The 72,089-nt window shown below is 42.7% G+C and overlaps 4 protein-coding genes across 4 annotated transcripts in view; 1 reads left to right on the forward strand and 3 right to left on the reverse strand.

Moving 5' to 3' along the window:
- Window positions 1-8,370: 8,370 nt before the first annotated feature.
- Window positions 8,371-14,334, reverse strand: LOC139545336 (S-adenosylmethionine synthase). The gene is made up of 8 exons (XM_071352990.1): window positions 13,707-14,334; window positions 12,768-12,845; window positions 12,316-12,551; window positions 12,064-12,207; window positions 11,617-11,835; window positions 11,165-11,347; window positions 10,915-11,048; window positions 8,371-10,293 (listed from the first exon to the last, which is right to left on the reverse strand). Exons 1-8 carry the CDS (start codon window positions 13,798-13,800, stop codon window positions 10,191-10,193), a joined length of 1,191 nt encoding a protein of 396 aa, XP_071209091.1. The 5' UTR covers window positions 13,801-14,334; the 3' UTR covers window positions 8,371-10,190.
- A 21,999-nt stretch (window positions 14,335-36,333) lies between these two features.
- Window positions 36,334-60,770, reverse strand: LOC139545337 (inositol polyphosphate 5-phosphatase K-like). Its single transcript, XM_071352991.1, has 13 exons — window positions 60,151-60,770; window positions 50,235-50,796; window positions 49,384-49,491; window positions 48,977-49,085; window positions 45,735-45,851; window positions 43,677-43,852; window positions 42,291-42,402; window positions 42,043-42,152; window positions 41,721-41,928; window positions 41,342-41,479; window positions 41,111-41,194; window positions 40,895-40,999; window positions 36,334-40,670 (listed from the first exon to the last, which is right to left on the reverse strand). The coding sequence occupies exons 2-13, from the start codon at window positions 50,780-50,782 to the stop codon at window positions 40,374-40,376; spliced, it is 2,112 nt and encodes a 703-aa protein (XP_071209092.1). The 5' UTR covers window positions 50,783-50,796; window positions 60,151-60,770; the 3' UTR covers window positions 36,334-40,373.
- Window positions 60,771-64,714: 3,944 nt separating this feature from the next.
- selenom (selenoprotein M) lies at window positions 64,715-70,346 on the forward strand. Its single transcript, XM_071353056.1, has 5 exons — window positions 64,715-65,050; window positions 67,892-67,927; window positions 68,079-68,113; window positions 69,317-69,395; window positions 69,666-70,346. The coding sequence occupies exons 1-5, from the start codon at window positions 64,919-64,921 to the stop codon at window positions 69,882-69,884; spliced, it is 501 nt and encodes a 166-aa protein (XP_071209157.1). The 5' UTR covers window positions 64,715-64,918; the 3' UTR covers window positions 69,885-70,346.
- A 104-nt stretch (window positions 70,347-70,450) lies between these two features.
- Window positions 70,451-72,089, reverse strand: part of LOC139545358 (uncharacterized) — an 82,588-nt gene continuing 80,949 nt past the window's right edge. Inside the window, 1 exon segment of the mRNA XM_071353055.1 lies at window positions 70,451-72,089. This exon segment is cut by the window's right edge and continues 1,132 nt beyond it. The gene's annotated coding sequence lies outside the window, so the exon portion shown is untranslated.

A 72,089-nucleotide genomic window follows, 5' to 3' on the forward strand; every position in this document is an offset into this window, starting at 1 on the left:
GCTTGCCATGTCCAAACACACACACGAGACAACCACATTAAACACCCCTTTCGTATATTCAGTAACGTTGCCTGGGTAAAATCACTGGGGAAGTCAGAAAAGCCATATTACAACCTATGTGTTGTGATAATTGCATTGTTTGCTCTATAACCTGTTAGTTCATATGCCTGGCGACTGTGAGATATATAGGCCTAAAGGCCGAGACAATGAGAAGACAGTGGCAAAATAAATTATAACTCTGTCCGGTGAAGTCCACAAAGCATATTGCATGTGACAAAACACTACAGCATGGTCCATCAAGTTAATGTTTTCCGACCACTAAACAACTATTGATTTACAACCACAGAGAGTTACCGCAAGTCGCAAAGAAAACAGGAGGAGCTGCCACCACTATTCCAGCACCATTTCAACATCAAATCACCTATGCTAAGTCTAATAGTGACAACTAAAAGATACCAAAAACAATTTAGTCCAATCAACGTAAGCTAAATATGATGTGGCTGTCCATGGTTCTGATTTCTGTGTGCACGTTTGTGCAAGTAGAAAAAACATGTTGACTCATCCTACTTCTGGGGAAATGCCAATGCAATCCTCTTCTCTTTCATGTAAACGAAACGGTCTGTCACTCCGTCATAGAGTACACACTTTTATTTTTTGTTGTCTTATGCTACCTGGCTAAAATGCTTGCTAGCTAGCCTAACTTCCTTTCATGGGCAATGTTAGCTAGTTAACATTAGCCTTCTACATCTAGCTACATATTGAACTTCCATCCTCTTAGGTCAGGGGCACAATGTATGAATTAATGGTTGGATCAGAATCACCGTTATAATCATTGGCCAGTACGGAGAATTAAGTATAACCACAAGTCCAAATCCCTATCTCCATCCATGGCTAATTTAGGAAAGGGACAATTTTAGCTAGCTAGCTAGCAACCGGAGGACAACAACGCAACGAGATGCAACGATTCAAGTTGTTTCTGTCAATGACATGCTCTCGATGCGATTTGATAGGAGTGACGCCAAATCCAAACCAGGACCATTCACAGTTGAGCTCACTCACTTTAGCTCAATGCTGTTTAGCTATTATTTTATACTTTTCAAGGGAGGCCAAATGCTCGTTGGCTTCCCTTGCATTCAAATCAAAATAAATAAATGTGTCACGTGCGCCGAATACAACAGGCTTACTTACAGGCTCTAACCAATAGTACAAAAAAGGTATTAGGTGAAGAATAGGTAAAGAAATAAAACAACAGTAAAAAGACAGGCTATAAAAGTAGTGAGGCTACATACAGACACTGGTTAGTCAGGCTGATTGAGGTAGTATGTACATGTAGATATGGTTAAAGTGACTATGCATATATGATGAACAGAGAGTAGCAGTAGCGTAAAGGAGGGGTTGTCGGGTGGTGGGTGGGACATGATGCAGATAGCCCGGTTAGCCAATGTGCGGGAGCACTGGTTGGTCGGCACAAGACCATGACACAAAACAAACTAAGTTTGATAAATTAATGTACAAGCTGTACATACCACTCTAGCAGGGCTCTCCAAACCTGTTCCTGGAGAGATTACGCCCTGTAGGTTTTCACTACAACCTTCATCTAGCACAACTGTTTCTAATAATTAGGTGGTTGATAAACTGAACCATGTTATTTACAACTCGGGTTAGAGCGAAAACTTACAGGAGGGTAGCTCTCCAGGAATAGGGTTGGAGACCCCTGGTCTATAGGCTACTCAATTGTTCAACAATGCTGTTTTGTTGCCTTGCCAAGATGGCGATAAGCCAGAACAGACAAACAGAATGGTGCCCAGGCTAACATAGCACAACGTTGATCCCCAATCCCCTTCGAGATGGCGCAGACTCTGGGTTGAGCAGACTATGAAATCTATTAATTAGATCAAAAAGGCAGCCAATCAAATGTGTCACAATGTACCAGAGCGGCCGATGACCACCGATGACCATATTAGAAGGGAGCCACCGCAAAAGATTACTCATTTAGAACAGCTAGTTACAGCTTTTATTTGGATTCTGAGTTACAAACTGAACAGGATTTGACTGCTGATGTAAATGGTCTGCCTGAGAAAGTGTTTATATTACCGATCATGCTCTGAATACTACAGAACGAAGCAGTTGTACTTTTTGGGAAGCAGATTACTCTAAGAATTACAGATAGAACAATCCGTATGGAGAAAGGTGGGGGTTTATTTCTAAATCAGGAAGTGAAATAATACTGGGCTAAGACAGTATATTTTACATTTACACTCTCTCTGCCTAGTTGTCGCCATTTTTACCTGCTGTTGCTGTGTTAGCTGACTAGCTGCTGTTATCTCACCTGTTGTTTTAGCTAGCTCTCCCAATCAAGACCTGCAATCACTTTATGCCTTACTGTATGTCTCTCTCAAATATCAATATGCCTTGTATACTGTTGTTCAGGCTAGTTATCATTGTTTTGGTTTGCAATGGACCCCGTAGTTCCACTCTCCGTACCTCTGATACCTCCTTTGTACCACCTCCCACACATGCGGTGACCTCACCCATTGAGACCAGCATGTCCAGAGATACAACCTCTCTTATCACCCAGTGCCTGGGCTTGCCTCCGCTGTACCCGTGCCCCACCATACCCCTGTCTGCACATTATGCCCAGAATCTATTCTACCACGCCCATAAATCTGCTCCTTTTATTCCTTGTCCCCAACGCTCTAGGCGACCAGTTTTGATAGCCTTTAGCCGCACCCTCATCCTACTACTCCTCTGTTCCTCGGGTGATGTGGAGGTAAACCCACGCCCTGCATGTCCCCAGGCACCCTCATTTGTTGACTTCTGTGATCGAAAAAGCCTTGGCCTCATGCATGTCAACATCAGAAGCCTCCTCCCTAAGTTTGTCTTACTCACCGCTTTAGCACACTCTGCCAACCCTGATGTCCTTGCCGTGTCTGAATCCTGGCTTAGGAAGGCCACCAAAAATTCTGAGATTTCCATACCCAACTATAACACTTTCCGTCAAGATAGAACTGCCAAAGGGGGAGGAGTTGCAATCTACTGCAGAGATAGCCTGCAAAGTTCTGTCATACTTTCCAGGTCTATGCCCAAACAGTTCGAACTTCTAATTTAAAAAATTAATCTCTCCAGAAATAAGTCTCTCACTGTTGCCGCCTGCTACCGACCCCCCTCAGCTCCCAGCTGTGCCCTGGACACCATCTGTGAATTGATCGCTCCCCATCTAGCTTCAGAGTTTGTTCTGTTAGGTGACCTAAACTGGGATATGCTTAACACCCCGGCAGTCCTACAATCTAAGCTAGATGCCCTCAATCTCACACAAATCATCAAGGAACCCACCAGGTACAACCCTAAATCTGTAAACATGGGCATCCTAATGGACATTATCCTGACCAACTTGCCCTCCAAATACACCTCTGCTGTCTTCAATCAAGATCTCAGCGATCACTGCCTCATTGCCTGTATCCGCTACGGGTCCGCGGTCAAACGACCACCCCTCATCACTGTCAAACGCTCCCTGCGAGCAGGCCTTTCTAATCGACCTGGCCCGGGTACCCTGGAAGGATATTGACCTCATCCCGTCAGTTGAGGATGCCTGGTCATTCTTTAAAAGTTACTTCCTCACCATATTAGACAAGCATGCTCCGTTCAAAAAATGCAGAACTAAGAACAGATATAGCCCTTGGTTCACTCCAGACCTGACTGCCCTCGACCAGCACAAAAACATCCTGTGGCGAACTGCAATAGCATCGAAGAGCCCCCGCGATATGCAACTGTTCAGGGAAGTCAGGAACCAATACACGCAGTCAGTCAGGAAAGCAAAGGCCAGCTTTTTCAAGCAGAAATTTGCATCCTGTAGCTCTAACTCAAAAAAGTTCTGGGATAATGTAAAGTCCATGGAGAACAAGAGCACCTCCTCCCAGCTGCCCACTGCACTGAGGCTAGGTAACACGGTCACCACCGATAAATCCGTGATAATCGAAAACTTCAACAAGCATTTCTCAACGGCTGGCCATGCCTTCCTCCTGGCGACTCCAACCTTGGCCAACAGCCCCGCCTCCCCCGCTGCTACTCGCCCAAGCCTCCCCAGCTTCTCCTTTACCCAAATCCAGATAGCAGATGTTCAGCTGGGCTTGACAATCTGGACCCCCTATTTCTGAAACTGTCCGCCGCCATTGTCGCACCCCCTATTACCAGCCTGTTCAACCTCTCCTTCGTATCATCTGAGATCCCCAAGGATTGGAAAGCTGCCGCGGTCATCCCCCTCTTCAAAGGGGGAGACACCCTGGACCCAAACTGTTACAGACCTATATCCATCCTGCCCTGCCTATCTAAGGTCTTCGAAAGCCGAATCCCACCGTACCTTCTCCGCTGTGCAATCCGGTTTCCGAGCCGGTCACGGGTGCACCTCAGCCACGCTCAAGGTACTAAACGATATCATAACCGCCATCGATAAAAACAGTACTGTGAAGCCGTCTTCATCGACCTGGCCAAGGCTTTCGACCTGGCCAAGGCTTTCGACCTGGCCAAGGCTTTCGACTCAGTCAATCACCGTATTCTTATCGGCAGACTCAGTAGCCTCGGTTTTTCTAATGACTGCCTTGCCTGGTTCACCAACTACTTTGCAGACAGAGCTTAGTGTGTCAAATCGGAGGGCATGCTGTCCGGTCCTCTGGCAGTCTCTATGGGGGTACCTCAGGGTTCAATTCTCGGGCCGACTCTTTTCTCTGTATATATCAATGATGTTGCTCTTGCTGCGGGCGATTCCCTGATCCACCTCTACGCAGACGACACCATTCTGTATACTTCTGGCCCTTCCTTGGACATTGTGCTATCTAACCTCCAAACGAGCTTCAATGCCATACAACACTCCTTCCGTGGCCTCCAACTGCTCTTAAACGCTAGTAAAACCAAATGCATGCTTTTCAACCGTTCGCTGCCTGCACCCGCACGCCCGACTAGCATCACCACCCTGGACGGTTCCGACCTAGAATGTGGACATCTATATGTACCTAGGTGTCTGGCTAGACTGCAAACTCTCCTTCCAGACTCATATCAAACATCTCCAATCCAAAATCAAATCTAGAGTCGGCTTTCTATTTCGCAACAAAGCCTCCTTCACTCACACCGCCAAACTTACCCTAGTAAAACTGACTATCCTACCGATCCTCGACTTCGGCGATGTCATCTACAAAATAGCTTCCAATACTCTACTCAGCAAACTGGATGCAGTTTATCACAGTGCCATCCGTTTTGTTACTAAAGCACCTTATACGACCCACCACTGCGACCTGTATGCCCTAGTCGGCTAGCCCTCGCTACATGTTCGTCGTCAGACCCACTGGCTCCAGGTCATCTACAAAGCTATGCTAGGTAAAGTGCCGCCTTATCTCAGTTCACTGGTCACGATGGCTACACCCACCCGTAGCACGCGCTCCAGCAGGTGTATCTCACTGATCATCCCTAAAGCCAAAACCTCATTTGGATGCCTTTCCTTCCAGTTCTCTGCTGCCTGCGACTGGAACGAATTGCAAAAATCTCTGAAGTTGGAGACTTATCTCCCTCAACAACTTTAAACATCTGCTATCCGAGCAGCTAATCGATCGCTGCAGCTGTACATAGTCCATCGGTATATTTACCTACCTCACCCCCCATATTGCTTTTATTTATTTACTTTTCTGCTCTTTTGCACACCAGTATCTCTACTTGCACATGATCATCTGATGATTTATCACTCCAGTGTTAATCTGCTAAATTGTAATTATTCGATTTATTGCCTACCTCCTCATGCCTTTTGCACACATTGTATATAGATTCTCTTTTTTTTCTACCATGTTATTGACTTGTTTATTGTTTACTCCATGTGTAACTCTGTTGTCTGTTCACACTGCTATGCTTTATCTTGGCCAGGTCGCAGTTGCAAATGAGAACTTGTTCTCAACTAGCCTACCTGGTTAAATAAAGGTGAAAAAAAAAATAAATAAATAAATAAATAATGAAAGACCACCTCGTAAGACACGGTATCTTTGTATCCTCAAAGGACAGTGCTGTCTTCAGACCTCAATAAACTCTCAACCTTTACTGAGTGCCTCTAACAAGTTTAATGTAATGCAGGGATTTACAATTTGTACCTTTTGTAGCAACTGATAATGTAATAAAATGCCAATAATGTAATAGCTGCTAATTTGATAATGCATTTAATGTAATAAATGCTGATAAAGTAAATTGCCAATAATGTAACAAAAATTTACGTTTTTGCGCATAATGTAATAAATCTATGAATAGTGTAAGAGCTTTAACCAATAATTTTATATTCACTTTATTTTCATGCATATCAAGTATCATGCTTCACTAGTAGCGGACTATACACCAAACCCCATTCCTAAATCATAGCTCTAAACCTGACTTCAGCAATATCAAGACTTTCAAATTACACAACCCCCCAATAAACACCCACAACCCCAGTCAGTCAGTGAGGCTGTCAGTTATTGAGTCTGTCTGTGTAAATGAGTGTGTGTGTGTGTGTTTTGTGCATCAAATCTTTTAGCAAACTACTAAAATCTTAATGCAATGTTTTTTTATAGATAACCCTGAAAACAAAAAGTCTTTGACTTCCCCAAAACAGTCACCTAAAGTGGTTAGGACATTGTGTCATGGTTCCCTGGAGGTTGTCTAGTTCCTGGTTTGTCCCAGGGATGTTAAGACATTCTAGTTCCCGAGAACATTTTAGGATGTTCATGGGACATTGTTTCATGGTCCCCTGGAGGTTTCATAATGCTTAGGTTGTTATGTACTGATATACAGTAAGTATGATGCACATGATATCCCCGCAACTGAGAACACTTTATTGGAGTTGTCCCCGTTGAAATTCAAGATGGGCTATGCATATTCATGAGGTCGATGAATGTGAAATAACTTTGCTATAGAACACCCCTCATTTTTATATCAGAGTTGTGCCTGTTGTTCACACACACTATCTGCCCTCTCATTGGCTGGAATGGTTCCACCTGAGGGGGGGGTTGACATGTCTCCACTGTCAGAACGGAAGTGCATACGTTTTTCACAACTGCCAGCAATTTGACACCTACGCATTGAAAAATAAACTCAGTAAAATAAGTGTCAAAATATTAAGGATATTTCACACTGAAACCCTCAAACACCAACGGTATCCACTAAATAGGATTATATTCAGGAAAACATTTTACAGCTTTGTCATTGTATTTCTTGGATCATATTAATTTCTTAAACTGAGTATACCAAACATTAGGAGCACCTTCCTAATATTGAGTTGCACCCCCTTTTGCCCTCACAACAGCCTCAATTCGTCAGGGCATGCATGGACTCAAGGTATCAAAAGCTTTACACAGGGATGCAGCCCATGTTGACTTCAATTCTTCCCACTTGTGTCAAGTTGGCTGGATGTTCTTTGGGTGGTGACCCATTCTTGATACACATGAAACTGTTGAGCGTGAAAAACCCAGCAGCGTTGCAGTTCTTGACACACAAACCGATGGGCATTACACTAATTAAAAATGTTTTAGGACAATTCAATTTACGTTATGCACATTTTTACATTCAGTTGCTACACACCTGTAGGTAAAACAAGTCATTGTCTTGGTAACCTTACTGTACACCCTGCACGACGTAATTATTTCCGTCAGTGGTCCAAGGAGGTGTATGCACATTCTGTGAGGTGATTGGTTAACAGTAAAGATCGCAAGAGAAGCTCTTATCCTGACAATTGTTTGCCCTTCAACTTGATCCTGGATTAATCAATTTGTAAGTATGAAAGATACTCAAGGAGAAAAGCATTGGGTGGGTCATATTTTAAGTTAAGTACATAAATCACCAACAGTGTCCACTACCCACAGGCAAGTGTTGAGAAAGTTAAGCTGGTACACTATACAGGATGTGTAATATCTCATCATATTTGTCTTGACTAAATAGTCATCCTAACAAGTCACTATTGGGGGAAATGCTCTTGCACAGCCACCATAAAACTGTCAAGGACTTGGGTGGGATCACCTTAAGGCAAGATACTACCATTACATAAAAAAGCAGTAGTGTCCAGATGGCATTTCAGGTAAACAGCTCTGTGCTGCATTATCAGTTATAGAACAGCCAATGTTCCCCATGGCTTAAATACCCAGAAATTACAATGTGTTACTTTATATTACTCCAACACTATTATTTATGTTCACCACCCACGATTGACCCAACTAATGACACCATTAGTTACTTATGACTTTTAGTGGTAGCACTGGTCAAACAATTGTGCACAAAGACCTAGCTAGACAGACAATTAAAGCAAATTACCTTTTCAAATACAGTAAAAAAATATTTTAAAAGACAAGGAATGAGACACCAGAAACATGCTTCATGAAGGAAAGTAGCCATTTATTTCAGATCTTTGACATGAGGAATCAGTAGCCAACCTCTGAAGACAGAATTGAGAGAAGCTACATGTTCCTCAGGATGTCAGATGCATGCTGATAGAGAACAGGAGGGAAGAATGGGTTCAATACAGGGATTGGGGAGGAAATAGAAAAGGCACTCTTACTCACAGTAGCCAGCAGACTAGTCTTCGAGTGGTAACAGGAAACAAAACCAAAGCTCCAAGGGAAACCCCATCCATACAAGAGACAGCTTGTAAACAAGGCTGGTTTCTCTGTACAACACCAGCCAAACTTTGCCATCTCTTCATGTAAGGATAAGGTGGGGGAGTTAGGCAAATAGTAGACTTGTATGGTTAATACAATCACACCCAAAATAATCTGTGGTCAAAATAGCAACATTCATCACATCAGCCAGTGACAGTTCCCTGTGGAAGCAGACCAAAGCTTTTCTGTATGACACTTTGGAACCACGAGAGAAACACTGAAAAATGTGAACTTAGTTATGGCATTCAGTCAAGTCAAAATGTGATTAAAACCTTTAAGCTGCCTTCTGAAGCCATGGCAAGTTTCAGAGAACAAATAAATATTAAAAGGTTTATTTTATATTGTTTGCCAGTAGTAAGAACTATGCATTGTGGCAAAGACAGCTCTCCTTCAGGATAAAAATTGTGGTTTCTTTGTAGCTACAACTGCCACCAATACACAAGGAAGGAGGGCCTTGACCTTAAAACATTTTATATAAAATGAAAATAAAAAACAGAAGGAAATTAAAACTACCTTTTGAAAGAATTGTTTAAAATTTAAACTTCAACATTAGGACAATCCAATGAGAATATTTTAAATGATCAAGTATAAAATCAAAACACACCTACAGACAGTCGCAGTGACATAGCAGCTTCTGACTTTTCTGTATTACGTCAGAAAACAGCACAGACATCTGCAGGGGTATCTGAGACTTTACTCCGCTTATTCAAGAACTTGACAATAAAAATGTGTTTGTTACTCAGCATGCAATGCATAGCATTTTTGAAAAACAGCAACCACTGACCCTTAAAACCGTGCCCTTTTTATATCCTCCAAAAGGATAATTGAAGTTAAAGCTTGAAACGGTGAGGGAGAAGGATTAGGGGGTCACAAAACCAGACAAAAAAAAAAGTCTACACTAAAAGGAAAGATTGGGGGCATTACTGTTTGGACCACAGGAAGAGTAGCTAATGGGGATCCCCAGTCAATACTGTTTCCCTAAACGGTTTGCTTCGAGCGGTGTCCCTTACATCCATAGCACCAGTAAATTAACATAAAAGTGTAGCCTTGGTAAGTCATTAGACTTAACAGTAACAAACTATTCCCAAACTAATCAAGTATAAGTACAGCTAAGCCCAGATACTAAGAAACTGTAAATACTGCAGTTTGGTTAAGGCTGGGCAGGGGCTAGGAGTTGTAGTGTGAGGGACATCAGTAGAAGACCAGGGTACTTCAGGACCTCCTCAAAGGGGACAATGAAGCACATTTCAGTGATTCAGGTAGCTAGCTAACACCCTTTTATTCACTTAACATTACTTTCCTGAAATATTTGAGAACGTTAGAGCTTATACTACTAACAGCAAAAAGACAGTACAGATAACAGAGCGGAGTTAGAAAGGGGGGGTTGGGGTGCATTTTGAGGGAAGGTGGAGGGGTAGATCAGGTTTTAATATGCCATTAAGAGGGAAGGGGGGTTTAAAGGGCCTTTCACCCCAAGACCATGCAGGCTTCTCTGTAGTATACACCAACAGGCCTGGGGGAAAAAGCTTGACAGGTTTAGTATTTTAGCTTTTTGGGCACCTCCCATGGGAAGGATTCCCGGCCAAAGTGGCCATAGGCAGCAGTCCTCTGATACATTGGCTTCTTCAGCTCCAGCTCCCTGGAATACACAATCAATTCATTTTAGAGGCCTGTCACAGGAAATTACCTCAGAGCAACAGTTATAACACTCAAACCAGCCAATAGGGAGTGTCGAGCCACAGCAAGAAAACCATGATCAGAAGGGTTCATTAGGCCAGCTTGTAAAGAAGGGTGAGTGAAGCGTTGACACTTACCCTGACAATCAACTCATCCTTGAGCAGTGTAGGGACTGCAGCTTGGAGATGGAAAGCACACTGATCTCATTTATAAATGGCATTGAACTTTAACAAGCTCTGAGAACCCTATGACCTTCCAATTGGATGAGCAGGAAACCTTTAGTCATGCTGGGTAATTAAACATGCCATCTAGCAGAAGAGACCCCAATGCGCCAAGCTTTAACATTACACACTGTACTGGCATTGAAAGCAAGACCGGTTGGGTGCGAAAGGGGTAGAATATCAGATTCGGCAAACTGATCACAAGCCCTGATTGACAGAGCCAAACAGAAAGCAGTATGACAGTAATCATACAGTAAAGGCTTAGAACCATCTCTGAACACTGGCTGTGATGTTTAGGCAGAACAGAAAGACAGGAAGCGTGAGTAACATGAGGGAGATTCAGATAGAGGCATATACTTTACCTGACAATGACACCAGGACGAAGGTCAAAGTTCTTCTTGACGATGTCCAGCAGCTCCCTCTCACTCTTCTGGGATGTGCCATAGTGGAAAATGGAGATTGAGAGGGGGTGTGCCACTCCGATGGCATAAGCAACCTGATGTAGCATAGATGATGAAGAAACATACAGCAGACTTTAGGTTTGATTTTGTGGCACCCCTTCGCGCCTATGATTTCTGTGCATGAGGTGTATCAATATCACCCTGCCCTCACCTGGACCAGGACCCTCTTGCACAGCTCTGCCTTAACCAGAGACTTGGCCACCCAGCGGGCAGCGTAGGCAGCAGAGCGGTCCACCTTAGTGTAGTCCTTCCCTGAGAAGGCTCCTCCACCATGGGCTCCCCAGCCTCCATAAGTGTCAACAATGATCTTACGGCCCGTCAGGCCAGCATCACCCTGCAAGGGAAAGGATGAATAGTTCATGATCACTCTTACCAAGACATACAGTACCAGTCAAAAGTTATTCTACAAATTGCAAAAATAAAGAAAAACCCTTGAATGAGTAGGTGTCAAAAGTTATTACTGGTACTATATTTCTAACAGTAGTAAAAAATAAAATATATCAGTTAAACAAGCTCATCCATCAAAGTTACTTTATCCCCCCCCCCCAAGCTCAGAGTTCCAGGTCCTAGATGCCCAGTCCTACCTCCACCCCTTAGTCTCACCTGTGGGCCTCCGATGACAAAGCGTCCACTGGGCTGCATGTGATAGATGGTGTCATCATCCAGGTAAATGCAGGGCACCACAGCCTTGACGACCTTCTCCTTCAGAGCATCACGCATCTCATCCAGGCAGATGTCCTCATCATGCTGCACAGAGACCACGATGGTGTGGACACGCACTGGCAGCATTGTGCCACGGTCCTGGCGGTACTGAACTGTCACCTACACAGAGAGAACGTCAGTAGGGTGGTACAACAGCAGGCATGGATTAAAACTAGTTCAATGCTGGAGATACTGCTGGCCACAAACTAGGTTGGAAAGAGTGCAATATTACTTTTCTTATTCACTTATCTGATGCGTGATAAATAAGCTAGGACAAACTAGCTTTACAAGCACTTCCTCAAATTAACCTAATGTAAATCACCTATCAATTACACACTGGCAGCTTACCTGGGTCTTGGAGTCAGGCCGGAGCCAGGGCAGGGTGCCATTGCGACGCAGTTCAGCCATTTTAGCATTGAGCTTGTGAGCGAGCATAATAGTGAGGGGCATGCACTCCTCAGTCTCATCAGTAGCATATCCAAACATCAGGCCCTGAGGATAGAACACAGAACTGTTACATCAGAAAGGAAAGCTGCACATATAGCAGTCAGATAAATGTACAGCTAACACTGCAGCAGTCCTCTGCATCCCAACACTTACCTGGTCCCCTGCCCCTATGTCCTCCTCATTGCGGTCGATGTGAACACCCTGGGCGATGTCTGGAGATTGCTGCTCTAGGGCCACCAGCACGTTGCAGGTCTTATAGTCAAAACCTTTGGAGGAGTCATCGTATCCGATGTGGCGGATGGTGTCGCGAACAACCTTCTGATAGTCCACTGTAGCACGCGATGTCACCTCACCTGCCAGCAGGATCATCCCAGTCTTAGCAACAGTCTCTGAGAAAGGTGGAAGGGGAAGAGTACATAACCACATCCTTTCAGAGGACACATCAATACTCATCTGGAAAAAAACTCAGGGGAATGTTGCCATAATATAGACCTACTACACATTAACAAGATGCATCAAGAGTTTAATGAGCTGCTTCATTTATGTGGTCACAGCTGACTCCAGGGCAGCTAGAAGTTGCATCATACAGAGGTTATTTTTCTTACCACAAGCAACTTTGGCATCAGGATCCTGTTTGAGATGGGCGTCAAGCACTGCATCACTGATCTGGTCGCAAATCTTATCTATATATAAAAAGGGAAGACTAGAGTTGGCACTAGTTCACAAGCCTACAGACATTTGTACAACGTTGGTTGATTGAACAGAACATGTAAATCGTCTGGCATGACACTGATGGGAATTATTGTAGTGCTCTTCTGTTTGGCGCGATTTTATGACAGGCTACGCAGTGGTCTACTGACTGCAGTTATACACATGCGGTACCATATCTCAGGATTATGGCGATGGTGGGAGAGGCTGAAACGGGGAACACCTTGTACTCGCAGCCGTTCAATGGGGATAAACCCGCCACCATTTCCGTGGGTTCACGTGTAAATAAAAACGTATTTTGTTTGGACGTCTAAAGCTAAACTATGACCCGTCGAGACATGGGTGTAACAATTAATACAATCTCTGTATATGTCCTTACGTAGCAACAAACGCTAGTATAGATCGCGTTCCCCGAGAGCATGTGCGCAAACTAGTCCGAATCTTCGAAATATATTATGGCTCGGTCCGGGCAAAAGCGTTCTTGAATTAGGCATACTTATGACGACTCGAGAACATATGTTTTTTTTAAGCGACTCAATCCCTAGGACGGATATTATTGTCCAATAGAGGCCATGTTAACGTTCAGCAAAGTAGCTAACGTTAGCTGGCTAATAAACCAAGAAGCATGCAGTTGGGCCTCACATGCGGCTTTTATGTAATATGGTTTGATCTGCAGGTAGTTAGCTAAGTATGTTAACTAGCAAGCTAAACTAAGCACCACCGACTTGCATGTGTGCTAGCTAGCCAACGTTTGTTACCCATATCTAAATAAATAGGTACACAGCAAAGGCATACGTTTTTATTATAGGGTGTATTTGTAGCTAGTTAGTTCTTACCAGGGTGTCCTTCTCCTACCGACTCCGAGGTGAATAAGAAGCAGTCCTCGTCAATAAGGGAGTTATGAAAACCGTTCATCTGTCCGTTCATCATTGTTAGCGTTCTTCGTTTGGCAGATAAAATAAATGCCGTATATTGTGGCTTTTATTAATTAATTTATCGTGTCCTCCTGCGAATTCTCCTCAGTCAGTTCATGTCATGCATTCACGATCTTTCGTTCGTGGCGCTCGAGTATTTATTCACAAATTCAGAAACGTCACTGGCTTGGGCGAATTTTGACTCGTTCAATTGCCCAGCCTACAGTGTAGGGAGCGTTTGACGAAACAGTATTACACGTGGGGGTGGAACCAACCATTGTCACCTATGTCTAGATTGTATATTGCTTTTGTCGAATTGACGTCAACAGTTGTTTTGGTGCATTCTAGCTAACCCTAACCTTAACCTATTCCTCCAAACCTTCTACATTAATTATCCTAAGCTGTTGCGTAAGTTATTCTAAACCTGCTACGGAAAGTCAATTTTGACAAAAGCTGCATCCCTTCGAGACAAAACCACCATTGACCAGGTGGCTCTACTGACAGCAAAGGTTTTGGGTATCGTGGTTCCTCATCCTACTTCTCGTGTAATCGATTGCATCAGCCGTCGTTTATTCATATATGCACGTTTTGGTGAATTGCTTCACCAATTTAGGGAAACTACATTAATTAGGCCACAATATTGCTAGCGAGTTTTCCTGTAGCTACATAAATTGCCTGTATTGGTGGAATAAATGGTGAATGTGCAGTTTCACATCGATAAATTAATGGCAAAATATGTCAACAGTCTTCAGTACAGCCTATAGCTGTCTATAGTTTACAAGCTGAATAACCAGTCACCAAGAGAAATGTTCAGGGGCAGGGGGTATAAAAATAAAAAAAACTGTAAAGGAAAATAGTTGTTTTGTAGGCTATAATGTTGTATATAATTTACAAAATTCTGTAAGAGTATGTATGATTTTGATGTTTTGGGCTCCCGAGTGGCGCAGCGGTCTAAGGCACTGCATCTCAGTGCTAGAGGGGTCACTACAGACTCCCTGGTTCGAATCCAGGTTATATCACAACCGGCCGTGATTGTGAGTCCCATAGGGCGGTGCACAATTGGCCCAACATCGTCCGGGTTTGACCGGTGTATGCCGTCATTGTAAATAATAATTTGTTCTTAACTGACTAGCCTAGTTAAATATAAAATGTGCACAGTACATTTGCATTAAGCAATGATGGGGATTTTTATCATTTCACATTTAGTTTTTCTTTGAACACTGTAAACTGCAGATTTATGACTTTCTATTTGGCATCTAATCTTTCGAATTTAGAAACAGTTTGGTCAAACAGGTGATCAAGGTCCAGCTATGAAATGTGCATCCTCTCAGTACTTTTTGAAACCAAACTGTTTTATGGGCACGGCAAATCAGTCAATGTACAAACATTGTTAATGTTATCTGCACTCAAAAAGGTATCCAATGTTCAAAGCCAGAGCTTTTGATTAAGTTACAAAACAGAGAGGCATACAATATAGATCTGATCAATCTAGCCTGAAGGGGAATGGTGAAAAGGGGGCTTTTTGTGAAACCCGGAATTCAGTTATGCAAGTGATAACACGCTCAGCCTACGCAGTATCGTCCATTTTACTTTGTCATAAACTTATTTTCAGGTTTATCAGGTTGCTCCTGGACATGTATGTCCCTAATCATTGCAATGGTTGGTAGAACTGTAAATCACATTTTGGATGGCTGTTTTATGTCTTTATAAGCAGAGGTTGAACCGGTGTGCACCTCAAATGTGCTACTGCTTGCTACTGTGTGTTCTGTAACCTCTTATAGAATATTGGCTCTAAAATATAATGAGTACCGGCACCCCAAAATAAGCATCGACACCTATTTCAGTCCACTTAATCTTGAATTCATATTCCATTAAAGATTTTTTTTAAATGTTAAGTTGCACTTTATTTTCTGGTAGATATTGTATGTCATGTGTTATTATCAGAAAGTGGGGGCACTTGGTGCACTCTAAATGGACCTCCACTCATGTTTATGTCAGATCAGTGACATAACAAGAGAGAGAAGAAAAATACATAACTTTAGACATTCTACTCAACTCAACCCAGCACAGCTTTCATTCACTGGTGGATTCATTGTCACTAGTATTGATTGTTGGGCCACGTGAAATCTGTCTGCATGTACAGTATAGCTTTCCAGCTGTACTTTCTACTCCTTCCAATACCTAGGAACATGATGGCATGGATGTGTTGAAAAGGGCTCCATTACCAAGTAAAAAGCATTTGTACCACAGATGGTCTGGCCACAGCAAGGCACTGTAGATCTGCAGCATCAAATGCACAACAGTTCAGCAATACATACTAAAGTAAAGGCCAATCTGGCACGGGATAGCTGGATGCATGAGCTAACCATGTTATGGTCAACTAGGTCAAGAATGAGTGTGTGCATGTATGGTGTGTGTTTGGCATTACTGCTTGACCTACATAATGACACCCACAAAGTTATTTATCTAATACAAGGGTTCAATATGGCCCTGGGCTTGCCTCTAGTCTTGCATCAAGAGGGGCCTTCATTCAGCCTGCAACATGTTCCATTCTGTTCTTTCTCAAAATATGGGATTAACAGTGGGATTATTTCCTCATTGTTACTGATAATGAAGGGTTACAGCACCCTTTACAGGGCCAGGGTTGTGCAGCAAGGGTGTTGAGGTTCAATGTAAGGACGCTAAGAGAGAGGATTACAAGAAATACAAATTAGACTGCTTAGCACAATATTGAGATATAAATTGTGTACAACACATTAGGAACACCTGTCCTTCCATGACAGACTGACCAGGTGAAAGCTATGATCCCTTATTGATGTCACCTGTTAAAGCTACTTCAATCAGTGTATATGAAGTGGAGGAGACAGGTTAATAGACGGCTTTTTAAGCCTAGAAACAATTGAAACAGGTGTAGGTGTGCCATTCAGAGGACGAATGGGCACAGGGCCGGCTCCAGGCATAAGCAGTCGATTAAAAAAAAAAACTTGCTTTAAAACTGCAACATTTATTGCATTTTGGGGGGGGGGGGACTCAGTCGGGGTTCCAATTTACGGTTGAGCGTTGGAATAGTAGAATACATAAGGTGCATTTTCTAAATTTGGTTGTGCATCTGCAATTTCTGTTATGTCAGTCACCGACAGTCACTCAATTAGCCACGTCAGCTAACAATTTTTAGATTGGTAAATTAGTCTAGCCAAGCCAGCTATCTAAAGTTGTAGCAATCATGGCCGAATACCAACCAGGCACATGCAAGGGGCCCTGACCTCCAGCGGGCCCCCATTGATTTTGTTAGTCACTCACTCAGATATCATTAACGTGTCAAAATGTGTAGAATTGCAGGAAAGTAGCTTTAAAACTCTCCACCCCGTGACAAAATTGTATGAATTGCAGAAAATTAAAACTGCATGTGTCTATCTGTCCCATGGCAAAATGAGTATATTTGCACAAAATCTGAAATAAAATTGCAAATTATTATTTCCGCCCCATGGCAAAAGGTGTAGAACTGCAAAACAATAACATTAAAATATATATTTCTCTCCACCTTCAAGGGGAGGGGGCACTAAAATGTAGAGTCCATGCCCCAACGAATTGAGGCTGTTCTGAGGGCAAAGGGGGGTGCAACTCAATATTAGGAAGGTGTTCCTAATGTTTTGTACACTCAGTGTATTTTAGTGACTAGAAGTCAACAGCAAAAGTGGTACCCCTCCCTCATTCAATGCCATGCAATACAGAGATAAACATCTACCATGCCAGAAATGAGTTAATCATCCCAATTTAGGAGCAAAAAGTATAGTGCGAGTGAAGTACAGTGCGAGTGAAAACCAAACAGAATCTGTGCCAGCAAAAGTGATCTGCAAAAAAATTGTTTAGTTACAAGCATGGCATATTAAATCTGAAAGGAATCTGCAAACTCATCTTTAGTTTGATACTTTTCTCATTCACTCGTTGTCATATAATAGGAGCAGAGGGACAATGAGTCAACTGCGATCCTATTATTATCAAGCCATGTGTAAATCCAAACATCCTGCTTCATATCAGCTGCCCCAGTCAGAATGACAATGCATTTTTTGAGAGCGATTGTGTCTGGTCTGTGGCTGAGACACAATAGCACTGCCACGTTCCCCTCTGCCTCAACACCAGCCCGGTGTTGCATCAGGGAGAACAGAGAGCTGGCATTCCCCCTACACACAGCTGAGAAAAATAACAAAAACGTTATCCTCTAATTATATTATGACTAGTCTACCCCTGAGTCCAGGTTGCACAGAGGAGTCAAGCATAACACTATTAGGTATGGGAGTTGTGCTCATAGCCTCGTTATGTAATATCGTGTTCTATTATCATCATTCCTTTACTGTATGCATGTAGGCTACGTGGAGTGGATAGGTAACAATCACATCTGGTGTCACCAATCCCATTCATTTATGGCTCGCTTCATACAGAGGAGATTCTTATCAATGAAGCCCATAACAGTTACTCAACCAGTGTCCGTCCCATTTAGATATTTTCTTATTGTATCCGATAAGAAAATAATCTTGGAATAATGTCTTAATCCGTTTTTAAAATATATATATTCCAATACAAACCAAACCATGTAGTGCCATGTCGCGCAATGGAAAGTCCTGGTTTGGTGTCACTCAACCAAATCGCCCAACACTTCGCCAGTATTGCATCAGGGAGTTGGCAGTCCTACTCGAGTATCGCGATGTGCGCATGCGTTACAGTATGACGACGTGTCGTGAGCAGTGTTGGCAATGTAGCGACTTTGTCAATTAAATTAAATTCAAGGGGCTTTATTGGCATGAGAAACATGTTAACATTGCCAAAGCAGTTGAGGTAGATAATATACAAAAGTGAAATAAACAATGAAAATGAACAGTAAACATTAGGAAAAAAACAGACGTTCCAAAAGAATAAAGACATTACAAATGTCATATTATGTATATATACAGTGTTGTAACGATGTACAAATAAATTGTCTCTCTATATTTAGTAAATGTCCAAACCAATGATGTATTTAAACCCTGGATTACTAATTCTATGTATTGGCCATTGAGAGGCTTTGAAGCCACTGGTCAGCCATATTGACACTCCCCATTAGGCGCAGTCCTCCATAGGAATAAATTGAGTTACATGTATTTAATTATTTTTCTTGTTGTAGTGGGGGACAGTAACATTAGTAATCTCTAAAAATGATACTCTAAGGAAAACATTTGTACATTTAAAAAAAATGTTTCGCTCACGTAATATAATTAAAAAGTATACATTAAGGTATCTGTAATAGATTAAATGTGGCAAAAATGAAAGTAGACATTGATAAATGCATTTGTATAGGTCGTTATCAATAAAGCGTCACAATAAGGTGATGAGCATTCTATTTGCCTCCGCTAAAACCATTGACAACTGCGTGCTGTCCTCAAGGGATTGTCAAATTAATGCAAAAATTATTTGATTGTAATATGATCACCTCTTGAAGAGCTCATCAGAACAACTAATTTCCGATTATTCCATGCAAAACAATTGTGCACATTTAGCTCTATATCATAGTTATTCAGAAAGTAACTGCATGCTTTTTATGATCAGTAAACATTTTAGATAGGCTACGTGAGGGTAGCCTAGGCCTATCCATTCGGCATGTAGCTTAGCAAACAATTTGTGTCATTTAGCTTGCTTCATCAGAGAAGGCTTTTGAAAAGAGCTTTACATTGGCAAGTACCTTATTTTGAGTCTAAACTCAGCCTGGTAAAGTTGTCTGTCTTACTAAGTTACTGTCATCACTAGGCATAGCTGGCAAGCAAATCAAATAATATTTAGAGATAGCTAGATAGTTTATCCACTGAACGCTAGCTAGCCAAATTGACGTGAACTACACTGCTCAAAAAAATAAAGGGAACACTAAAATAACACATCCTAGATCTGAATGAATTAAATATTCTTATTAAATACTTTTTTCTTTACATAGTTGAATGTGCTGACAACAAAATCACACAAAAATTATCAATGGAAATCAAATTTATCAACCCATGGAGGTCTGGATTTGGAGTCACACTCAAAATTAAAGTGGAAAACCACACTACAGGCTGATCCAACTTTGATGTAATGTCCTTAAAACAAGTCAAAATGAGGCTCAGTAGTGTGTGTGGCCTCCACGTGCCTGTATGACCTCCCTACAACGCCTGGGCATGCTCCTGATGAGGTGGCGGATGGTCTCCTGAGGCATCTCCTCCCAGACCTGGACTAAAGCATCCGCCAACTCCTGGACAGTCTGTGGTGCAACGTGGCGTTGGTGGATGGAGCGAGACATGATGTCCCAGATGTGCTCAATTGGATTCAGGTCTGGGGAACGGGCGGGCCAGTCCATAGCATCAATGCCTTCCTCTTGCAGGAACTGCTGACACATGAGGTCTAGCATTGTCTTGCATTAGGAGGAACCCAGGGCCAACCACACCAGCATATGGTCTCACAAGGGGTCTGAGAATCTCATCTCGGTACCTAATGGCAGTCAGGCTACCTCTGGCGAGCCCATGTAGGGCTGTGCGGCCCCCCAAAGAAATGCCACCCCACACCATGACTGACCCACCGCCAAACCGGTCATGCTGGAGGATGTTGCAGGCAGCAGAACGTTCTCCACTGCGTCTCCAGACTGTCACATGTGCTCAGTGTGAACCTGCTTTCATCTGTGAAGAGCACAGGGCGCCAGTGGCAAATTTGCCAATCTTGGTGTTCTCTGGCAAATGCCAAACTTCCTGCACGGTGTTGGGCTGTAAGCACAACCCCCACCTGTGGACGTCGGAACCCTCATACCACCCTCATGGAGTCTGTTTCTGACCGTTTGAGCAGACACATGCACATTTGTGGCCTGCTGGAGGTCATTTTGCAGGGCTCTGGCAGTGCTCCTCTTTGCACAAAGGCGGAGGTAGCGGTCCTGCTGCTGGGTTGTTGCCCTCCTACGGCCTCCTCCACGTCTCCTGATGTACTGGCCTGTCTCCTGGTAGCGCCTCCATGCTCTGGACACTACACTGACAGACACAGCAAACCTTCTTGCCACAGCTCGCATTGATGTGCCATCCTGGATGAGCTGCACTACCTGAGCCACTTGTGTGGGTTGTAGACTCCGTCTCATGCTACCACTAGAGTGAAAGCACCGCCAGCATTCAAAAGTGACCAAAACATCAGCCAGGAAGCATAGGAACTGAGAAGTGGTCTGTGGTCGCCACCTGCAGAACCACTCCTTTATTGGGGGTGTCTTGCTAATTGCCTATAATTTCCACCTGTTGTCTATTCCATTTGCACAACAGCATGTGAAATTTATTGTCAATCAGTGTTGCTTCCTAAGTGGACAGTTTGATTTCACAGAAGTGTGATTGACTTGGAGTTACATTGTGTTGTTTAAGTGTTCCCTTTATTTTTTTGAGCAGTGTATATTAGCTAGCTATCTAGCCCATTTGATGTGGTCCATCAATGTCTGTTTAAATTGCTTTCCAACAGCAATCGTGATTAAACCGTTTTAAAATCAATGTTGAAAGGGGTATAATATTAGCTCACTAAGGTATGTTGGTTGGAGAGAAGAAAAAAGTACATAACTTACCAATGTTTATTTATAAAGTTTCTAGCTGACAAATATTGTTTATGGCTAGCTAGCACGATACACACGTGGGCAAATGCACCCTTCTGCCGCTTGACAGAACAGAGCCCAAAATTGATGGAAAATTAACCTAAACCACACATACTTGTCAGGTAAAACAGTTTTATTTTTTATCACTGAAATATCCAATTAAATGGTGGCCAATTTTGAGAGATAAAGGTGTATTCCAGCTGTGTTTTACACTAATTCCTTGGAGCTGGCTGCGGGCTTGTCTCCCAACTGGGAATGGAATGTTTTAATTAATATGATGTTATTGATAAATGAACCGTTAGCTTAAAAATATTTTTTAAACTGGTGGGGGTGTGACAAGGTGGCTTCAACATAGTGCCCCCAATTGGTCATCTAGTATATATATATATATATATATATATATATATACATACACACACACACACACATCATTGGTTCAGACCACTCAAGCAAATTTTATTGTTAAGTGTCTAGTGGCAAATTCAGCTGCTTTCAGGCTGCCTTTGTGGAGTTCTATGATTTTGATAAGATTTAGAGACTTTTCCCACTCAATTCTGCCGCAAACGAGTGGGAGAAACTGTCTGTGCCACAAAGTCACAGCTACACCGCACAGACAGATTTTTATTTATTTATTTTTTACATTTCACAGACAGATTTTTGTGCAGCAAGGCAAATTGGGATGTGACGTCGTCGCAGAAACGGTAAAACATCATCGAGCGACATCTAGAGACAAATCAAGGAGCCAATAGCTGAAAAATAGTTGGCAACACTGTCCATGAGAAACACCCGATTAGGCTACAGCTGTCATGGCTGGTAAATTGACATTTCTTTCTTCTCTGGCTACTTAGTATGGCTGCCACTCACGAAAACTATTTATCACCTACAGTGGGGAGAACAAGTATTTGATACACTGCCGATTTTGCAGGTTTTCCTACTTACAAAGCATGTAGAGGTCTGTAATTTTTATCACAGGTACACTTCAACTGTGAGAGACGGAATCTAAAACAAAAATCCAGAAAATCACATTGTATGATTTTTAAGTAATTAATTTGCATTTTATTGCATGACATAAGTATTTGATACATCAGAAAAGCAGAACTTAATATTTGGTACAGAAACCTTTGTTTGCAATTACAGAGATCATACGTTTCCTGTAGTTCTTGACCAGGTTTGCACACACTGCAGCAGGGATTTTGGCCCACTCCTCCATACAGACCTTCTCCAGATCCTTCAGGTTTCGGGGCTGTCGCTGGGCAATACGGACTTTCATCTCCCTCCAAAGATTTTCTATTGGGTTCAGGTCTGGAGACTGGCTAGGCCACTCCAGGACCTTGAGATGCTTCTTACGGAGCCACTCCTTAGTTGCCCTGGCTGTGTGTTTCGGGTCGTTGTCATGCTGGAAGACCCAGCCACGACCTATCTTCAATGCTCTTACTGAGGGAAGGAGGTTGTTGGCCAAGATCTCGCGATGCATGGCCCCATCCATCCTCCCCTCAATACGGTGCAGTCGTCCTGTCCCCTTTGCAGAAAAGCATCCCCAAAGAATGATGTTTCCACCTCCAAGCTTCACGGTTAGGATGGTGTTCTTGGGGTTGTACTAATCCTTCTTCTTCCTCCAAACACGGCGAGTGGAGTTTAGACCAAAAAGCTCTATTTTTGTCTCATCAGACCACATGACCTTCTCCAATTCCTCCTCTGGATCATCCAGATGGTCATTGGCAAACTTCAGACGGGCCTGGACATGCGCTGGCTTGAGCAGGGGGACCTTGCGTGCGCTGCAGGATTTTAATCCATGACGGCGTAGTGTGTTACTAATGGTTTTCTTTGAGACTGTGGTCCCAGCTCTCTTCAGGTCATTGACCAGGTCCTGCCGTGTAGTTCTGGGCTGATCCCTCACCTTCCTCATGATCATTGATGCCCCACGAGGTGAGATCTTGCATGGAGCCCCAGACCGAGGGTGATTGACCGTCATCTTGAACTTCTTCCATTTTCTAATAATTGCGCCAACAGTTGTTGCCTTCTCACCAAGCTGCTTACCTATTGTCCTGTAGCCCATCCCAGCCTTGTGCAGGTCTACAATTTTATCCCTGATGTCCTTACACAGCTCTCTGGTCTTGGCCATTGTGGAGAGGTTGGAGTCTGTTTGATTGAGTATGTGGACAGGTGTCTTTTATACAGGTAACGAGTTCAAACAGGTGCAGTTACTATAGGTAATAAGTGGAGAACAGGAGGGCTTCTTAAAGAAAAACTAACAGGTCTGTGAGAGCCGGAATTCTTACTGGTTGGTAGGTGATCAAATACTTATGTCATGCAATAAAATGCGAATTAATTACTTAAAAATCATACAATGTGATTTTCTGGATTTTTGTTTTAAATTCCGTCTCTCACAGTTGAAGTGTACCTATGATAAAAATTACAGACCTCTACATGCTTTGTAAGTAGGAAAACCTGCAAAATCGGCAGTGTATCAAATACTTGTTCTCCCCACTGTAATTATTAGGAGATAAGATCACACTATTACGAAATAATTCAATAACTCATTACGAAATAATCTATTCTCATTATTATGAGAAAGAACATTATAAGGATAAAGACCTCGTTATTATAAGAAAGATCACATTATAATGAGAAAGATGTGGTTATTACGAAATTATGCTATTGCCCGTTATTATGAGGAATAGTCTCTGCCTTTTATTATGCTGAAAGTTAGCATAGGCTACTCTGCACGCTTGGCTTCCTCTCATGCACAGGTTGACATTATGGCCGGTTTGCTTCAGTTGATACATTTTCTTTTCTTTGAGGCATTGGGAAATATAGATAGTGTTGTCATTAGCTTACGTACATTGCGTAGGATTCTGAGTTTTCTAAAGCTCTACATGTGGAAAAAACAATCAGACCTCCTTGACATAGCGTTATTCATTTTTTATCAACTCGGCCGACGTGAAGCTTCACAAACTAATGCATCTTGCATCCAAGCAGGAAAATGACATATGGAGCCACAACCAGCAGACCACTGGCTTCCAGTTGAGGCTCGCATCCACTACAAGACCATGGTACTTGCCTACTTTAAGGCTATGCTCAAACCCTACACCCCAACCCGAAAACTCCATTCTGCCATCTCTGGTCTCTTGGCCCTCCCACCCCTACCGGAGGGCAGCTTCCACTCTGCAGAGTCCAATTTCCTCTGTCCTGGCACCCCAATAGTGGAACAAGCTTCCGACTGAAGCTAGGAGACGTACTCCCCGTTCTCTCCCAAATCTCTAGTCAGGTCGGCACCAAGCTCAGACAGTCTGTTTAAAATACCATAAAGACATATTGTCTTACCCTAATTCTGACTAGGACTACACATTTATTGATTATGATTTTATACATTCTAATCTATTCCATACAATTATATGTTTCAGGGCGGAATATTCTAATCATTCAATTAACAGATAATTCTCAACTATCACTAACCCAAACAGGCTCCATGAGTTCCAAGCCTTGGACATGGTGGTGTCTCCCCAAGAGCCAGACAGAATACCCACCAACAAAACAACTCCTCCATCCGTCATCACCAAAGGTCAATTCAACAGTAAAAGTAGGTCTAATTCCCTGACCAAGAAGACAACTGAACACTAGTTGACTGCACAAGGCATCAAAGCGTTACAGGTAATAATGACCTGTAACGCATTGTGGAAGAGACAAAGACCAAGCTGAATGAGCTGGGCCTGAGGATCTCAACCATAGAGAAGTATCAGCTGCAAAAGAAAATCCTCAAGGAGTAGTTCACCAAAGAGTACATGAAGGCCAAAAGCCTGAAGGATGAACCGGGGTAGCCCCTACCCCTGCAGACCAGCTTCGTACCTTTGCCAGAGGAAGTGGTGTGGTGGGTCCTGTGGGATTATTTAAGATACTTTGAAGAGGTTGGGTTTCAGATGTTTACGGAAGATCGGCAGGGACTCTCGTCTCAAGGACAAGGTCACTAATCTGTCGGCTGGGTAGTGAGACAGTGTGTGCGTCTGTTTGTGTGTATGTGTGGGCGTGAGAAGTCAGTATAAAATGATTTGTTTTGTATTCTTGACTTTAGAACGTTCCCGTGAATAAACCTTTTTGACTACTTTAGCTGGGCCTCTGTCTGTTTCATTCGACCGGGATCTTACAAATTCTGGTTTTCAGACTGAGTAATATAATTAAATTGGGTTATGTACCTGGAGAACATAATTCTCTTATCAGTTAGGTAAGATGTAAAGAGATATTACAAAAGTATATTTGGTATCAACATTTGTCGTCAATACAGCTCCATTCAGACAAATAAACAAACATGTTTGTAGGTGTACAGTAGTTGCAGACTTAACCACGTTTTCCTCTAGCAGTTTGCCTATGCTTAGCTCCATTCCTGTAACGTCTGCTTCCAACTCACACCCTCAAACACGTAGATCCCTGAACACAGCTCGTTTTCCAGCCCACACTCTCAAACACCTAGATCCTCTGAACGCAGCTCACTCTCCAGATCCCAATCACCTGAATTCTAATCACCTGTATGTCATTATCACACACTATTTAGTTCAGTTCTTTGCACCCCATCACTGTGAGGTATTGTTTGTTTTGTAACACATGGCTTTCAGAGCGCTGTTTTTCCTGTGATTTATGCATCATGTGTATGATAGGATTTGCCTGTCTCACTAACAATGCCTTTTGCCTATTCCCTGCCTGTAATTTGGCCAATCGTATTTCCTGTTATCTACCTATTGCCTGATCTCCCGGACTACATTACTAGCCTTTTCCCTGCCTGTACTGTTGCCCTTTTAGACCCCTGTATATGACCTTCTGCCTGCCCCTGGACCCAGTTACCTGCCTCCTCCTGTGGTCCTTTGTAATAAACACCTGCTGCGCCCTGCGCTTGAAACCAGCTCTCTGTCTCCCCTCGTGTTCGTTACAATTCCGTTTATTTTTATCCTAAAAAACTCCCTACTCCTTTCCGATGGACAAGTATATCAATAACATGTTACAGCAACCACCATGCTTGAAAATATGAAGTGTGGTACTCAGTGATATGTTGTGTTGGATTTGCCCCAACATAACGCTTTGTATTCAGGACATAAAGTTAATTTCTTGGCCACATTTTTTTCAGTTTTACTTTAGTGCCTTATTGCAAACAGGATGCATGTTTTGCATATTCTGTACTGGCTTCCTTTTCATTGTGATATAGGTTAGTATTGTGAAGTACAGTGGGGAGAACAAGTATTTGATACACTGCCGATTTTGCAGGTTTTCCTACTTACTAAGCATGTAGAGGTCTGTAATTTTTATCATAGGTACACTTCAACTGTGAGAGACGGAATCTAAAACAAAATCTAAAACAAAACCACATTGTATGATTTTTAAGTAAATAATTAGCATTTTATTGCATGACATAAGTATATGATCACCTACCAACCAGTAAGAATTCCGGCTCTCACAGACCTGTTAGTTTTTCTTTAAGAAGCCCTCCTGTTCTCCACTCATTACCTGTATTAACTGCACCTGTTTGAACTCGTTACCTGTATAAAAGACACCTGTCCACACACTCAATCAAACAGACTCCAACCTCTCCACAATGGCCAAGACCAGAGAGCTGTGTAAGGACATCAGGGATAAAATTGTAGACCTGCACAAGGCTGGGATGGGCTACAGGACAATAGGCAAGCAGCTTGGTGAGAAGGCAACAACTGTTGGCGCAATTATTAGAAAATGGAAGAAGTTCAAGATGACGGTCAATCACCCTCGGTCTGGGGCTCCATGCAAGATCTCACCTCGTGGGGCATCAATGATCATGAGGAAGGTGAGGGATCAGCCCAGAACTACACGGCAGGACCTGGTCAATGACCTGAAGAGAGCTGGGACCACAGTCTCAAAGAAAACCATTAGTAACACACTACGCCGTCATGGATTAAAATCCTGCAGCGCACGCAAGTTCCCCCTGCTCAAGCCAGCGCATGTCCAGGCCCGTCTGAAGTTTGCCAATCACCATCTGGATGATCCAGAGGAGGAATGGGAGAAGGTCATGTGGTCTGATGAGACAAAAATAGAGCTTTGGTCTAAACTCCACTCGCCGTGTTTGGAGGAAGAAGGATGAGTACAGCCCCAAGAACACCATCCCAACCGTGAAGCATGGAGGTGGAAACATCATTCTTTGGGGATGCTTTTCTGCAAAGAGGACAGGAAGACCGCACCGTATTTAGGTGAGGATGGATGGGGCCATGTATCGCGAGATCTTGGCCAACAACCTCCTTCCCTCAGTAAGAGCATTGAAGATGGGTCGTGGCTGGGTATTCCAGCAGGACAATGACCCGAAACACACAGCCAGGGAAACTAAGGAGTGGCTCCGTAAGAAGCATCTCAAGGTCCTGGAGTGGCCTAGCCAGTCTCCAGACCTGAACCCAAATTTGGAGGGAGCTGAAAGTCCGTATTGCCCAGCGACAGCCCCGAAACCTGAAGGATCTGGAGAAGGTCTGTATGGAGGAGTGGGCCAAAATCCCTGCTGCAGTGTGTGCAAACCTGGTCAAGAACTACAGGAAACATATGATCTCTGTAATTGCAAACAAAGGTTTCTGTACCAAATATTAAGTTCTGCTTTTCTGATGTATCAAATACTTATGTCATGCAATAAAATGCAAATGAATTACTATTTTTTTTTGGATTCCATCTCACAGTTGAAGTGTACCTATGATAAAAATTACAGACCTCTACATGCTTTGTAAGTAGGAAAACCTGCAAAATCGGCAGTGTGTCAAATACTTGTTTTCCCCACTGTAACTACAATGTTGATGATCCATCTTCAGTTCTCTTATCACAGCCAATAAACTCTAACTATTTTAAAGTCACCATTGAAATCCCTGGACGGTTTCCTTCCTCCCCGGTAACTCCCCGGTTCGCAGAGTACGACCCTGCCTCACACAGGAAGCGGCGCAGGTCCTAATCCAGGCACTTGTCATCTCCCGTCTGGATTACTGCAACTCGCTGTTGGCTGGGCTCCCTGCCTGTGCCATTAAACCCCTACAACTCATCCAGAACGCCGCAGCCCGTCTGGTGTTCAACCTTCCCAAGTTCTCTCACGTCACCCCCCTCCTCCGCTCTCTCCACTGGCTTCCAGTTGAAGCTCGCATCCGCTACAAGACCATGGTGCTTGCCTACGGAGCTGTGAGGGGAAAGGCACCTCCGTACCTTCAGGCTCTGATCAGGCCCTACACCCAAACAAGGGCACTGCGTTCATCCACCTCTGGCCTGCTCGCCTCCCTACCTCTGAGGAAGTACAGTTCCCGCTCAGCCCAGTCAAAACTGTTCGCTGCTCTGGCACCCCAATGGTGGAACAAACTCCCTCACGACGCCAGGTCAGCGGAGTCAATCACCACCTTCCGGAGACACCTGAAACCCCACCTCTTTAAGGAATACCTAGGATAGGATAAAGTAATCCTTCTAACCCCCCCCCCCCCCTTAAAAGAGTTAGATGCACTATTGTAAAGTGGTTGTTCCACTGGATATCATAAGGTGAATGCACCAATTTGTAAGTCGCTCTGGATAAGAGCGTCTGCTAAATGACTTAAATGTAAATGTAACTGAGTTAGGAAGGACGCCTGTATCTTTGTAGTGACCAGTGGTGACACAGCCCCACCTGTTTAGCTAGAACAAAAGCTTGGGTTGCCTGTTTTTTGGCATTAATACGTGTCACATATCAGTTTGCAAACAATGTAATTTAAAAAAAATAATAATAAAGTTAATAAAGCTGCATACGAACATGGTCTCTTTTTTTGCTTTCTTAAGTTCAGTGCTTAAGTTTACCTCAGTGCTTTTTGTGGTGGTGGGGCAGCCAGTGGAAAATACGGAGCGTAGGGGTTGATAATGTTGTAAAGTTGCTCCATGATTGGCTCAGTCACGATAAGGGTAGCCACTTGGGTGCTGCCATAGAGTTACAATAGTAGTGCCCATCCCAGAAGGCTCAAGGTGATGAAGTTAAATCACGTTATTGTCACGTTCGCTGGAATAAATATCGGACCAAGGCGCAGCGGATGTTGAGTTCCACATAATGTAATGATAAAGTGAAACTTAGCAAAGACAAAAACAAATAAACAATAAACTAACAACGAACCGTAACTACAGAGATGCTACGTGCACTAACTCAAAACAATATCTCATAAAACACAGGTGGAAAAAAATGCTACTTAAATATGATCCCCAATTAGAGACAACGACAGCTGCCTCTAATTGGGAATCATACCAAACACCAACATAAAAAAACTAAACTAGAACCCCACATAGAAAAACAAAGGCTCTCTATGGTCAGGGCGTGACATATATCTACAGTAGCTTTGATTGTACTGATTGGACAACATCATACTTTAGGGAGAGTGCGAGGAGCAGGCACAGGACGTACCGGACTGGGGACACGCACTTCAGAGAAAGCGTGAGGAGGAGACACATGACGTACCGGACTGGAGAGGTGCACTTGAGGCCAGAAGCGTGGAACCGGCACAGGTTGCACCAGACTGCTAACCGGATCATCTGGTCGGATGTTGAGCAGAACACACTTGCACAACATCTCTCTCATCTCACTCTCTCCCAACTTCGCTATTGCCTCCCTGACAGTCTCTGGCTCTTCGCTCTGCTCAGCCGCCAGCTCCATGTGCCCTCCATGTGCCCTGTCACGTTTGCTGGAATAAATCTCGGACCAAGGCGCAGCGGATGTTGAGTTCCACATAATGTAATGATAAAGTGAAACTTAGCAAAGACAAAAACAAATAAACAATAAACTAACAACGAACTGTGACTACAGAGATGCTACGTGCACTAACTCAAAACAATATCCCATAAAACACAGGTGGAAAAAATGCTACTTAAATATGATCCCCAATTAGAGACAACGACAGCTGCCTCTAATTGGGAATCATACCAAACATCAACATAAAAAAACTAAACTAGAACCCCACATAGAAAATAATAACTAGAAAACCCCCATAGAAAAATAAAGGCTCTCTATGGTCAGGGCGTGACATACAGTGGGGAGAACAAGTATTTGATACACTGCCGATTTTGCAGGTTTTCCTACTTACAAAGCATGTAGAGGTCTGTAATTTTTATCATAGGTACACTTCAACTGTGAGAGACGGAATCTAAAACAAAAATCCTGAAAATCCCATTGTATGATTTTTAAGTAATTAATTTGCATTTTATTGCATGAAATAAGTATTTGATACATCAGAAAAGCAGAACTTAATATTTGGTACAGAAACCTTTGTTTGCAATTACAGAGATCATACATTTCCTGTAGTTCTTGACCAGGTTTGCACACACTGCAGCAGGGATTTTGGCCCACTCCTCCATACAGACCTTCTCCAGATCCTTCAGGTTTGGGGGCTGTCGCTGGGCAATACGGACTTTCAGCTCCCTCCAAAGATTTTCTATTGGGTTCAGGTCTGGAGACTGGCTAGACCACTCCAGGACCTTGAGATGCTTCTTACGGAGCCACTCCTTAGTTGCCTTGGCTGTGTGTTTCGGGTCGTTGTCATGCTGGAAGACCCAGCCACGACCCATCTTCAATGCTCTTACTGAGGGAAGGAGGTTGTTGGCCAAGATCTCGCGATACATGGCCCCATCCATCCTCCCCTCAATACGGTGCAGTCGCCCTGTCCCCTTTGCAGAAAAGCATCCCCAAAGAATGATGTTTCCACCTCCATGCTTCACGGTTGAGATGGTGTTCTTGGGGTTGTACTCATCCTTCTTCTTCCTCCAAACACGGCGAGTGGAGTTTAGACCAAAAAGCTATATTTTTGTCTCATCAGACCACATGACCTTCTCCCATTCCTCCTCTGGATCATCCAGATGGTCATTGGCAAACTTCAGAAGGGCCTGGACATGCGCTGGCTTGAGCAGGGGGACCTTGCGTGCGCTGCAGGATTTTAATCCATGACGGCGTAGTGTGTTACTAATGGTTTTCTTTGAGACTGTGGTCCCAGCTCTCTTCAGGTCATTGACCAGGTCCTGCCGTGTAGTTCTGGGCTGATCCCTCACCTTCCTCATGATCATTGATGCCCCACGAGGTGAGATCTTGCATGGAGCCCCAGACCGAGGGTGATTGACCGTCATCTTGAACTTCTTCCATTTTCTAATAATTGCGCCAACAGTTGTTGCCTTCTCACCAAGCTGCTTGCCTATTGTCCTGTAGTCCATCCTAGCCTTGTGCAGGTCTACAATTTCAGCCCTGATGTCCTTACAGAGCTCTCTGGTCTTGGCCATTGTGGAGAGGTTGGAGTCTGTTTGATTGAGTGTGTGGACAGGTGTCTTTTATACAGGTAACGAGTTCAAACAGGTGCAGTTAATACAGGTAATGAGTGGAGAACAGGAGGGCTTCTTAAAGAAAAACTAACAGGTCTGTGAGAGCCGGAATTCTTACTGGTTGGTAGGTGATCAAATACTTATGTCATGCAATAAAATGCAAATTAATTACTTAAAAATCATACAATGTGATTTTCTGGATTTTTGTTTTAGATTCCGTCTCTCACAGTTGAAGTGTAACTATGATAAAAATTACAGACCTCTACATGCTTTGTAAGTAGGAAAACCTGCAAAATCGGCAGTGTATCAAATACTTGTTCTCCCCACTGTATATCTACAGTAGCTTTGATTGTACTGATTGGACAACATCATACTTTCAAAATCTTAGCTAGCAAGCTAGCAATCATCATCATGAATCAAGTCGACAATCTACTGGCAAATCCTTTTTAATCCTTGTCATATGAAGAGAAATTATAGATAAAATGTATCGGTGCTCATCAGCCATTGAACAAAAACATTACACAACAAGTTGGAGATTACAAATTCAACAATGAGTGGTTTCAAAGGAATCAGTGGCTAACTGCAAGCATTGCAAAGCAATCACTAGCCTGCTATTCAGTGGAGTGGGTGTGTGGTCCCAAGTCTGGATTTAAGGGTCTCTTTTCCAAGCTTTAAAGGATGAACATTCAACATTGGCCCTGCTGTCAATCCAGCATGACTTCTGCCTTGTTTTTTTCAGAGTTCCCAGTTATCTTGAAAGCACCATAAATCCAAAGAATGACAAAGTTTGATGACAAAGTTTGATGAAACAATTTGCCCACAAAGGACTTCCGTGCCACCTTCCTGTTCAAGTGAGCACAACACAACGAGTCCAAAAATGTTTTGTATGCTGCAGCATGAATTATGTAATATGCCAGGGAGATATGTATACTGTAGCTAAGAAAGTAATACTTGTGTAGTAAGCTGTTGGTAGCCCATGTGCCTCACCCTAATAATTTGTTCCCTTTTCCCCCTTTTAATTTTGCCTACTGTTCTTACTTGGTGATGCACATGTGGCCTATAGCCTGTTTTAGAGAAATGTAATCATTGAATATTGTAAGAGCTTTCATTGTCTGCCTAGTTAAATAAAGGGTAAATAAAAAATAAAATAAAAATTGTCTGCTTATATGCCCCGTTTATTTATCCTAGGGTTCTGACTTGGTGTACGGGGAGAATACTGTAAAAACGTTCCATGTTCTGAATTCTATCGCGGTACATTTCAAAAGTGCTGAAAAAATTGTAATATTGACTACGTCGGTCCTAGCTCACTCATTAATGTCTTCATCGAAATGACTGATTGCCTCTAATCCGCTTGTCGTCCTCTTACGCCATAGTTTGTACATTCAATTGTCAGTAGAAACCGCATTTGTTTAAGCAAGTCAGCCATATCAGCTATGTTTTTTTAAAAGGCAGTAAATGAGGCTGAATGAACTGTTTCGCTGCCAGACAAGGCTCTGCTGATAGCCAGGTGTAGCAGTGGTAAGGTGTTGGGACTCTGCTGTTGGGACAGCTTTATGTATGTAAATAAGAATTTGTTCTTTACTGGCTTGCCAAGTTAAATAAAGGTTAAATAAAAAGTCTATTTAAAAAGTTTGTGGGCACCGTTTGTCACCTTTATAGTGCAATTAATGTATTGTTTAGTGATGTGATATGTCATGTGTTGTGTAGTGGCTTTGCTGGCATGCATCTAAAAAACATATATTTTTGTTTGCCCCACCAAGATTTACATGCTAAAATCGCCACTGGTAGTGAGACACCATCCAAAGTGTAATTAATAAGTTCACCATGCTCATTGTTTTCATTTATTTTTTTACCCATCTACCAATAGATGACCTTCTTTGTGAGGCATTGGAAAACCTCCCTGGTCTTTTTGGTTGAATCTTTGTTTGAAATTCACTGCTGTATGTGTGGGGTACAGAGACGAGGTAGTCATAAGAAAATCACGTTAAACACTTTTATTGCGCACAGAGTGAGTCCATGTAACTTATTATGTGACTTGTTGATCTTTATTTTACATCCTTCAACTTATTTTGGCTTGCCATAAAAAAGGGGTTGAACACTTATTGACTCAAGACATTAAAGCTTTTGAATTAATTTTTGATCATTTGTAAAAACATAATTCCACTTTGACATTATGGGGTATTCTGCGTGTAGGCTTGTGACACAACATCTTCATTTAATCAATTTTAAATTCAGGCTGTAACACAACAAAATGTGGAAAAAGTAAAGAGGTGTGAATACTTTATGAAGGCACTGTACCTGATTTAGCTTATCAACCAGCTAATAATTAGGTAACTCTCCCGGAACACGGTTGAAGAGGCCTGTCATACAGTGTCACAACAAATGCAATGCAAGCCAATAATAATAGTCCCCAATAATGTGGCATCTTAAAATATATTCTTCAGGTTCTCCACGGCTGAGGCAAGCTAACTGTGTTGCATCCCAGCATATTTTACATCCTTCAAGATTCAACAGTGTTGATGCTTTGCTTCCAGTCCTTGCTGATGTCTACCAGGGAGTTCTGGATGTCCTTTACGTCCCCCAGGCAATAGTGGAGCTGACAGAGGCCTGTAGGTACACCATCTAACTGGGACTGACTGACAGCCTGGAGAGTGAAGACAAACAATTGTAAATTGTTTAGATACGGCTTTACAAAATTCAGACCCCATCAGTATACACACACACAAACAAACACCTTCTCACACTGAGTTGTCAATATGTCAGTTCTCTCCATCGCTTTGACAGGCTTGGTGATGTGTCCACTCCTGTTGTTCTCAGTTCCCTGTCTGAACTCGTCCACAGAGGAGAGAAGAGAGAATCAGGGCCTTCCAGCAGTGCACATAACTTTATTCAAAATGTCCGGAAAATTACCTTAACTTTTCTATCATTCCTCCTTACTTTTTGTTACCCTCCTGTCCATCTCGCTGATGTCTTCCTTGATCAGGCCAGTGTTCAGGTCCATGAGTAACCGTCTGGAGGGCTCTGTTCCCTGTCTGCGCTTCTCCACTGGAACACTCAGGACCTCAGCCTCGACCAGACTCACATCTACAGGGAGGAGAGGGAGAGAAGGAGAGGGGTACAGAATAAACAATTAAAATCAACAGGCTTTGGATATATAACTGAGACCTGTACATACCCCGTCTAACTGGGACTGAATGGCAGCCTGGGGAGTGGGGACAGACAATTGTAAATGGTTTAGATAGGGCTTTACATTGGCTGCATTCATGTAAAGCCCTAAGTAAATCATTTTCTACCTTTAGTCGTACTTTTACTATCTAATCTGTGGACATGACCAATAAACTTTGATTTGAATATTAGCAGACTCATGGGTCTTTAGGTTTAGGATATGTTGGTAGAATTACAAAATAATGTTAATGCTTCTTCAAATCAAAGTTTATTTGTCACGTGCGCCGAATACAACAGGTGTAGATCTTACAGTGAATTGCTTACTTACAGGCTCTAACCAATAGTGCAAAAAAGGTATTAGGTGAACAATAGGTAAGTAAAGAAATAAAACAACAGTAAAAAGACAGGCCATATACAGTAGCGAGGCTATGAAAAGTAGCGAGGCTACATACAGACACCGGTTAGTCAGGCTGATTGAGGTAGTATGTACATGTATAAGCCCCGTCGATGAGAATGGGGGCGATGCTCGGTCCTCCTTTTCCTGTAGTCCACAATCATCTCCTTAGTCCTGGTTACGTTGAGGGAGAGGTTGTTATTCTGGCACCACCCGGCCAGGCCTCTGACCTCCTCCTTATAGGCTGTCTCGTCGTTGTCGGTGATCAGGCCTACCACTGTTGTGTCGTCTGCAAACTTAATGATGGTGTTGGAGTCGTGCCTGGCCACGCAGTCGTGGGTGAACAGGGAGTACAGGATGGGACTGAGCCCCTGGGCAGCTCCAGTGTTGAAGATCAGCATGGCAGATGTGTTGCTACCTACCCTCACCACCTGGGGGCGCTCCGTCAGGAAGTCCAGGATCTAGTTGCAGAGGGAGGTGTTTAGTCCCAGGATCCTTAGCTTAGTGATGAGCTTATAATGACTATTGTAGATCTGACCTGGTTTTTGTTAAATAACAACCAACACTGAAAGTACTCATAGCGTATGTTTCCTTTGTAACATTTCTAGTGGTCTTCTCCACTGTAACTGGATAAGAGCGTCTGCTAAATGACTTAAATGTAATGTAAATGTAATGTAACAAACCACCCCCAACACAATGAGGTGTCTAGGCATTGTATGTTTTATAATAGAGCTGTTTCTTACAATATACTGCAACAACATCAATGTATTGCAATATAATTAGTTCCTTATTAATGTCAAATAAAATAAAATGTTATTGGTCACATACACATAATTAGCAGATGTTATTGTGGGTGTAGCGAAATGCTTCTTTGATCTGGCCGACTGAAAACAAGAGACTCAAAGAGCAGACCAGCTGTACAGCTTAAAGAGGAGTTTTCTTTTTTTTCTCTAAACAACGTGTATGACAGAGGTGTTAAGCTGGAAAGCAGAGAGGTTCCCCTGACCCCCATGGACGGGTCCACAACACACCCTCTAATATCAACGTTCAACAACTAGCCAATTCAAGCCTCTTACAATGTTGTTGTAATGTTTTCCAGTTGTTTTAATCCCAATCACATAAAGCTTGCAGAGACAATACAATAAAAAAAAAAAGACATTTGATCTGAAATCACAGATAAACAAAGTCAAGAGGTTGTTTATTTTTGCCTCCACATAAAACTATGTTGTGCACATGAATAAATATAAAATTAAAATAAATAAAAAACAAATATGTATACACTATATAGTCTATTAAATTAAATAGAACTTTGACTTTAAACCCTTTTGCTTTAACATTTTTCTCCCACACTTGCCAGCAGAATTCAGGTTCTCATTTGACACAATAAAATAAGAAAATATATGCATCATTTTTGGCATTGATTGTCATATGTTCACTATTTGATATTTGTCATTTACATACAGTACATAGCCTACTCTCACATGTTTTAAACACGTTATAAGCTTTCAATAACATTCCTTATTCATATCTTTAAAATTCCACATACAGTGTGGGAGAGAGACATTTCCAAAGACTAAAATAGCAAAAGACAATTGAATTAGACTTTCAGATCTTTCCTTATCACCTTTTCTATAACCATGCTTTGGATCAATGAAGTTATATTGATTGATACACATAATCAATGGATAACAACAATAGAAAGGCATTTTCACTTGTACATATGCAGTACTGATCATTTACCTTGGATGAGCTTCAGACTATCTACAGTGTATTTTGTATCGTTTAAATAGGATGAAAGAAATTGTCTTTCTTGCTGTTCTGCAAGCAAACTGATTCAGCCTTTCATTTTCCTTATGTATCTACATCTAACATGTCATTTTGTGTTTACACTGTCGTCATAACATTTTTTCCAAACAGTCAAAAGTCAAAAACAGCACTTTTAACGGCACAAAATCACAGTACCGGAATGTACAGTATGTCCAGAAAACCATGCAAGCACATACACACATCACTATCAGTCATACACAATTACACACTCGCTTTTGTAAACCCAAAACACACACACACACACACACACACACACACACACACACACACACACACACACACACACACACACTCATAGTGGCATACATACATGAACACACGCACAATGAGGTTACAGTACAACAGCACACACTGTCCTAAGCAAACAGCCCATAGGTAGAAAGTGTCTAGGGTGTTGCATTGGAGGTCACAGGCTAACAATCCAACACATCACTACTAGTGACAGAACAGTTTCAGCTAATCACTATCACCAATAGAGAAAAGGGAGAGAGGGGACACGAGAGAGAGAAAGAGGGAAAAAGAGAGGTGCAGGGAAGAAAATAAGAGAACTGGAAACACCAGTACCCTGAAGGCGAAAAATTTTCATCATGGCATTTAAGTGATCCATGCAGTCAAGCCAACTCACAAGGGTTTATGAATAAGGGCAGGTATCCATATACTGGTAGTATACTACACCTAGCATTTAGAACTCTGTCTAACACAGTGGATGCTATTGGAATCACATTTCATTAAGGGTTGGCTCTCTATCTTCATCTCCTTGGCCCAATTCCTAAGGCAGGGGTAGGCAACTCGATTCTGCCGCTGGACGATGTTTATCAGATCGGATAGTCGGGAACATAATAATAATAATTTGTACACTGCGAATTGACCACAACTAAGCTCCAAAATACATTTGAAAATAACATACATTTCATACCTTGATTACATTGAAACCCAATCACATACAGTGGGGAGAACAAGTATTTGATACACTGCCGATTTTGCAGGTTTTCCTACTTACAAAGCATGTAGAGGTCTGTAATTTTTATCATAGGTACACTTCAACTGTGAGAGACGGAATCTAAAACAAAAATCCAGAAAATCACATTGTATGATTTTTAAATAATTAATTTGCATTTTATTGTATTACATAAGTATTTGATCACCTACCAACCAGTAAGAATTCCGGCTCTCACAGACCTGTTAGTTTTTCTTTAAGAAGCCCTCCTGTTCTCCACTCATTACCTGTATTAACTGCACCTGTTTGAACTCGTTACCTGTATAAAAGACACCTGTCCACACACTCAATCAAACAGATTCCAACCTCTCCACAATGGCCAAGACCAGAGAGCTGTGTAAGGACATCAGGGATAAAATTGTAGACCTGCACAAGGCTGGGATGGGCTACAGGACAATAGGCAAGCAGCTTGGTGAGAAGGAAACAACTGTTGGCGCAATTATTAGAAAATGGAAGAAGTTCAAGATGACGGTCAATCACCCTCGGTCTGGGGCTCCATGCAAGATTTCACCTCGTGGGGCATCAATGATCATGAGGAAGGTGAGGGATCAGCCCAGAACTACACGGCAGGACCTGGTCAATGACCTGAAGAGAGCTGGGACCACAGTCTCAAAGAAAACCATTAGTAACACACTACGCCGTCATGGATTAAAATCCTGCAGCGCACGCAAGGTCCCCCTGCTTAAGCCAGTGCATGTCCAGGCCCGTCTGAAGTTTGCCAATGACCATCTGGATGATCCAGAGGAGGAATGGGAGAAGGTCATGTGGTCTGATGAGACAAAAATAGAGCTTTTTGGTCTAACTCCACTCGCCGTGTTTGGAGGAAGAAGAAGTATGAGTACAACCCCAAGAACACTATCCCAACCGTGAAGCATGGAGGTGGAAACATCATTCTTTGGGGATGCTTTTCTGCAAAGGGGACAGGACGACTGCACCGTATTGAGGGGAGGATGGATGGGGCCATGTATCGCGAGATCTTGGCCAACAACCTCCTTCCCTCAGTAAGAGCATTGAAGATGGGTCGTGGCTGGGTCTTCCAGCATGACAACGACACGAAGCACACAGCCATGGCAACTAAGGAGTGGCTCCGTAAGAAGCATCTCAAGGTCCTGGAGTGGCCTAGCCAGTCTCCAGACCTGAACCCAAATTTGGAGGGAGCTGAAAGTCCGTATTGCCCAGCGACAGCCCCGAAACCTGAAGGATCTGGAGAAGATCTGTAGGGAGGAGTAGGCCAAAATCCCTGCTGCAGTGTGTGCAAACCTAGTCAAGAACTACAGGAAACATATGATCTCTGTAATTGCAAACAAAGGTTTCTGTACCAAATATTAAGTTCTGCTTTTCTGATGTATCAAATACTTATGTCATGCAATAAAATGCAAATTAATTACTTAAAAATCATACAATGTGATTTTCTGGATTTTTGTTTTAGATTCCGTCTCTCATAGTTGAAGTGTACCTATGATAAAAATTACAGACCTCTACATGCTTTGTAAGTAGGAAAACCTGCAAAATCGGCAGTGTATCAAATACTTGTTCTCCCCACTGTATGTCTCTTTTTTTTCTTTTTTCGTGGGAATAGTTTGGAATAGATTTACTAAATTAAACACCCTTTCTGATGAATTCCTGGTGATTCAACTTTTTTTTAAATCCAAAACTCATAAAAATCACTTGTGGACCAGGTCTCAGAGAATATATGTAGCAGCAGACGCAATTCTGTATCAAAATGTAGGACAGGACTTGCGCTAAAGCAAATAGGGATTATTACTATTTGCGAGGAACGTTCCCTTTGGGAGTCAAACTAATCGTTCTCCTCATCAAAAGACAGCATTTGCTCATGCTGTCACACATGCTAACCTACTGACTAAGCCCCCGGGGCTGATACAGAGGGGTAAATATTATGCTGCTTCAAAATATCTGTGAAACAACTGGCAATATGCATTTGGTGGCCAATTCCCTCTGCCTGAGATTTGTTAATGATTTGCCCTGTAAGGTTCTCTTAAAATCAGACAAAAACTCCCTGTATTTTCTACACCTGAGAGGGAAGAGTGACTGAGTGAGAGAGCGAGAGAGAGTGTGAGAGGAATGAGAGAATCTACAGGGAGATATACATATGAAAACAGCTGAAGAAAAATCACACAAGACAAAGTAGTCTTCCAGTACGAGAAGCCTAACCCCAGTCTTGAAACAAATGGCACCCGAAAATGTACATTTTCAATAAAGGAAACATACAATACAGTACAGTGCATCATGTACTAAGAAACCACACAGAGTTGGTCATGTGAGCGCAGAATAACAGGGGCTCCATCACAACCCTCTATCCCCAGCCTCAGATGAGGCCTTCACCTTCTCCCCATCTGTGGTGTTGTGGGCCGAGCCATGCTGCAGCTTGAGGCCCTTCATTTCGGGCAGCGCAGGGCTGCCACTGCGGCTACGGCTGTGGCTGGGACTGCGGCTACGGCTGTGTCGGGCTCTGTGTTTCTTTTTCCGGGGGCTGGGACTGCGGGACATGGTCTTCATACCAACCACGCTGTCGTCCTCAGAGGTGAAATCAGAGCTGTCGTCAGAGGGGCTACCGGCAGGGCTGGAGGTGGGGAGCTGGATCTGCAGAGGAGAGATGAGGGAGAGGAGAGGAGGAAGAGATAGAGAAAGAAGAGCGAAGGACCAAGGAAAAGAGCATAGGGAAGTAGCACAGGAAATGGTGTAGAACAAAATGAAGGAGTGGGGATGGGTGTGGAAGAACCAAAGGAGAGTTAAATGACCAATCCCATTATACTTCAATGTTTTATATATTTACCATAAAAACTACACAGCATCACTGTAAGCACCTGGAAAGGCTCTGTCACACCCACGAGGGTGCTCGTGTTATTGCTATAGTAACACAAGATGAAGTCTCCTGAGCCCTTGGGCAACTCTTCCTCAGTAAAGGTCACCTGCAGAGGTAAAGACAGGTAAAGAGGGAGAGAAGAGTCAAAACACATAGATACAGTACCATGACAAGGTTCTCCAGTTCATTCATGTTTGTTATTAAAAGTCGCCCTTACCTCGTGTTCTACTCTATGGTAATCTGCTTCCTCCTGCTTGGCCCACACATAGCCTACATAGTCCTTATGGTGTTTGAATCCCACCTGGGGAGGCAAAGGCAACACCAATTCCTGATTTTACAAAAACACTTAATGTCTTTGCTAATTATGACTTCATCATGACACATTATCTGGGTTACTTCACGCTTTGTTAAACATTGAAATCGGCTCTAGAAGGTTGAGAGTGAGAACCTTGTACAGCCCAATCCAGTCCCAGGAGCTGCGAGCGAAATTAGGTGCAGCCTTGAATGTGCAAGTGGCATCTGCAATGCTGTTCCACTCATCCTCCACCATGATCGTCACCAGGGGCATGTCCACCTTATAGGGGAACTACACACATAATTCTGGAGGTCAATATCATCATGGTATATAATCAATAGAACACAACATCAACATCTCTCGCCGACATAATACAGCATCAACATACAGTCTGTAGAAATCTGTTACAACAATGGTTATCCCTGTTTATTACAGGTTACAGCGGCGTTTTAGGTAAAGTTATGTGCATGTCACAACTCCGGTGACAACTGGGACATGGGGGGGAAAGAGAGGGAGAGGGGCTGTGTCTCACCTGGAGGGTGAAGATGGAAGAGACAGGCTTGTGGTCGCTGACCATGTACTCCATGTGACTGCGATAGAAGTGCTGGGTGACCTTGGTCCCGCTGCTCAGCCCTAAAATAGAGCCTCTCTTCCCAGCATTAGGGGTCGGCCCAGAGGGAACTGTGGCCCTCAGACGCCACAGGATCCTGTCTGTCCACGCAGGCTTACGCTTCTTCCCACTGAGAGAGAGAGAAAGCGAGATAGAGAAAGCAGGGGGGTAAGAGCTGTGATGATAAGAACACTCTTCTCATTTGATCTTTAGGTGCAAGAAAGACCCCCATGTCACCACAAACCTTGTATCGTATGTATCTGTCCCCACATCAAACTTGTAAGTGGGAGGGAATTTGAGAGGACCCTCCAGAAATCCCTCCAGCACTGACTCGCTGTCTTTGGCCATGTTCAGCTGTAGAATAGGAGATAACAGTGAATAAGGTTAAATGATGTGTCTCTGTTATGTTGGTCTCTGAATGCCTTCTAGTGGCATCCTCTACATTACACTCTCCGTTTAATAGTGAGCCTTCATCTTGAACATGCATCTCACCTGGTCTTTCTCCCACAGCATGGTGAGTTTGTTGTTATCAATGGCTGCTTTCACAGCCGGAATTTCCAGTTCATCAATGCGGAAATTCAGATCTCCAAACCAGAACACCACACTGTGGAGGAGGAGAATAGTATGGAGTGGACTGAGGGCAGAGCGGAACTGTAAAGATGCTTTTAATTATAAGGTATGTCCTCTAAATCACACAAAGTATTTGCTTTGGTTAGGTACAGTATATCGATGGCTAAATCAGGTACTTTTAGTGTAACCTCAACTACTGTAAACCCTCTATATCTTTACTGGATACCAGGGAGGGTGGACTGCTGCAAGTATGCTTTCTTATGTGTTTGTTGATTCCTGCTTAGACAATGTTTGCAATGACGATGAAAAAATTAAATGCAATCGCTATTTAGACTGCCTGTTTGTGTTGTGCTTATGTTAGTAATAGCCTACTGTTACAACAGACAAAGAAGTTTGGTAATGTCTATTGTACAACACGTCGGTAATGTCTATTGTACAACACGTCGGTAATGTCTATTGTACAACATGTAGGTATTGTATATTGTACAACACGTCAGTAATGTCTGTTGTACAACATGTCGGTAATGTCTATTGTACAACATGTGAAAGGTTTTAGACTAGGCTACACTAGATAAAGACGTCAGATCATCGCCGCAGGGAGGAAGGAGGGGGAAGCGGTAGCACAGTGAGCAACAGCTATGTAAAAAATCTACATGGAGAATCTCACACATGCGCAGAAGTTTCGGGACCTTTAGCCGGTCCAAAAATAAAATTAAAAAGCTACACCGTTGTTTATTTGTGCAAGTGCCTGAGAGGGAAACTTAAGTGGGTGTTGTGTTCATATGTATAGAGACTAACTCGTGGTCCAGTGTTCATATGTATAGAGACTAACTTGTGGTCCAGTGTTCATATGTATAGAGACTAACTCGTGGTCCAGTGTTCATATGTATAGAGACTAACTCGTGGTCCAGTGTTCATATGTATAGAGACTAACTCGTGGTCCAGTGTTCATATGTATAGAGACTAACTCGTGGTCCAGTGTTCATATGTATAGAGACTAACTCGTGGTCCAGTGTTCATATGTATAGAGACTAACTCGTGGTCCAGTGTTCATATGTATAGAGACTAACTCGTGGTCCAGTGTTCATATGTATAGAGACTAACTCGTGGTCCAGTGTTCATATGTATAGAGACTAACTCGTGGTCCAGTGTTCATATGTATAGAGACTAACTCGTGGTCCAGTGTTCATATGTATAGAGACTAACTCGTGGTCCAGTGTTCATATGTATAGAGACTAACTCGTGGTCCAGTGTTCATATGTATAGAGACTAACTCGTGGTCCAGTGTTCATATGTATAGAGACTAACTCGTGGTCCAGCACCCCTGTGGCAGCCTGGCCTTCAAACTGCTGCTGCTGCAGGATGCTCTCAAAGTCCTCCATCCGCTGCTCAGAGTTCTCCATGTGGGCCGGCAAGTGGCAGTTCAAGAAACAGATGGTGTGACCAAACACAGACATGCGGGCACTCACACCCCCTTTATTACCCTACAACAGGACCGAAGAAATGAGAGGGAGTGAGAGAATAAAGGAAGGGGTAGAGTGAGAGAAAAAGAGAGGAACAGAATAAGGTTGACAATTGGGGACAGGAGCAGAATGGCAAGATTAGTATGATGTAATAAAACATTAAATTTGCAAACTGAAAGAACAAATGGTACGAATAGTAACCTAGCCTATAAGACAAACCCCCAGTGCGGAAACCTATCTGAGGGCAGGAAGTTTGTGGATACATGAATGACCAGTGAATGACATGATCAATATTTAACGTGCAGTGCTCTATGTGACTGAAGGCAGGATGGAGCCGTGTGCTTCCTCCTGCTGCTCAGCCTCTACAGCTCTGACCTACTAAAATACAAGAGATGATACAGCAGAGGGAGAACTGCAGAATGTGCTGATGCTTATCTGAGTTCATACAGAGAGGACAATAGAAAGACTTCACAGTGCATTACTACAGCAAAACAGGCAGACAGATGCTAGTTAGCATTGGCTCACGAAACTACCTCCAACTTCCTTCATACTGGATGCATATACATACAAATGGTATCCATGAGTTCATCTGACTCCAGGGTAGTAGATAAAGGGTTTTATGGCCAAAATCCTGAAGTATCCCTTTAAAGGTAGACTCAGCGAAATGAGTTGCCACAAGCAGCACCGCAGATATTGAGATGAGCGAGACGCAAGACTTCACTTTCACACAGTCACACAGAGAATCCGTGGACACTGTGCACACTGTTCGTGCACACTGTTCACGGTGTAGAAGCCAGAGGAGAAGATGAACCTTGCGCATCAACGCTCTTAGTTGCGGCAAATTGACCTGTTTACATCTATGTCATATCGCTGAGTCTACCTTTAATGCTGTGAACCATAAAGGCATTCTCTCTTTGAGAATAGTAAAGCAGCACCTTCTGGACATCAGAGGTATGGAGGCTCTGGGTACAGCCTGCTCAAACATAACCCTTCCTGATAAATAATGAGAAGTAAGGGAAACAGAGGCCAACAGAAGCAACCCTGGAGGGAAGGTCATTTTTCATCCTTACCACTGCCTTGTTGCCCTTAGACTGACTGGCTGTGGGAAGGCTTTTTAAAGCTAGAAGTTGCTAGATACATTTTTGAACTTTCAGAACCCAAAATATAAGCTTGTTTTACTCCAATGTTTGTAAACAATGTACTGTAAATGTATGGCCAGTGCTTGCATCCATAGCTCTGTCTATAAGTTTGAGAGTGGTAAAATTCCTCCAGGCCCATCCCTCAGCTTTTTACTAAAGAGGTGGGGTGACTGCTTTGTTATTGTTTCAGTGAAAGAAAAAAGGTATGCACTCACTACTGTAAGTCACTCTGGATAAGAGTGTCTCCTAAATGACAAATGTAAAATGCAATTAAAAATTCTAGCTTTAAGGGTGGGTCAGTTCTGATTGTGCACTTCAGGTCAATAGCGCTGACATTCCCACTTCTATATCTTAGCCTGGAGTGTTGGGGCTGTCTTCATTAATGTGGTCGGTCTGATTCTCCGTCAGTTGGTCATTAGGATAAGTCAGTGTTAGGACTGGGAATTACCAGGGACCTCACGATACGATATTATCACGATACTTAGGTGCCGATACCATATGTATTGCGATTATCACGATTCTATATGTATTGCGATTCGATACTGTGATTTTATTGCGATTTGATGTTCAAAACATATCGCTCACTATATGTCTGCTGCAGAGAGACAAGAGAGAGGATGATACAATTAGTCAAATATCAATATAATATCGTCCAAAAATTATATTGCGATATGTAACAAGAGATTTCTTGCCCATCACTAGTCATTGTGGACAGTTTTTTGTGGTTCTCTGTAGAATGTAGTCTCAGAAGGCAGGTGTCTTACCCAGTAGCCCCCCAGGCCGGTGCGGGTGGTCTCTGTCTGCACCCCTCGGAGGAAGGGGAGGTGGTAGTACTTAGCGAAGACCAGCAGCAACACCCCCTGCATCCGCTGGGACGTCACCTGAGACAGAGCGAGAGAGAGGGGAAGAAAATGGAGGGAGGGAGACAGAAATGGGAGAGAAGGAGAGAAGTTGTGAGATAATGAGTCACAATGTAAGGTGATGGGGAAGGTAAATTGTCTCCTGATAAATTTGACAGTTAGAAATACATGAGCCATTATAGATGAGCTGATTGCCTATAAAGCCTACTGATAAGTGGACATGAGTTGATTGTATTCACCCATGTTCTTGTTGTCCACCATTCAGTGGGATAATGATTACTGTAATCTCTAGGCAAATGAACACCTCTATTTTATATCGGCAAGTTTATATACACATCCTCTCTGGGCTGTCTGCCTGAAGCCTGCTAACTGAACGACTGGATATAACTGTATGTATGTCTGTCTCTCTACTGTGTACCAGTGATGTCTCTCTCTCATCAGGATTCAGTGGTCCAGCTCTCCCACTGTTTTTCATGAAGCAGCGAACCAAAAGGAGGGCATAGCCTCCCCTACCCTCTCTGTCTAAACAGTAAACCCATGTGAGGGAAAAACATGATGCATGATTTGACAATCCTGCACTGTGGAATACATGATACAGCATACACCACAGAAGGCCTGTACTCACAATTATCATATTGAGCCTACCCAGCCTGCAAATGTATTTCACTTGTATTTTATTGGTCTAGATACCAGGTAATACAGTTTGTAATATTTCTATCTACTAATAAAGGGGGAAATGCTGTAAACATTTCCTCACTCTAGACCAGAGATTAAAGTAATGCTACTCCCTTCCCCAGTAAATACACTCCAGCCACATCCATAAGCAGCCTGACCTCGCATCGCTGGGACCTGTGATGCCCTCAAGGCATTAACAGAGGCACACATCTCCACGAGAGAGAAGGCCCCTCTCGCTTGCATACTCACTGGCTATTTGGAGGGCTTGGTTGTGTAATGGGCTCTATTGAACCATAAACTGGACTAGGTTTATGTATTTATGTGTGTGTATGTTTCTGTGTAAGGACATAGTGAATGCGAGCCTGTGTGTTCTGTATGCGTGATTGTGTGTAAATGACAGTGTGAATAAGTGTAGATGCGTGTATGCGTCAGTGTGTGTGTGGGGTTGAAAGACATCTCTGATTAACTTCAGGGAACATTTGGGAATGCTGTTGAGGGCTGCCAAACCACATTTTGGGTTGATAATACAAAATACATTAGGCATAAGAGTGTGTGTGTGTGTGTGTGTGTGTGTGTGTGTGTGTGTGTGTGTGTGTGTGTGTGTGTGTGTACGTGCCTGACTTAGGCCTGAGATGAGCTGTTAGCCAGTAGTTTTGCAGAGGAAGTCAAGCGCATATCCAGCAAATCAAATCAAAGTTTATTTGTCACGTGCGCCGAATACAACAGGTATAGACCTTACAGTGAAATGCTTACTTACAGGCTCTAACCAATAGTGCAAAAAAGGTATTACACAGCATAGTGTAATGCCGGGCCACAGCTCTGAAGACCGTGGGAATACTCATGTGCCCTTCATCTTTCACAAGCTTTTACTTTACTTCAACTACATTACAACTGTTTCCTGTGATTCGTCTCTAAAAAACAAAATTTTTGATTGGTTGATATGTCCACCAAAATAGCAATAGAGGTAGCCTGGGTCTGTTTCTGCTCTCTTGCCAACAAAAAGACAGTAATGGGGTTGGCAAGAGCACAAGCAGATCTGGGACCAGCCTACAATAGCTTCAATAGAGGGTGTTGAGTAGAGAAGACTTGATTGACGTATTTGTCTGTAGGGTGGATGGTTTGGCAAGCTCTCTTCTGATAGGTCTAATTGCCAGCCAAGTCTGACAGTGGGCTGTGAGAGCGGAAGAGAGCGGAAAGAAGGGAGTGGGATATTACTGGCAGTGACCTTAGGGAGAGAAAAGAGGGGGTGTTGGGTTACAGGTCATTCTTGGAGACCTTATGTCTGTGCAACATTCCATGACTAGACAGACTACTACAGTAATACTGTTATGGTTGAAGTTCAGCGGTAACACATAGAGTACAGATACTAACAACCACTCAGACATACAGTCCTAACAAATACCCATGCATGCATGTGAACACATATGCACATAAAAAGCTCTCATGAGCAACATTATAAGAGTGTTTTGGAGTCAAGCAGGGCATGAGATGAAGGCCAGGGGACAGAATCAGTCTCACTGTCACAGAGCCATCAACACAGAGGGGGCCTTACAGTCCAGAAATAAACCAGAACCCTGGGAGACACCCTCTCGTCTAGCTTTCTGTTGTCTCTCTGCAGCTGATTCATCCTCTCTACCTACCTCTCCAACAGTGCGGAATAATGTGTTAGACACTGACAGGCCAAGAAACACCAACCAACCACACTGCACCAGCTGTGGCAGGACCCCCTCCTCTCCCTTACTCTTTCTCTCTCAAACGCACGCACGCACGCACGCACGCACGCACGCACGCACGCACGTTTGAATAGATGGAGCGTAAATAAGCACATTGGAAATGGATGAAAAAAATTCTCTAACCAATAGTGCTGCAGCAAGTCACAGAGCTGAAAGAGAGACAGACAGAGAGAAAGAGAGACAGAGAGAGAGAGAGACAGTGAGAAAGAGAGAGAGAAAGAGAGAGAGACAGAGAGAGAGAGAGACAGAGAGACAGAGAGAGAGAGAGACAGAGAGAGAGAGACAGTGAGAAAGAGCGAGAGAAAGAGAGACAGAGAGAGAGACAGAGAGACAGAGAGAAAGAGAGACAGAGAGAGAGAGACAGTGAGAAAGAGAGAGAGAAAGAGAGACAGAGAGAGAGAGAGAGAGAGAGAGAGAGAGAGAGAGAGAGAGAGAGAGAGAGAGAGAGAGAGAGAGAGAGAGAGAGAGAGAGAGAGAGAGAGAGAGACAGAGAGAGAGAGTAATGAGCCCATCCGCTTCACTATGCCCTCACATATTATACACATCACATGGACTGGGAGAGATATGATCAGAGAGAACAGCAGAGTCTAGAGACTGGCTCTCACTGCACTTACATTTCAAAACAGTTTTCACAAATGTACATAACATGAGCTCTATTTGTTTGCTTTGCATTATTTCTCTTTTTGTGTGTGCACCAGCGTGTGTGTGTCTCTGTGTCAGTGTCAGCCCTTTACTGACCAGTATGTATCCGAAGGGGCTGAGTCTCTCCATGCAGGCGTCGCTCCATTGGTCTGTGAAGAGAACGTCTTTCAGCCTTTTGTTGATCATTGAGTTGACTTCCTGTAGCCTGAGAGAGCAGCAGTAACACACAGTCAAAAGAGAGGGGAGGAGGAAGAGAGTGAGAAAGAGAGAGAGAGAGAGTGGGAAAGGACTGTAACAAGGAAATGGATGGACAATAAAACATATGTAGGGGGAAATATAAAGACAGTTAAATAGATGGATCAATGTTGTTTAACAGTAAAGCCAACCACTCAACCTAGGGGACTGTCTGTGGAAGGCGGATGGATATAAGGGATAAGAGAGATCTTCTGGAATACTTGGCGATGAGAAGATGGTTGGCTGACTGCCACTAGGCAAAAGCTCACCCAATTATATACATGTCTGTGTTTCCATCTCCAATGTGCAACCCCAGCAGAGCAGTGATGTCATCTGGCGGCATGGCACCGCCCACATTCCATGTGATTAGGTGCACCCTATCAGAGAGAAGGAACCCAGAATCTCACAATCTCATACAGTATACAATTAATAGAAGCTTGGTTCAACCCATAACGAAATAATTGGGCAACAGATTCTTAATGATCTGCAGACCATTTAATTACAACGAATTTGTCAGGACATGGGAGGGCACATCCTTACTCTGTTGCCATGTAACAGAGTAAGGAAGATACGTCTTTATCTGATACACTTCCATTGATTCTCTAAGTATGCACTCTCTCCATTAACTTAATTAGCATCATAAATTAGAGAGGTTATCAGAGAGCTCTGACAAAGCCTTGGGGACACTGGGTATGTGTTGTGAGTATAGAAAATAACAGAGTGGGAAGTGGGAATATCTCAAACTGCTGACTGTTACAGCTTCTCAATTTGGGAGTTTCAGTGGCAAAGACACATTGTCTTGAGTTAAAAGAGGAAAAGACCTTTAGAAGTAGTCACAAACCATTTCCATCCGGCTGTACTCTGGTAGATGTGGTTTAACAGTTTCCTGCCACTGTGATAAAAGGAAATGACTCCCCAGTAAAAGTTTAGTTGGTCACATGCCACTGCAACCTGTACTATGGTGCTTGGGGCCATATATTGACAAATTACTGTGTCACCACCACAGCACTGAAGGTCTGAAGCATGCTCTTAAAAAGCGTTTCCTGTTCATGTTCAAAACAACTATTATGCTGTAGTGAAAGCTGGATCTGATAGAAAACACACAGAGCCAGGAGCTCACCTGAAGTCTTCCACCACCTGAGACTGTGTGTCCGCGGTGCCCACCACAGAGAAAGCCCTCTGGGCATGAGGGTTGAGATGGGGAGGTATAGGCCTGGAGGACGGTGGCTGGGGAACTGAGGCTGCCCTCATTGAGATGGGGCTCCTGGCCCCTGGGGGGTGGCCTGGGACTTTAGGGCCAGCCTTCAGAGTGGTTTCAGTGGCCCCTCCATGCACCCCATGGGGCTTGGCTGCTTCAGGCTGCAGGGGCTTAGGATGGCTGGCCCCAGCTGGAGCATCATGAGTGGTGGATCGGTCCTGGTTGGCCTCTGGAGGGTCAGATTTGGGATCACAGACGTCCACAGAGCCCTCTATTCTGGGGGTCCTCTGAGGCCGCCGAGGCCGCACTGGGACTGACAGTTGAGGAGCAGGAGCAGGAGCAGAGGCAGAAGGGTCGGAGGCTGGGGCTTCTGTGCCTGGAACTACTGCTGGAGTGGGGGTTAAAACCTCTGCTAGTCCAGATGGGTTCTCAGGCTGTGGCTGGCTTTGGTTCTGGTTGTCTGGATCCATCTCCCACAAACTCACTGAAAAACAATAGCAGGAGAAAGTGGTGATCACCATATTCCATCAGAGTGTCCCAGGCAGTATAGACAGATGTTTAGATGTTTAGCAATGGAAGACCAAAGTTCTACATGTCTGGTGATGGTGGGGAGGGTTATTTATTATGTGCTCTCATTGACGCATCCGTTGATGTGATTGAGCAGTTCACATTCCCCCTATTCCGAGGGTGCTCTGGCAGCATAATGCCAGCCCTGGCTGTTTGCACTCTTGTGTGCGACTAAGAGCATCTGAAACAGGTAATTAAGTCATCCAGGAGGAGAGAGAGCAAGAGAGAGAATGGAAGCGAGAGAGAGAGAGAGAGAGAAGAGTGAAGGTGTTTAGAGAAAGCAAAGCACCGAGGGGAATAAGAGGAGGTGGGTGGGGAGGAGAGGGAAAGATGCAGCAGGTGTGGAGCAGAGGAGGTAGAGACAGGAGAGAAAGGAAGAAAGAGAAGAGAGAGAGAGAGCGAGGGGGCAACAGTTCACTTTACACCTCTCACAGCTCTTGGACCAACTCAGAAATAGAGCGAGGAGAACACGCCGGTGTGCCGCTTATCTCAGCAGCTCTCTTTGTACAGGAGCCACCTCGCCTGCCATTCCTCCGGTAACCACGGAGACGCAGAGTAAATTCATATCAGCTCAGAACACCTGCTAGACACAAGCGACGGAAACCACTGTAGGGTCTGCAGCAATACAACCTGATAGAATGGTAATGACAACAGAGAGAAAGAGAGAGAGAGAAAGGGAGAGAGAGAGATGGAAAGAGAACCCTAGAGGGCACTTGTAGTAGAGGTCTTCACAGGTCCAACAGACCCAAAATTCTGAGATCTGGGTCCTACATTTTTACTTTTGTCTCGGATCTGGATCGGGTCTGATGTAATTGCCACGGGTCTCGGGTATGTGCAATCAAAATTAATTTACCGACTAGACCCGATTGGACCTGTTCATTTAATGTGTGAAGTAATGAGAACTATGCAAGTTTGTTATCTGTGTCAGCCAATTGCAAATCAATAAAACGTATAGCTTATGCCCACCTGAAACTGGTTCCGGCCACTCACCTCACGTGCGCCTGCTGCTGAGGAGGGCGAGCGAGAGCGAGTGAAAGGAGGCTTGGCCTAGGCTACTGTTGATTGCGAAGATGGAGGCCTTTTTCATTGAAGTAAAACAAAAGTTAGTGAAGAAAGTGTATAGTGAAAAGAAGTCAACAAGGGGAATGTCCTCTGTGGGTGGACAAATATGAGAAGAACGTTGGCGCGGCCAAATGGACTGTGTGCAACTCGCTATTTGATGCAATTTTCTAACTTTTATTTATTTTGGTATTTATAATTTATAATATTATAATTATTGTGTATCATTATTATTATTTTAGACCTATTTAAGAATCAAAACCAGTTCTTTAAATATGCTAAGAGTGTTTTGTTTCATTTTGTTGAGAGATTTTCGTTGGCTAAATTAAGTTTGAACAGTCTTTTTAATTTTATGCTCCGTATTTAGTTTAAGATAGGTTAAAAGTAGGCCTATGGTAGGAACACACCTTTGTTGGCAATTGCTGCAATACAAGCCTGTTCAAAACTTCAAAACTTTCGTGAAGGTTTACACCTGTTCAGTTTAAATATGTGTTTTGTTTTATTCTGTTGAGCTATTTTCTTTGGTCAAATGAAGTTCCAACTATAACGTTATGTTTGCCGCAATATAATAGAATTACCGGTAGGCCTACAATATGTAGGGCTACTCGCAATAGGAAAAACCAAAGACGGCGAGATGCAAAATGTAATTGAATGTCGCCATATAATAACCTGTTCGTATTTTCCCTATAAATAATGACTTGACTGACTTTTGGTATTACTCTAATAAAGTTAAGAAACTTTTGGGAAGGTTTGGTGTGGTGTAGTTATTATTAGGTTTCACTACTGCAGGCCTGTGAAGGCAGTGCGCAGTGGCACTCCAACTCTCTCTGACAATTGAACTTGAGGTGAGGAAGAATGTTTCAGGCCTACCAGAGTTACTCCTTTAATCTAACAATATAATGCTTATCTTTATTAAAAACATTTGGATAGAAAATTTGCCCCCTTCTGTACGCCTATCTTTATAATAGGAACATGGCGCCGGCATATGTTTATATTTCTCTCGGTCTCTAAGGCTAGGCCTAAGCATTATATTTATAAAATATATAAATATACTGTAGAGTGGAGACACCTAGGCCTATAGGCCTATCTGCATGTAGTGCCCTGATGGATTTAGTGCTCAAATCTGAATTATTGCTTTAGAAAAGTAAAAAACAATAAAACACCAGGCTATAAACATTTGAATATGCTATACATTGAAAAACAACTAATCATTTTTAGTCATTTGTTATAGGCAGTTTTTAAGGACCAATATCACTTGTTTATTGATGGCACTGGCAGTGCCCAGTCTGAGGTTTCTTTCTATCTATCTGAACGGGTCCTCGGGTCCATTGTCCTCGGGTACATTCGGGAACGGGCGTCCGTTTAAAAAATATATATTATGCATATCGGGTCGTGTGGGAAAGCCACAAATCCTTTTCAGAACGGGTCCAGGTTTTTGGAACCGTGAAGACCTCTAACGTGTAGTATGATGCAGCCTCTGGCCTGTGAGTGACCATGGGGCTGGGAGACATGACTCAGGGCCAGTCTGGGCCCCCTTCCCATTCCCATCACTCAACCACAGGGGTCAGGAGACAGAGACATGAGGAGAGACGCCATCTCTCAGACTGGCCGAGGAGAAACAAGGAGGGCACCTCTTGACTCCCAAGATCATTGGGCATCCATCCAACCCAACATTCACTCACCCTCTATAAGGTCTATCTGAAAGTACAGACACCATACTGTATCTATATCACAGAGCAAATGGCAGTGCAGTGTAATAGTAAGATAAGTCCAGATCTTAACTGCAGGCAAATTATCAAGAACAAGACAGGAAAACAAGGAGGGATGGTGTGAAAACAAAGCGGCTAGATCTTTATCATCCAAGTCTCTTAAACCAAAAACATAAATAAATTCTATCTGGTCTCACAATAAGTCACATGACATTCTGGAGCCAGAGTCGTGACCTCTATGCAGAGAGCAGATATGAGAGCTACAGCTCCTTGAAGGTCAATCCAATTCACGTGCCATGTCCCCCTGAGCTGTACATTCATGGTAACATGGTGGTGCTTATGTGGACCAATAGCCTGGTCCCTGGACACATGTCTATAGTCCATGTATGGTGTTTTTGTAGAGGAATGAGGAGGAGGGTGGCTGGTGATACGGCGCACGTGGGAGAGGGTGGGTACAAAACGAGCAGCGCTGACTGGGTATGAGAGTCAGGCAGGCTAGACTATATCATCCTATGTCTCTCAACCATACACAGTAGCCTATATCATGTTTGTTCCTTTCCCATTTGTACACATTGTCTCTCTCTAGTTTTATCTCATTCTCCATGACATAATCCCCTTCACTTCCACTCCTTATCTCCTTTTTCTCTCCATCGTCTCCTTAGCCTTTCCCGCCATTGTTCATCTCCATCTCACACACACTGTTCCTCTCTCATTTATTCTCCTATATTTTGCCTCTTCCCTGTCATTTTCTATTCACTCTATTTAACTCTGCCTGTCTATCTAATTCTACACCTAAAATGATGGCTACGCTCACTCTCTGCCTCTCTACACTCTGCGGTGACACTGGTGCTGTGCACTTGGCTATCTAACATGAGCTGTATTGTGCCTCTCAGCCAACCCCCTCACAGTCGCTATCTGTGACGTCAACGTGTCACAGTCCCGATGGCCGCTGTCACATACAGCTAGAGATAACTACAGTATCAGCAGCCAATGGAGTAATGGGGGGATGAGGTCTGGACAGAATTACTGGATAACTAGAAAGGGAGGATAGAGGAGGTAGTAGGACTGATAGTGAGCAATACAAAAAGCATTTTTTTCCTAAATAATGATCTTATTATAAAATGTTCCATATTATAATAAGATCATTATTTAGGAAAAAGGAAACACACTGACTGACTAACAACTGCTAGTGTAAGGGAAAGGAGAGTGCACACTATATTATGAGCAGGACAAGGTTAGCTATCTACTGTAGCTACATGTCTTCCCTGAGAACTACACATGGGCCTGAATAGACAGACTACACTGACTGACAGCAACCACTTCTCATTACAAACACGTTCTACAGGGAGAAATAGCGTAATGATTTGATAATAGCAAATCTGTCATGATGTTTACATGCACCCCCCCGAGAGAGCAAGAGGGACAGCAGGAGCAAAAGAGAGGCAGTCATTACAGCAAACAACACACAAGAATACATACAGCTCTAAAAAGTAGAAACATAAGTATTTATAGGCTGTAGAACAAATAGCAAAAACAAATGGCACCTACAATACCAGTCATAACCAAAGCTTCACTACGAGAGGTGACCTGCGCAGATAAAGGATTGAAATAATGCAATACTGTATTTCATTCTATTCAAGGTTATTCTTAATATTTCCTATATGCGTTCTGATGTAGCCTATCATAACATAAACCAAAACAATATAGCTGATATCGTGAACAGTGGTGAAAATCTGCAGAAAATCTGCAGATTTTCATTAAAGTCAATGACTCTGGCAGCATTGTTAAGACTGATCACATTCAGCCCACATCTTCCATGTTAATATGGCTGCAATCCCAGTAACGGGATGATATGACAACAGCCAGTGAAAGTGCAGGGCGCCAAATTCAAAACAACAGAAATCTCATAATTAAAATTCCTCAGACATACATGTTTCTAATACCATTTTAAAGGTATCTTGCTGTTAATCCCACCAAAGTGTCCGATTTCAAATATGCTTTTCAGCGAAAGCACTACAAACGATTATGTTAGGTCACACCAAACCACAATAAGCACAGCCATTTTTCCAGCGAAAGATAGCAGTCACAAAAAGCAGAAATATAGCTAAAATTAATCACTAACCTTTGATGATCTTCATCAGATGACACTCATAGGACGTCATGTTACACAATACATGCATGTTTTGTTTGATAAAGTTCATATTTATATAAAAAATCGGAGTTTACATTGGCGCGTAACATTCACTAGTTCCAAAAACATCCAGTGATAGTGCATAGCCACATCGTTTCAACAGAAATACTCATCATAAATGTAAATGATAATACAAGTTATACACAGGGAATTATAGATATACCTCTCCTTAATGCAACCGCTGTGTCAGATTTCAAAAAAACTTTACGGAAAAAGCAAACCATGCAATAATCTGAGACGGAGCTCAGAACAAGATTCAAATTAGCCGCCATGTTGGAGTCAACAGAAACCAGAAATGACATGATAAATATTCCCTTACCTTTGATGATATTCATCAGAATGCACTCCCAGGAATCCCAGGTCCACAATAATTGCTTGATTTGTTCGATAAACAATTCCAAAGTCACAAAGCGCGTTCACTAAAACGTGACGAAATGTCCAAAAGTTCCGTAACAGTCAGTAGAAACATGTCAAACGATGTATTGAATCAATCTTTAGAATGTTGTTAACATACATCTTGAATAACGTTCCAACCGGAGAATTACATTGACTTCAGATGAGCGATGGAACGGAGCTGCCTCTCACGTGAACGCGCGTGGTCAAAGCATGGTCACCTCATGGCAGTGGTTACTCATTCCTGTCTCCTTCGGCCCCCCTTCACATTAGAGTCATCAGACAAAGTTCTATTGACTGTTGACATCTAGTGGAAGCAGTAGGAAGTGAAAACTCATCCATATCTCGCTGTAATTTCAATGGGAGCTTGGTTGAAAATCTACCAGCCTCAGAAAAAATCCAAACAGGAAGTGGAACTTCTCAGGTTTTTGCCTGCCATATGAGTTCTGTTATATTCATCACAGACATAATTCAAACAGCTTTAGAAACTTCAGAGTGTTTTCTATCCAATACTAATAATAATATGCATATATTAGCAACTATGACTGAGGAGCAGGCCGTTTACTCTGGGCACCTCTGTGCACCTCTGTGCACCTTTCATCCAAGCTCCTCAATACTGCCCCTGCAGCCATAAGAAGTTAATGGTTTAAATTACAGCTGAAGAGCGTGCTGATTTGCTCTGCCGCGCTCCAGGGTTATATGTCCCTCCTCACAGGGATACAAATTATGTCCTGCTGCTGCCACAATTGTAGACAGACCTCTTTAAGGTCCTAGAGCTACTGGGACCCAGAAGAAACCACCCCCACCCACCACCCCCACATCCTGAACCTCAGGTTCCAGAAACCTCAAATACAAAGGATCACCTCGTCATGGAAACAGTGTATCCTCCTTTGTCACAAGACCGCAGGCCCTACCGATCTCACTTAACTAGTCTAACTACTATAGAACCACTGCATGCAGTCCTGAACCAACATTATTCCACATGACTGTAAAGTGAAATTCTATAACAGCGATGGATGAAACCCTCCTCAGGTGGCTTTGTGAAGCTGGTATACCTTGGCTGAACAGGGTAGTAGAAGACTTTCCTTCTGATGTTAACAGTGAAGGACAATTCACGTCTGGGTAATAGGATTTGGTGACTATCTCTCTGCAGAGGCAGCATGTCTGAGGCACCATGTCTGAGCCAGTAACCTGACGGAATCCAACAAATTGTACAGAGAGTAACAACATAGAAAAAAAGTGCTCCAGTCATTAAGGAGAATCAGTAGAGGCAGAACACAAGGCGGCTGTGCTTGGATGACTGGAACATTAGACAGGCCCCATGGATCTGGACGATTTAAAGGCTTATGCAATCTCAAAGCAAAGTCAATTAAATGCCCAAGTGTTCCGTCCTGCCCGCTGCTATCTTTTTAATGAGAAATGTGAAATCCCTTCAAAAGGCCTTGCCAGAGGATGCGACAACACAACATGCTTTTGGGTTTGTGTGAGTGGATGAGTGCGAAGAGGGTTGACATCATAATCTCGACATTGACTGAACTGTGGGACCAACAGCCTACAATTTAACCGGTGGGTCTGGGGTTACAGGAGCATGATTGTGTATGATTGTGTGATGGTGTATAATATTTTGGGTTATATTTTATAAAAAAACATGATTTATTATTCTACCCCTTTTCCCCCTCAATTTTGTGGTATCCAATTGGAGTTACAGTCATGTTCCATCTCTGCAACTCCTGCTCGAGAGCCCAGACATGCTGCACTGCTTCTTGACACAACGCCCGCTTAACCCGGAAGCCAGCCGCACCAATGTGTCAGAGTAAGCACCGTACACCTGGCGACCGTGTCAGCGTACATTGCGCCCGGCCCGCCACAGCAGTCGTTAGTGCACGATGGGACAGGAACATCCCTGCCGGCCAAACCCTCCAATTAACCCAGACGACGATGGGTCTCCCGGTCACGGCCGGCTGCGACAGAGCCTGGACTCGAACCAGGATCTCTAGTGGCACAGCCTTTAGGCCTTAGACCACTGTCCCACTGTACCACTCAGGAGATCCTTTGGGTTTTGTTTTAACAGAAATTAGGACACACTCAAATAATGAATCTCTTTCTCTTTAGGCAAACGAAGGCGTACAGCTGCACTTTAAGATGAAAAAAGTACTCTTTGCCTAAGTCGCTATCTTCTGAGGGTTGTTGAGTCTGTGAGCTGCAGAATGAGACCATGAGAGGCCTGTAGGATTGAGAGCTATTGGCAGGAGCTTCAGGGACCCAGCCAAGGAGTCGAACAGGCTGATGATAAGAGACACTAGGGGTGTAAACGTCTGAGAGCAATAAGATCCAGTACAATAACCATATTCATGGTATAGAAATGCAAATATATCTCTAGATTATTTGAATTGCAGATGCCTTCGTGAAGTTATGATATATATAAAAAAATGATGTTCTTATAACAACACATGTATCAATTACATATACATGGGTTATTACCACTTCAAAATATAGTGAATGTATCCATTTTTTAGCATCAAAACTAACCTTATGTCTGCAGGAAACCACATCAATCTGTTGTCAATACTTATTTTTGTATCCATCTAATGTGAAAAATGTCTGTGAGTTCACCAGTTTATCATGCCGGAGGGCATAGGCCAAGGTAATAGAATTGCAATAACCAGGGTTTGCAATGTGTTTTTCTGACCAGTCAGAGAGGAAAAATGTCAAACTAAAAGCTACAGCAAGTTATAGTTGAAATGACCAAATAGATCAAACTGAATGAAAAAATGCCATTCTGAGACGAGATCATATCTTCAGTCTTATGTGCTTTAGCATATCACAGATATCTTGGCAAGTTAACTTGTGTATACAACATCCATTGGTCCTAATGCTTTAAATTAAGTTACTGACTGAAGAGATGTAAATGTGTAAATTGATTTATTGAGGAATCCAATCAACCAATGACTGAATGAAGCCAGTCGCTTGTGTGGCCTAATTCTGCTCCTATTTCAAGGCCTTTCTGAGAGAAAAAAGTTTGGTTTAATTTGGTGTCTCAGTCTCAGATCTTATCTCAGAGCATGTGTGTGTGTGTGTGTGTTAAAGAGATGATGATAGAGAGAGGACATCTGTGTGTCTTCATCAGTGAATGTGTGTGACAACATGATTGTAAATAATGACCAGAATATGGGTGTAGTGCCTATTTCAATCAAAAGAGTTACTCCATGTTAATTAGTACAAATGCGTACAAACACTGATGCATGGGGGAACACCAGTCTAGTTGCACATAACATTGCCCCAGGATGTTTTTATTATGATACAATCAATCTACAAACAACTTACTGACTTTTCATCTACCCACATGTGTCAGTGGTTATATTCCTGTATCTGAACCCCAACCTCTCTCTTCCCTTCCTGAAACTGTAACTCAATCAGAGCAAAATGTAACATGATAGAGAAGCAGAGTATGGATGGATGCCATGCTTTCATACAGTGGCATATGGGTAAATACAATGGGAGCACTATAATACATACAATTCATATTAGCATAACATGATTTGTACCAACAACCCATGGTGCGTTGCACTGCTTTTCTGAGTAAGACAACTCCAACTGATAATCAGCTGATGTAAGAAGGGCTTTATAAATACATTTGATTTGATAATGTAAACAAGAACACTGACAGGGTTTGTTCAGATTGCATGTCACCACCAAGTGGGCAAGCATTTGTTTTGACTGCTTGTTGTGATCATGTTTATTCAATGTAATAACTCTGTGACAATCAAAGGACACCAGATTAAATACATAAAATCATCAGAAATTATGATCAGGATTCGATTCAGTGTTGCGCTCAGGTCGCCTACATTGGCAGCAGCATGCAACGACATGTCTTTACAATAAGTACAGTAGTTAATATGTTATTACATAACTACATCACCTGTTCAGTAAAGATTAGAGATGAAATGATGTCAGACGACGAAATGACGGTCCGAATGAAGACTTGGTTAGTTGAGTATAGTCTGATGCTTGTTCGGCGCCTACCTCTCCTGCGGATGAATAGTTCTGGGCTATTATTGTGTTTAAGGCTTGTCAGAGGATGAGGTTTAAATAGCCTTTCCCCGTTACGATACTTTTAAAATATCAGACCTGCCTGTCCTGACGTTCTTCAGATATAACTATAGGCATCCAAGCCCGTTCCACACTGGCGATGTCCGAGTGGAGGACAGGTACGCTGCCAAGTGAAGTGCTTCGAGCTTTCACGCTCACGGGAGGCAGATACATTTCATAAACAAACGAGGCGTACATTCATATTCACCCGTTGCGCTTATTAGCTTCTGAATGATAAAACAACCTTTTCACGGCGAATGCAAATGCTGAGTCGATTACACCGACGTGGCTTGGACTGTTTGGTAGCCTATGCCCTTCAAATTTTGAACACTCGTTCGGCCGGTTCTGTACGCGAACGTCCACTCTATGCATACACAACGTTCTTTTGATGATGCGTCGTTACGCCTCGATCACACCAACAGTGTCAGCGAGCAGACAGCCTACAGTAGACTATATATCTTGGAGCTTTACCGCCGCATAGCGGTTAGATTTGTGGACTGGCCATTTAGAGAAATGGAACTGTGAAGGTTGCTCAATGTCGCGCAATTTGGTGAGGTGGAACGTGCATCTTTGCGCGGGTTTCCAATCTTTCACGAACATTAACAGTAGAATAAATGTGCCTCAATACTTCTTATTGACCATTTATTACAATCAGTCCTATCCGTGCCATGGGTGCCCTAGCTATGCTATACCCGCACAGGCGCCTGTATAGGCTACCTAATGGGAAGCAGTGTTTCATCGTGCGGCGCCGCCCCCTAGTGTACATGGGCCGTAAACTATAGGCGCCCAATACACCTGCATCCCTTCACCGACTCCAGGGGCGCGCGCCCCTCCACATTTAAACGTTATATTGTTACTTCAGTAGTCATCCTAGGTTTTTATTATGTCTGATGTGGCCTATTATTTATCAATGGTCCACTACTTGTGTTTCTAAGGGTTTCTCAGTTAGGCTACCAGAGGCAGTATCCTAGTCACATGCATTAATAGGTTTACCCACTATCTGTATGTATAAGCACTGTGTATTTCCTCTGACAAATAGCTATTAAGTGCTGAGCTAAAATGACACAAAATAAACTCCAGGTTTAAGATAAACCTTTATAAAACAGAATCCTAACATCAGCATCACCATTAATGAAATTATCCCTCTTAATGAGCTATACTGAACAGAAATATAAACGCAACATGTAACAATTTCAAAGATTTTACCCAGTTAAGGTTCATATATGAAATCAGTCAATTGAAATAAATTCATTAAGCCCTAATATATGGATTTCACATGGCTGGAATACAGATATGCATCTGTTGGTCACTGATACCTTAAAAAAACATGGGCCTCACAATGGGCCTCAGGATCTCATTACGGTATTTCTGTGCATTCAAATTGCCATCGATAAAATGCAATTGTGTTCATTGTCCATAGCTTATATCTGCCCATACCATAATCCCACCGCCACCATGGGGCACTCCTTTCACAATGTTGACATCAGAAAAACGCTTGCCCACACAACGGCATACATGTGGTCTGCGGTTGTGAGGCTGGTTGGACGTACTGCTAAATTCTGTAAAACAATGTTGGTAGAGAAATTAACATTCAATTCTCTGGCACATTTTAGAGTGGCCTTATATTGTCCCCAGCACAAGGTGCACCTGTGTAATGGTTGTGCTGTTTAATCAGCTTCTGGATATGCAACACTTGGCAAAGGGGAAATTATCTGGGATCTTTTAACACCCCCCCCCCCCCCCCCCCCCGAAACATTAGACCAACATTTTACATGTTGCATTCATATTTTTGTTCAGTATATAAACCCACAATGGATAGCCCTATCCATATCCTCTCTTCTCATATCATATCATGCCTTTAATCTCATCCTCATCAAAACATCCTCCTTGGGTAGCTGGCTCATTTGACGTTTTACAGAGGTTTTACATTGTCATTCAGGAGGTCATACAGTAGGTCTATCACGCAGTAGGTTTCGCTTCCCCACCCGACAGAGCTCATTGCCTTCTTTAATCATGCAGAGATGGGCAGCATGAAGGTCTCATCATGATTTTGCTGTGAAGGGGAGAAATTGTGCTTTACAATGGTATTCATATTACAGTTGACCTGGAAGTATTACGTTTTTTGGGTGCTAAAATAAGGTCAATTGTACGTTAGAGCGCGATGTACAAATATGTTTTAGCTAACTATACATTACTCAAACCGTTTCTACATTTTTTGCTCTAAACAAGTGGATTTCCTACTTGTATATTTCCTACTTGTATATTTCCTACTTGTATATTTAAAACAAATATATAGATCTAACTTCATTGGAATATATCTACAACTTTTTCAAAATGTCAAAAAAACGTATTCATTTACAACAAAATCATTTAAAAATATCTCCAAAAGATGTGATCACACAGAGGAATTTTGTTGTTGAGCAAGAGCAGCCAGGGAAAGTGTTGGGCCAATAATTTGGTGACATCTTGTGGTCTTAATGAGAATTACAGGGGGGGGGGGGGCAGTTCCCCCCTAGTACCCTATATGTCATATTAAACAGCATATAAACACTAAATAGGTCAGGAGACAAATATTTAGGCTATATTATTTCAAGGCTATAGCCTACAAATAAATAAATTGTGAAGCATTTGTGAGTGCGACACAATAGGCTGGTGGGGACATAAAGCGTACAGCATTTAAACAACATTTCGTTGTATTAAATCATTATAGTCTATAAATTGCGCATACTAGGCTGTGACTTACTTATAATTAAACACAAATTAAACGAATAATGATTTATTAGTGCTTTTGAATTCACTTAGAAACAAGAGACACTGGGACACCCTTTTGGCCACTCTTGCCGGGCTGGGCAGAGATGCATTTTAAAAACAAAATATGTATAGACCTAAAGGTTTTTAGGCAAAGTAACCCAATCAAAACGGAAAGCTCCTTGGACGTGGGAATATGCCAGGCCTATTGGGCCAAATCAATTATGGCCTAATGTATAGATAATAGAACGAAAATGAACGAAACGTTTAAGAGATTAGATTTTTAGTGTATAAATACTTTGCTACAATGACACACTTAGTTATCTACCCGCCTAGTTCATTTCTTTTAGCATGTTCACGGAGTAAGTACACCATCATGCCTTTGGGATATGTGCCTTTTCAGATTCCACAATGATTCTTTAGTTCTGGACACTACATCACGGCACTCCCTCTCTTGCTCTTGGTCCTCATCTTTGTTAGTCACATTGATTTAGCACCTGTGTGTTTTAGCGAACTCCATGACAATAGCTAAAGCTAGCAATAGCTAAAGCAAGGGGCTATAAGCGGCACACAAGTAGACTACAAATGCATGCTGGGGCGGGCATGCCCTGAGCTCGTGAAGTGAGCGCTACTGGAGCGAAATTGGAGAGCACGAGAAGGCCGACACTTTAGCCTTTGGGAATCTCGATCAACGCTCCAATCAAATTGGGCACGTTCCGCTCCTTTCTCTGCTCCAACTCCGCTCCGCTCACATACTCTTAGTTGCCATGGGTACTGAAATAAGTCACTGCATGAAACTCTCCCCCTCCCCTTGCCATTGGACATTCTTTACGGGTCTGACTGCCTCCCTCAGGGCTGACCAAATAAAGGATTTAGCCAAGTACCTGCAGATTTAAAGGGCACATATTTCCCTGTGTCAGACCATTTATTATTTAGAATTAGGATTGTTTGACAGTGTCCTGACCATAGAGATCCTATTCAGTTTGTTAAGTATTCTAATTCCTAATTGTATGGTCCTGACACTAAATTAGTTATACTGTCAAAAAGGTTCTGTCACAAAGTAGACCAAAAAGCAGTTAGTCTACACAGCTGTTTCTTCTGAGGAATGCTAGAGTCTACTTTATCGTCTACAATCACTGAGTTAATTACCATAATAATGTTGTGATATTGTATTAGAAATACTTGTATAATACCCTAATACTAGTATTATAGATGGATCATGTTTACTGATGTAGCTATTAATACACCATCAGAATGTAGTCTGATAATAGAAACAAATATCAATAACTTTATCAATCAAATCAATGACCTAAAATGAAAATGTCAAGATCATATTTAGCGAAACACATTCTTCTAATTCATCCGAGGGCACATGCAGTGTAGCCACAGTGCAGTGCAACCTGGGGTGGGTGTTTTCCAGCTCTCCCTTGTTAATCTACCAATGAGTTTATGTTTTAAGGTACAATTAGTAATTTCAACAGTCTGACCCTGACACTTTTGTTTGTAAAATGAGGAATGGGGAAACTGCTCGACAATTGCTAAGCTGATATTCTTGAAAATTATAGGTATATATTTTAGCCTCGCCAGCCCTATGGCAATCATTAATTTAACAATTTAACAGCAGAAACTATTACAGATTGCGCCTTTAAGAAGCAGTTCGTTCATTCCCCCGCCCTCTCCAAAGACAGCAGAAAGCGTTTGACGTGGCATAGAGGCCGGAGATGACATAGTTGAACATCACCGCAGCTAGCCTGCTACGTCTTGCTATTCAAGTATAGCCTACTGTAAGTAACGATAGGTTTGCAGAATAGGTGAGCGACACGAACGACCAAGACCGTCTGCTCTAAAACATGAATCTCCTCAACGTTCTGCAATCAGAGGAAATTATGTGGTTCTTCATGTTCGTCAGCTTCCTTAACTGTGTGTCCGCCTATGATGTAGATCTGAAGAAACTGGATGGTCTCGCAAAAGCGAAGGTGGAGGTAGGCTTGAGTAAGAATATTAACGTAATTGCAATTAGATTCGTAAACAAAGCCACTTCAAGTAGCCTAAGATAACAAGAATGAATAAGAAGCAGGCTTTTATAAACATATTTGTCGATATAATTATGGATCATGTTTTGGTATTATTGGATACACGTATAGATCAATACATTTTGATTCGTATTGAGGGAAATATTGGGTAGCCTAACTGTTGTCATATGTGCGCATGCGTAGGTTTTTGGGAGGAGGAAAATGAATGAATGAAAGTTTAAACCCTCCTCGCATCTGCTCCTATGGGTGTCTATCCATGTTATTGGCTTTTGATCAAACATTTTGGTAAATAAAATTAAGTGCAATAGTGATTCTACTGCACATTATACTATTCTAATGGGTTGAGACTCCTGGGCATTTATAGGAGTAAATGATAGGCTATTCTCTGTAATCATTCTGTGTTACAATAGAACGCCAGTGAATTACTTCAATGTGGCTGCAAGATGAGACCTCAAATTACAGTGGACTAACAATGCCTTTTTCAGACTTTCTTCTCATTGTGAGAACATATCATCCAGGGTGCATCACACCTGCCAGGATCTTTGAGCGAAAAATGTGTTGTCAAGTTGGCATTTACCTGTGGGATATCTACCTATCAGCAGGTAGTAATGAATCTCAGAGCAGAGCTGTAAGCTTGGCCACATATCTATGTACCCATGGATGTGCAAACCACATCCCTCTCCCATGGGCTAAACAAAATATCATTACATAGGGCAGGGATCATCAACTAGATTCAGCCGAGGCTTTTTTTCTTGAGCAGATGGTCGTAACATCATTACAAATAATATGTAGACTGCAAATTGACCGCAAGAAGCCCAAACAGATATATTTCACGAACAATAATTAGAAACCTTTCTTACATTGTATACGATCATGTCTCTCTATAATGCGTGGGAATACTTGGGAACAGATTTCCCAAATTAAAATCACTTGGAGCATATTTAGTCGTTTATGTCCAACAATGAAAATAAAAATGCTTATTTTTTTTGCTCAACCACCTGCGGCCGCCAGTTGGGGAACTCTTTCTTACATAGGGCCTACAATATAGTATAGGCCTATGGTATCTCAACTAGAGGTCGACCGATTATGATTTTTCAATGCCGATACCGATACCGATTATTGGAGGACAAAAAAAGCCGATACCGATTAACTATTCAATTTTTATATATATATATATATATATATATATATATACACACACACACACATTTTTGTAATAATGACAATTGCAACAATACTGAATGAACAATGAACACTTTTATTTTAACTTAATATAATACATAAATACACACACAGCTCTGAAGTGACAATGATACTGAAGAGTCTGCTTAGGAGACAAATACTCTCAACTGTTTGAATAAAAATAGAGTTTAAGTTACCTGTGATGAATGTTGAAAACAAACTTTAATTTCTATATGCAGGAAATCCTATTTTAATAATGGGCATGGTAAGAATTGACAACCAAAGTGCGAGTCATAATTCCCATGACACCTAGCAAAATCTGAAAAGCGGTTCCTTCATTTATTCCATAGGATATTTTTAGATTCACTTAAAATAAGGTCTGTGTTTCGTGTAGGCTTACATCACCGTACCAATTTTATAACTGTGTAGATATCCATAGGACAAGGTAACTCTGATCAATATTGGCTAAATATAAACGAAGACAAAAAATTGTAGAGTGGATTTATATAAATATGTTGACAAACGTTACCTTATCCTAGTGAGATTTACACGGGTATCAAAACGTCGAGGCGGTTTAAGCCTGCACGAAACACAGACCTTATTTGAAGTAGATCAAGACATTCTCTATGGAAGACATCAACGGTAAAATAACGAAGGAACCCCTTTCAAATTCAGCCGCAAGTTATTACAGGAATTATAACGCGTCGACTATTTCTCTCTAAACCATATACCTTTGACTAATCTGGAAACTATCACCTCGAAAACAAAACGTTTATTCCGTTCCGTATTTTATCTAACGGGTGGCATCCATGAGTCTAAATATTCCTGTTACATTGCACAACCTTCAATGTTATGTCATAATTAGTTCGCAAAGAGCCAGACTGTTGCATATACCCCGACTCTGCGTGCAATGAACGCAAGAGAAATGACACAATTTCACCTGGTTAATATTGCCTGCTAACCTGGATTTCTTTTAGCTAAATATGCAGGTTTAAAAATATATACTTGTGTATTGATTTTAAGAAAGGCATTGATGTTTATGGTTAAGTACACATTGGAGCAATGACAGTCATTGATTGATTGTTTTTTTATAAGCTAAGTTTAATGCTAGCTAGCAACTTACCTTAGCTTACTGCATTCGCTAACAGGCAGGCTCCTCGTGGAGTGCATTGTAATCAATGCAAGATTGGATCCCCGAGCTGACAAGGTTAAAAATCTGTCGTTCTGCCTCGTTCCTAGGTAGTCATTGAAAATTAGAATGTGTTCTTAACTGACTTGCCTAGTTAAATAAAGATTAAATAAAGGTGTAAAAAAAAAATCGGCGCCCAAGAATACCGATTTCCGATTGTTATGAAAACTTGAAATCGGCCCCGATTAATCGTCGACCTCTAATCTCAACAAGAGGCAACATGTTTTTCCGACAGTGAGTGTTTCACTTGTGTCCAGATGGTGCGATAAGTCCCTTTATCTGCTGATAGTCCTGACTCCTACAGTACTAATGGGTCAGGAGGACCACCGTGGTCTGAATCATACCCAGTCAGTCACCCACTGCCCTGCTCCTGTCCTAGTGGGATTTATAACCACTATCCTGCTTAATCTTTTTCTCAGTCTTGCGGTGGATGACAGCTGAACAGGCTGAGAGAGGTAAGCACTTAAGTCGGCCTATTGTTATCAACAGTCTTCTCTGTATATGTACAGTATTATTGTTATTTTGCAATTGATGAAATGCTCAGAAATATCACTGCCTGCCCAACAAAGCAGAGTTACACTAACCATCAACTCTTCAACCCCTCAGGTCAAAGCCTTTGTGACCCAGGACATTCCTCTTTAGTATCCTTTCATTTTGGTGATAGCAGACGTGCAGAGTTGTGATAGCCGATGTGTGGTAGGTAGGTCCTCTGCCGTGATGTGGAAGGCATGCACTGGTTGACAACGTTTAACTGATTTAACCATCTCAGAATAAATAATTAACAGCCTTACTGTTTTATAAACTATGTAAGGGGCCAATCCGCAGTTGAAACAATAAGAGGTAACCTCACCACTGTTTTGGTAAAAAGCTGAGGGATGGGGCTAGAGAACTGTAACCAATCAAATGTACCCTCCATTGACCATCCATGATATCAAAATTATAGTTTTAACCATGTTTTGAGGCTAAACAGTGTTTGTTTACAAACATTGGAGTAAAACAAGCTTTGATTTTGGGTTCTGATGGGGTACGACAGTTGAACTAAGCTAATTTATTTCAGTTATACTCTTGAAGAATCAATGGTGGATATATAATTGATTTCTAAGTCCAAAAATGAATGTAGCAACTGCCCCTTTGATGTTGTGCTACCAAATGGAGTAACGAGAACAGTTACACAGCAGCTAAACTTACTACACATTTGTACTCGTCATCTGACCAAGTAATTGAAAGCTATTTCTGCAGACAGAAGCCTAATAAATATATATATATATGCTGATAGCCATAAAGAAAGCCATACCTTTACCCTGCAGATAGCTTTCTGTCCTGAAGCAGTCACAGCTCCAGCATGTAAGACTGTCCTGAAGTGATCTCATAACTGAAGTGCTTCATGCATTTCCCTGTCATGTATGGAGGCTGGAGCACAAAGTCCAAGCTGTTCATGACCATACTTCCCCACTAGCTGGTGTCAGCAGGCAGGGGCACTGGTGCGTGTGTAACCGATATGAAATGGCTAGTTAGTTAGCGGTGGTGCGCGCTAATAGCGTTTCAATCGGTGACGTCACTCGCTCTGAGACCTGAAGTAGTTGTTCCCCTTTCTCTGCAAGGTCTGCGGCTTTTGTGGCGCGATGGGTAACGATGCTTCGTGGGTGTCAGTTGTTGATGTGTGCAGAGGGTCCCTAGTTCGAGCCCAGATAGGGGCGAGGAGAGGGAAGGAAGCTATACTGTTACACGTGGAGGAAGTCGTCCTGGCCTGGGGTGTCAGACACCTGTCAACTGTGTGCGGGCACTCTGTTTGCATTGCATTTCCTTGTTTGCCTGTTTGTAACCCTTGACTCATGCCATCCCAGCCATAACCTGGTAATGAAGCACATCCCTGGGGCTGACCCCGAGCTTGTCCTCCTCAACCACTACTACGAAGAGCTGGACGTAAGTGAGCTGCTGAAACAGACTTTTACTGTACCTTTAACACATCTCTGGTGTTAATGATTTACTGTAGGTTCTCACTAGTGCACTATAATGGTTAATGAAGGATTGGTCATAAACGTTGCAGGCTTACTTATCTAGAGATGTAAAGGGTGGGCCTACTACTGCACAGAAATGGTATGACAAACTCATCTGTGCATGCTACAGCTTGTGGAAGAATAGAGAGCTCTTGTGAGGATAGGCATCTCACCTAAATGTATATGCCCTGTTCAGCGGATTGCCCTGTCTGACATGACCCGCTCTGAGATCAACGAGCTGCTGGAGAAGTTGGGCTTCTACAAGAAGGCTCAGCCTGAGGACCAGGTCCCAGAGGAGTTCCGCTTCTCCCCCGCCAAGGACAGCCCCTTCAAAGCAACTCCCTCCTCTTCTTCAGCCCCCGCAGACAACGCTTCCTCAGATTCTGACGCAGAGGCCAAGCACTCTGACCTGTAATCCTCACAGCAGTAAAGAGTCTGCAGTCTGTGTGGACCTGGACAGACAGGGTTACTCTCCTCCAGTGCTGGTCCATGACCAGTTTATTTCTGTAGCTTAAACAATTTTTTGGGATCAGAACACAGGACAAGCAGATCCTGGTTCAGCACTTGGGGTTACTGTCTCTCTGTAACATCAGAAAAGGTTACACAATTTTTATCTTCCGTTTGTCCATTTATTTCAGATGATGTGTATGATTTACCACTAGGTGTCAAGTGTCTTAATGAGTCTCTCCTCTGATAATCTCTCTCGTGTGTCTAATGACTTCCTGTCCTCTGTGGAACTGAATGACGTCCCTGGCTGTAAAATCTCCTGATTGGCTTGGGGCCGATGCAACGTGTCCTGGTGGGTAGGGCTTAGGCACACAAGGGGATTCAAGCGATGGGATGACTATTGTAAAACAATAAAAAGTTTAACTTTCAATATTTTTGTATGTGCCATTTGTAGAATGTCCATCTTAAAATCAAACTCCCATTGCGCACACACACACACAGGAAAAAAAATAAGTGTTAGAGTAGAAGACACACTATCTTAAATTGGTTTAATTGTTAATTCACATTCATTGTGGTGTACAGAAACATGAATTGACTGTGTCCAAGCATGTATGTACAGGATTAACTAGTTTGTGGAAACTTTCTGGTTGCGGAATATTAAACTGTCGTAACCATATTTTATCTTAACTCTGCATTGTTGGAAAAGGACCCATAAGTAAGCATTTCATTGTTAGTCGACACCTGTTTACAAAATGTAACAAAATTAGATTTAGTACATTTCTCTAGTCTCAAATTACAGAGAAAGTGAATTAAATCAAAACCAGTTCTAAAACCAACCGCAGTCTTAAAATTATTGATAAAGAAACCATAAAACATTTTTAGCTAGAATTCAGAAAATGTACATTCAGCCTTTATCATTAATAATCTCCTGTTCACCTGTCTGTCATAATCAACTGAGCCGAAAGCCAGCTTTCATTGGGCCCAAGAATTTAGAGAAGGGAAGTTGGCTGGTTCCTCAAGGTTCCGGCCTTTCTAGGGAGTTTTTCCTAGCCACCGTGCTTCTACACCCGCATTACTTTGGGTTTTAGGCTGGGTTTCTGTACAGCACTTTGACATCAGTTGATGTAAGGGCTTTATAAATACATTTGATTGGTTGGCCTCCAACAAATGTTTATTTAACCAGGCAAGTCAGTTAAGAACAAATTCTTATTTATAATGACGGCTAAACCCGGATGACGCTGGGCCAATTGTGCGCTGCCCTATGGGATTCCCAATCACGGCTGGTTGTGATACAGCCTGGAATCAAATCAGGGTCTGTAGCGACACCTCTAGAGCTGAGAAGCAGTGCCTTGCGCCACTCAAGAGCCCACAAATACTGACATTACCATAACAACCTATAGATGGACTCATGAAACAAAACTTCAAAGCATATGGTACGACCACCAACAAAAATGTTACCCAAGCATAATTAAAGAGCCCACAAAAAGAGCTGTGTGTTGCTGGCAGTGTGAATGCGACAACCCCATGCCAAGTTTTTTTTTAGACCTCAATGTAGCGAACTAAGGCAAGGACAAGGAGGAAAGAGATGTGATAATCTAGGAACACCAATGTGTGATTTTACCTGTCTGAGAGGCACTTGGAAACTACTTTTCAACACTGGTGTTTCTCCACAGACCAAAATTATGTAAATATTCTGAGTGGTATAAATACACAATTATAGTTTCACAACTAGTATCACAACATGGCTATTACAACCTAGTCTGGCTTCAACCTCAGTGGGTCTGTAGATTGATATCGGTTTTGCGCACCATAGGGCTGCATCACCTTCAGTTGGTCGGCAGAACCCGGAAGCATACGGTTTTCAGGGGAAAAGCAGAGGCAAAGCCTGAACCAGATGCTTCTGGTTTCTGCAGAACCTGCTCAGGCGTTTCTTTACACCTGCTACGTTAGGGCTGCATAGACGGATCCACCAATTTCATAATGCCAGCAACTGAATAACATCGGGCGGCAGCTAGCCTAGTGGTTAGAGTAAGGATGGGCAACTCCATTCCTTGGGAGCCTGATTGGTTTCACACTTTTGCTTCAGACTCCAATAATCAACTAATCATGATCTTCAGTTTAGAATGCAGTTAGTTTAATGAGCTGTGTTCGATAGGGGTGGAGAAAAAGTGAC

The sequence above is a fragment of the Salvelinus alpinus genome, chromosome 19, assembly GCF_045679555.1.
Source record: "Salvelinus alpinus chromosome 19, SLU_Salpinus.1, whole genome shotgun sequence".
Lineage (NCBI taxonomy): Eukaryota > Metazoa > Chordata > Actinopteri > Salmoniformes > Salmonidae > Salvelinus > Salvelinus alpinus.

Coding starts and splice junctions, on each gene's coding strand:
- LOC139545337 (XM_071352991.1), bottom strand. CDS start 50,782: ATGGATCCAGACAACCAGAACCAAAGCCAGCCACAGCCTGAGAACCCA. Junction 41,195..41,341: donor ACTGGATTGGGCTGTACAAG/GTTCTCACTCTC, acceptor TTGCCTCCCCAG/GTGGGATTCAAACACCATAA. Junction 40,671..40,894: donor GTGTGACAGAGCCTTTCCAG/GTGCTTACAGTG, acceptor TCTCCTCTGCAG/ATCCAGCTCCCCACCTCCAG.
- LOC139545336 (XM_071352990.1), bottom strand. CDS start 13,800: ATGATGAACGGACAGATGAACGGTTTTCATAACTCCCTTATTGACGAG. Junction 11,348..11,616: donor TTGTCATCGGAGGCCCACAG/GTGAGACTAAGG, acceptor TTTCCCTTGCAG/GGTGATGCTGGCCTGACGGG. Junction 11,049..11,164: donor GCAAGAGGGTCCTGGTCCAG/GTGAGGGCAGGG, acceptor ATGCTACATCAG/GTTGCTTATGCCATCGGAGT.